Source organism: Homo sapiens, chromosome 10 (assembly GCF_000001405.40).
Source record: "Homo sapiens chromosome 10, GRCh38.p14 Primary Assembly".
Taxonomy (NCBI): domain Eukaryota; kingdom Metazoa; phylum Chordata; class Mammalia; order Primates; family Hominidae; genus Homo; species Homo sapiens.
The window spans coordinates 84,833,159-84,905,247 of record NC_000010.11 but is presented as its reverse complement, the minus strand read 5'-3'; the positions used below and the strand labels follow the sequence as shown (position 1 = coordinate 84,905,247).

General features: G+C 39.4%; 1 long non-coding RNA gene across 1 annotated transcript; it reads right to left on the bottom strand.

Annotated features, from left to right (window-relative positions):
• Window positions 1–30,840: 30,840 nt before the first annotated feature.
• Window positions 30,841–58,013, bottom strand: LOC105378400 (uncharacterized). Its single transcript, XR_946150.2, has 4 exons — window positions 57,717–58,013; window positions 56,047–56,717; window positions 54,019–54,112; window positions 30,841–30,891 (listed from the first exon to the last, which is right to left on the bottom strand). It is a non-coding gene; the product is annotated as an uncharacterized LOC105378400 (long non-coding RNA).
• Between the last annotated feature and the right edge of the window lie 14,076 nt (window positions 58,014–72,089).

Genomic DNA, 72,089 nt, shown 5'->3' with positions numbered 1-72,089 from the left:
TTCACATTAGGAGTCCATGTACTTTCTCATCCCCTAATTTACCTGTACCCTCATCCATTTGGCAAATAGTTATGGAGTGTCTATTTTGTGTCTGACACTATTTTAGGTGTTAAGAATAGGGTGTGAACAAAACATACCAAGCTTATACTTTAGAGAAGGGAGATCAATATGTAATATGAAAACAGAAATAATTCTATGAAGAACAAAAAATGTAAGAGTATAGAAAGCAATGGGAGGTGGTGAGGGTGAGCGACAGCTCTCTGATGAACAGAAGCCTGAACACAGTGAGGGCTGAGCTATGAGTGTATGTGAGAGAGGTTCAGTGCTGGCTTAAAGAAGAGCAAGTGCAAAGCCCCCAGCCTAACAAGAGCATCCCTGGTGTGCTGCAGGAACAGTGAGGGCACCAATATTGCTGGTGAAAAGATGAAGTCAAAGCAGGCACCAGATAATTTAAGACTTTGGAGGGTCTGATGCGGATTTGGAATTTTAGTTTGCCATATCAAGTTATTGGATAAGAGAGCCATGTTTAGATTTACATATGACAACAATCTCCCTGGCTCCAGCAAGAATGCTGTGTAAAGGACTCACTCTGGAGACTAAACTGTATGTGAAATTTAGGACTCCTCTGGCCACGACTGGGTAACAAGCCATGGAGACTTGGAGTAGATGGTGGTAGAGGATAGGGGAGCAGTTGTCAAACTCTGGAAATCCTCTGATCAGTTGGATGTGCAGAGTGAGAGAAAAGAGAAAAATGAAGGATTACTTCCAGTGAGGCATGAGACAGCCATAGAGTGCAATATCCCAGAAACCAGGGGAAGATAGGCATCAAGGAAGGAGGCACTGAAACTTTCTCAGTGCTGTTAAAAGCTGAGGCCTAGTCCCTTTGCCCAGCTGCTGAAATCCTAGCTAAGCAATAGGAGCCATGTGACAGGCTAAGTGAGAAATGGAGGAGTTTCTGCGACCAGGACGTCCTGACATCATGTCTTTGAGCTTGACTGAAAAAAATGTCAATGCTGAGAGACATCAAGGCCATCAATAGCCCATAACAAAATTCTCAAGGCCTTGGATAACTCTCAGGGGATACACTCCTCCCAGAGAAAAAAGTATGGCTGTATGCCTCATGACTAGTGGGACATCACCACAGATCCAGTGGTCAGAATGGACCACTGAATCTATTTTCACTCCAAGGTGCTTTGAGTGTCAGAATACAAGAAAATCTTGTTGTTATTTAGAAATACTGTTGTTTATTAAGAGGCTCACATGCAGTTGGAAAAGTGGGCCAAGTCTAAAATCTAGAACACACTGCCTGGTCATGAGCCCAGCCCCAGGTGGGTCACCTGGGCTCTGCATGTTTCTGGGCAGAGTTAACCAACTTTAGCATAGATGGCTAGGACCCACAACTGGCCATAATATGATACGGATAACTGTATATTCCTGTTCCTGATTTTAGCTTTTCCTTGAGTAAGTTTCTTGGTTCTAAACTAACCAGAGCATGACATTCAATGGAAATTCTCAAGAATACAATTCTGCTCAAGATGATCTCATTTCAAAATATTATCACCACTTGCAGAGAGTTGATGGGTGGGAGAGAGTGGGGAGCTTGCTTTATTAGAAACTAGACCTGACCCACCTTGAACTATGACAAGTGAAGCCTGGCTGAGTGTCTGTCAATTGGAGTCCAACCAATCCCTGTGCTGCAGAGCCCCTATCTGGCAGACACTGTCAGCCTCATAGGACATCTAAGATGTGTCTCTTCCTACAACACAGAGGCCAGCTGCCTTACTTTCTGTCTTCTGTCTCATAAAGCTATTTTTGTTCTCAGCTGGTAGAACTCAGTGACTTTCAGTTTCCCTAAAAATTCCACTCACACAAAAGAATTTGTAAACTAGATGGATTTGCCTGAAGCTGTCCTGGAGGAGGGAAGAGGTTTTTATCATATACCTTACACCAAAGAGCTTTGAAAGCTCTCCTGGATATTTCTGTTTTCCCAAGTTTTTGACTTCCTCTAACTTTAAATTCACACCCTGCTGCCTCCACTCCACCCCAGCTACCCTTTCCCAGACCCCAGGCTCCTATCTCTTCCTCGATCCCATCTTATCTTATACATAACAGCTTAGCAGCCATCTCTTTTTAGGTAATTTGAACATGTTCTTGGAGAGTTCAACCCCCAAATCAAAAGATGTCCTTTTATCCCATTATAACCCCAAACTATTTTGCTGATGTTTTCTTCCATTTCTGAGTCTTTGTGCTCACCAATATTCAGACCTATGTTCTGAACAACATCATCTTTATCTTTTCCCAGAATCCTGCCCTTTGAGGCAATCAATATCTCTGACAATTGTTAAGGCTATTTGGAGTGCAATCTTGCACAATAATAAAAACAGCCACTATGCATTGAGCATTCGCTGTGTGCTAGGCACTCTGCTAATCACTTGTACTATATCATGTTTTGTAATCTGCATAACAGCTGTAGGAATGTAGCTATTATCACTCCACTCTGTAGCTGAAGGAGCTGGGGTCATATCGGTAATAAGACACAGAGCCTACTGTGGCCTAAGCGTGCTGTTACTGGAAAGATAAGAATCAAAGGTACATGCCCTTCTGTCCAGAAGAGTCCTCTCACCCCTAGGAGGCCAGGAAACATCACTCCCTGCCCTGATATTCAGGGAACAGGAAAAAGGCAGGAAAGAGGCCTTTGCTCCTGGGTTCTATGTAGTGAAGCAAATTTCTTATTTTTTGAGCCAGGTTGCTTTCTTTTTTAATCATAGACTAGGGGTACTGTGTGTTCCATGAACAATCATCTTACTGACATGTTATTCTGAAGCTTGACTTCATTCACCGTGACACATGCTGGTTATGAAATACGCAACGGAATAGAGTTGTAATGAAGTGAGGCTGGGGAAGGATTAAATTAGAATCTGAACTAATGCCAGCTAAGAGACCCTACCTCCACTTTATTATTATTATTGTGTTTAATAAACAATCATTCATGCTCCGAGGAAAGGGAAACAATCAGAAACCCAGCAGGGGAGCCATAAAATAAATGTTTAAACCTTGAATAAAAACATGTTTGTTCAAACCCAGAGCCGGTCTCTTTTTATTCAAAATGAATGCAGTGAGTTCTCCAACACCTAGAGGTGTTGAGAGGCATGCAAGTGGAATTTCAGTTGCAGGGAGGGCTCACCTTTCCCATCCTCCCAGCCTAGTCCAGCCACTGAAGGGAAGATGTTCTGGACTTTAAGGAGGTAGTTGGTGCATCAGTCCAACACGCTTACCACCTGATGAATTGAATTGAAAGAGGGCTCTTCTCTCTCTCACAAGTACTTGGATATACTCTGATTCTCCATGAGGAAAATGTGCAAAATTCATCTGGAACTAAGGAGATTAACCACATGCAGGAGCACCTCAAAAATTAGATGTCACCTCAACTAAAGAAGGCAGAGATGGGCTGTGACATCAAAGCTAAATATAACTGAAAGTTAAGCTTTTATTGTTGAGATATTATTATATCGGAGAGAAATTGTGTGGACGAGAAGATGTCTGTCAGCCTAGAAGACAGATCAGGGGAAATCATGAGCAATGATGTGTTGCTTTTTCTCAGCATTGCTTGCTATGTGGACAGATGGGGTCTTGCCTGCAAGCTGTCTTTGGCCACTTGAGAGATTGTTTCTCCTGTGGGTAAGTGACGTGGAGGCAGACCTAACCAGAGATCAATCCGTGGCTCTTTTCCACCCACATCTGGGAGGTGGCTGTATCAATCAGGGTCCCAGGAGTACATAGCACACTCAAACTAGGATAATTCTAAGAGGTGTTATGAAGTGACTGTTTACAAAGGTGAGGGCAGGGTGTGAGGAAATCACAGTAGACTATTAATATTGCCTCCCCTCCCAGGATTCAAGGGGCAAGGAAAGGCAGCATCCACAAGAACTTAGGTGGAAAGAGAAGCGTGGAGAGACACAGCCTGGGAAGAGCTGCAATCTTCCAACTGGAAACGTAGCTGATTGCATGCAACCTGGCAAGGAGGGAGTGAAAGAAATAACTTCCCCAACCATATCCTCCTTTCTCTCTTTGACCACTTGCTGGTGTTCCCCTTTGTGCCACCCCAGCCAGAAGCCAGAGGCAAAGAGAGCACCTTGACAAACTCCCTATAGATCATCATCTTGGGGTAGAGAAGCAGAAGAGGGAATTTAGAGGGACAATTGTAAGGTGTCTAGTCTAGGGCCATGGCAGAGAAGTCACATGGCACATGTTTTAAAGTTAACCCAAGCCTACATTTCAGTGTTGGCCCTGCCATTTGAGCCACTAGACCTTAAGTGAGTTATTTCCCTTCTCTAAGTATCATTTATTCCATCAGTGAAGTGACACCAGTATCATCCACCTTGAGGGGCTGCTATGAGGATTGCAGGTTGTGCCCTGTCTCACATCCTCTCAGATTACTTTTTTGATCTGGTTATTGATGCAGCCACTGGTTGCACAGAGCAGCAGCTTCAGAGCACCTCGGCTCAGCTGCACCAAGCATCACCTGCATCCTGTCCTTGATCTTCCGTGCCCCTTGCTGTGGGATGCCTTACAGGAGTCTAATCAGCCATTTTGGCACATGCACACACCTAGAAGCTAGAAAGAGTTAATACCCCTGGAGTAACATATGACCAATGGTGGACAGAAATCAGAAAATGAACATGTCTAAGTCATAGGCAGACATTCTGAAGTGCCTATTCAGAGTCTCCAGCGGGATTGATGCCCAGTTGTCTACTACAAAAACCAGCCCAATAACACATCCTTGGCATGTCTTCCTTTCTCCACTATTTTATTTTTTCCAGCCCCCTCACTCCTATCTCCTGGGTCACATCCAAAATAACTGCATACAAGCTCTGGTCCCAGGCCCTGCTTTTAGGGAAACCCAACCTAAGATTAAGATAAATGTTTGTGGATGCAGCTGGAGACCATTATCCTAAGCGAATTAACACAGAAACAGCAAAACAAATACCACATGTTCTCACTTATAAGTAGGAGCTAAACATTGGTACTCATGGACATAAAGATGCCAACAATAGATGCTGGGAACTACTAGAGGGTGAAGGGAGAAGGGGCAAGGATTTAAAAGTTATCTGTTGGGTACTGTGCTCACTATCTGGGTGATAGGATCCATACCCCAAACCGTAGCATCACACAATATAGTCATGTAACAAACCTGTGCATGTACCCCATGAATCTAAAATAAAATAAAATTTGAAGTTATTTTTTAAAAGATAAATATTTGTATTGAGCACACAGTGGGCACTCCATAAATGGTGGTTCTTTGGATTATTTTGATGATTCTTAATTGCTCATAGGGTCCCATGATATTTGATGGGGAGGGATCTAGGTGGGAGGAATGAATACTCATCACAACACAAAGTAATTCGGCACCTGGTTTACATGTTGGTGTTTGATGAGATTGGTTATTGTAAGTCTCAAGACTAATTATCTACAGGAGCCCAGACAATGTTCTGAGAATTCAGCTGAGCCATAGAAGGCCCATGAGGTCCATTTCCTCCTAAGGCCTAGTTAAGCTGCTGGTTCTCCATAACCTAACGTCACAACCAGTGCTCCTGTTTGTCTAGTTCTAGGAGAAGACACCTGCCTCTGGAGAAAACAAAATCCCCATTCCAGAGAGTTCCCCCAGCCAGCCCCAGGGTTCTGGAAGTCCCTCAGTCTCCTCAGTTGCCAGGTTACAGGAGGTTAGCTTTCTCTGCATGAGCCAGCAGTGCAAAGTCAGAGCCATTCTCAGAATAATGCATGGCTTTGTAAAACTTGCATCAACTTTATGAATGCCTTCAGGGTGGCACTGCCTTTAAAGGAGCCTGGATCTGGTATCTAATTATGACAAGGGTCAGAGCACAAACTTTTACCGAGGGCCTCCTGTGTGCCAAGTACTGCACAATGTACTTTGCATGATTTATTTCATTTAAACCCTACAACAAACCTCTGTGGTAAGAAGCACTGTTCCCATTTCACAGAGCAGTGAGGCTCAGAGAAGTGACATAACTTGCTCACATAGCTAAGCGGCAGATGTAAGATCTGAACACAACTCCATGTGACTCCAAAAGCAATACCTCTTCCCCTGTTCAGAGTGAGAACAGTCATACAAATAGCCAGCAGTGTTTCCATCAAGTATTTCCAAAGGATGCTTTGGAAATAGTAGAAAGGGAAAAATAAATAAATAAACAAAGGCTTTATTTATCCTCACTTAAGGATGCCCAATCCTCTTCTTGTTTTACTTCTATAAAGAAAAACAGACAGAGCAGTTCAAACAGCAGAAAGGCTAGGAAAAAGGAGCTCCCAGGCTTCTGTGCCATCTGCAATGTTGATCTGGAGAAGTCAGTTCCCAGGTCTCCCTTGACCTGTAGGCTACTGTAGGAACTTAAATGTCAGCATGGCAAGTACACCCACACCATCTGAAGAGACACCCAGACCCTGATTTCCAGCCAGCAAAAGTTGGTGAATTGCTCTAATGGCAGGTGCCCTTCAGACCTCTTTCTCTTCATTAGTGGGAGGCCCGGTGTGACACTATTAAAGGACCGCGCAACTGCTTTTTTTCACTGGCAATGCACACTGCAGCCCATATTTTTCCATTCTCATTTTATCTCATAAATCACAGCAAGTACTATGATTTGGAAGCAGTGTATAGCATAAACTAAACATTTATGTGCCATCAGTTTATTCATAAAACCTTTACTAATTACTAATGAAGCCAATAAATTTGATATTGGGATGCTTTGCACAGCAACCATTACCAAGCCAAAAAAATAAAAATAAAAACATATATTTTCCAATGCACAATTTCCAGAAAAGTGTGAGGTAGCCAGCAATGTCCATTAACAGTCGGCCACTCTGCAGACTTTCCACCCCAGCTTTGTGAACCACGTAGATGGAGAGGCCATCACAAGATGTTTAATGCTTCCACCAGGGATTCACAATTCCATTGGGTTTCAATGCTGTGGGCTTTGGGCCCCACCCATGTGACACCAAAAATTGTATTTTTAAAGAAGGGCATCCTTCAGGGCTTTGGTGTGACCATAAAAGCAGTAAAAAAGCAATGCAGGAAAAAAGCTTTAATAATTTTGGTTTTCTAGAAATAATAAAGCATGGTTCCATTGGCTCTTCTGAGAGTAGCTGACTTTAAATACCTCGTGATTTTATAATTCGGAATAATTTAACAGTCATCATTCTCAAATATCTCTTTTCCTCTTGGCCCCCTACAAGGCATTACTTCATGGTTATTGAGACTGCAAGCTTAGCTGAACACTCATTTTGAATCATATTGTCTCAGAATCTCCATTTGAATCATCCTTCATACTTTAGCATCATGATTTTGCCTGATGTTAACAGCTGCCACAAGAAGGAGCAATAGAGATGTTAGTACATTTAGTAAAGTTTTTGTTGAAGACAGTATAAGTCCACCATTTTATACCTCCTACATAGAAAATGAAGTTATTTACTATATTTTTCTTTTTATCTTGGACTCTAGGAAATTTAGAAATGAATATCCACCTCATCAGTCATAAATATCTGAGATTCTTCAGTACTTCTGAATTCTAATGCTTTCAACTCCATCCCCTACCCAAGGACCTCAACATTGTGTCCAGATTTAAATTTCCCCTGGCTCTGGTATTTAATTCCTTACAGTAAGTCAATTTTATTTTATATATATTTGAAAACTATCTCTTATGCTTTGTAGCATTAAGTAAACAAATATTTTCTAATGAATACTTATATTGCTTTCTGCTTGTAACTACAGCTGATTGAATTAGTTTCCAACTAACTTCTATGTTCCTTTCAGCACTTCAAATAACTTAACATCGAGGACTCAGAATTAGACTCTGCTTTATGTTGGAAAGCAAAACCACACCTGAGTAGGTTAATGAACTTGAAGAAAATCAATAAACCTGGAGATTGTTCCATTATTAAGGTTCCATTTAAAGTTCCAATTTCACCGCAGGGAATGTGGGAAAGGCAGGGAGGTTTAGGTGTTCTGATTCACAGCAAAATAGTCTCTTTGCTTACTATATTTCTTTTTCTGTGCCACTGTCAGTTTTAGAGGATTACATAAAATTTTGGAAAGAGGGACTGATGCCTGTCATTTTGAGACAGTTTTTGCAAGCTCAGCCTTTCTGATTTTAGTTTTCTTAAACATGATTGGCAGCTTAAAGTGGAGTTCTACCAACTAGGAGTCTCTAGGAGTCACCCAACTTTCCAAATATTTCTCACGACTAATGGGATTATGCCTGGTCTGTACAAAAAAAAAGATTCAACAGAAGATGCTACTGCATATCTTCTGACCAGCAGCCCTGGGTTTCCAGTAATGCTATACTGAACAGCGTGATACAGGAGCCCCAGGTGCACATGGCCAGTGAAATTCAAATTCATATCAGTTTTGAAGAATAATCCACATAGAAAGGTAGGACATGTGTGTCTCCAAATAGAAAGCTAGGATATGTGTTTCTTTGGGTTTTGCAGTGGAAGAAGGAGCAGGCTAGTAACAAAGATTTAGTGTCTCCCTGTCCCACAACCCATCGCAAAAAAAGAAGTCAAATGTACTCAGCCATGAACAACTGAAAAGACATACTATGTTCTTAGAAGGAATCAATATAACAAAGATCTTCCTTAGGTTGATTTATAAATTCAATGAATTAGCAATACCAATTCCTTCATATTGTTTCCTGTAGCTATAAAACTTAATTATAACATACATCTCTAAGAACAGGAAAGCAAGAGTAGCCACAAAAATCCAGGAAAGGAAGAGTGAAGGCTAGTGGGGATGTGGTGGGTAGCCCTTTCAGATAATAAAGTTAATTATAAAACCTTTATAATTAAGACAGTGTAGTACTAATGAATGAACAAACAAATATATCAATAAAAATAAAAAATTCAAAAATAGACGTAATTTTATATGGAAATATAGTGCACAGTAAAGGCAGTATCTCAAATCAGTAGGAGAAAAATGATTATTTAATAAGTTTTGTTGGATCACCACATAATTAAGATTGGATCTATTCTTCATATTGGGCTCTAAGATTTATTCCAAATGGAACAAGTATTTAAATGGTAAAAAATTAAATGAATCTTACACAGACTACAAAAAAATGGGTGAATTCTTCATAATCTGGGACTGTGAAAATTTTCTTAACTATGACACAAAATCCAAATTCTTTAAGAAAAAGGATTTATATATTTGACAACACTAAAATGAAAACAAACTACAGGGCAAAAATAACCACAAGGAATTCCAAAAGATATAATAAATGACAAAGAAGGCTTGCAACTTATATTGCAAAGGTTATTATTCCTAATTATCCCTAATATATAAAAACTTTCTAAAAATGGAGACAAACGTCAAGAAAAATCTCATAAGAGACTCTAAGAGCAAGTTCAGAGAAAATAAATGTGCCTTAAACACATGAAAAGATGTCTAGCCTCACTCATAATGAGATATGAAAATTAAAACTGCACAGATAACATTTCGCAATCATATTACCAAAATTACAAAAAGCTTGACAACATATTCTTAAGAAGTCTATGAAAAGGCATTCTTAGAAATCACTGGTGGGAATATCAAAGGGTAAAAACCAATGTGAAAGGTAAATTGGCAATATCTAGCAAATTTTTATGCACTTCAACCCTTTCAATTGGCAATCCAACTTCTAAGACTCTAGACGATATATTGGCAAAAATATAAGACAACTACATAAGTTATCTTGTTAAGTAGAGATATATGATCAGCAAAGTAGAGATGAGTAGAGATATCTGATTGACAAAACTGAAAATCACCTAAATACCTATTAACAGAAGAATGGTTGAATAAACTATGGTCCACCCATACAATGAAAAAACTATGTATCTCTAAAGAGGATGTGAGGATATTTCATACACAGCTGTGAAATAATCTCCAGGATATATTACTGAGTAAAAAGGCAATGTGGAAAAAGGATTTCTAGGATATCCCCATTCATCTAAGAAGAGACCATGATATAGATATATGACTCTCTGCTTTTTTTAAAAAAAAAAAAAAGGATAAACCAAACCAAAAATATTAATGGTTACCAGTAAATGGTATGAAGAAACAGAAGGGCAGGCATCAAAGAGAAAAATTATACTTCTCAGGTTTATAACTTTGACTGTGGAATTCTGTAAAATGTTTATGGAATTATTAAACAAAATTAAATTTTAAAATTTCTAAAAATAAAAAAATGAATAAAACAAATGAATATAACTTTATATTGATTTGGTGTCATAACCACCACAGTGACATAATACAAAGAGAAAGAATTTTTGGTGATTTTAAAATAAATAATTTGAATGGATGCAAAATAACCACAGTTCAGTAAAATCCTTGTGGTCTTGTATATGAACCCATGATGATATTAACTTTAAAACACTATTTCCTAGCTTTACTCACTGAACAAAACTAGAAATAAAGATAAAGTAGATAGTAATAAACATCTCAGGGCTCAGATTGCAGTCTCTAATACTTTCCACTAAAAAGAAGAAAGGTTCTTGATTTCAGGTCTAGAGCAACAAATGTATAAGATGTGCTGGACATTTTTTTCATACCTGGAGGAAAGAATGTCTTAAAACCCACTGAGGGCTCACCAAAAGAATGGAAGAACCACCTTGAAGAAGGTCCCACTGGTCCATAAACGCACAACTAATTCAATGGTTTGAATCACTTCAAATACTAATAAATCCATGAGTTCAAAGTTATACAAAAGAAAAAAAAAATGCCCTTAGTAGTCAATTTTGGATGATTCTATGTAACTCAAATTTTGATAGCTGACAATTCAAGGGAAATAATCAGTTATCCTGCCTTTCCTATATAAGATATATTTCTGGATAAGAAAACAGTTGATGAGGGAAAAATTTTCTTTAGAGACATGTTCCAGCTAGTAAATGAAGAAGGAATGACATAAGTGTAAAGGCACTGCTTTGCAAAGCCCTGATGAAGCAGTGGATCTAGGAAATGGTCATCAATAGCTCCTAGCATCATAAAAGGAGAATCAACCTCATATTATGTACCAGGTGACAGAAATACACATCACCTCCTTGAAAGTAGTCTTGCCAAAAAAAAAAAAAAAGCAAAAAACTGGTTTGATCATGCCCCTAGATCTCTTACAAATTGACAGGAAATACAGACAACAGAGGAACATGTAACCTGCAAAACTCAGCTATAGCAAATTCTATAAAACAAATGATACAAAGTATTCAACAAATAAACTGTATAGGGGAAATAGGAGAACAAAAGCACCTATAGATTGAAACAGTGGTATGCAAACTGTGGTCAATAGGGCCACCACACTGTTTTTGTAAATAAAGTTTTATTGGAATATAGCCAAGTCCATTCATTTATGCATTGTCTATGACTGCTTTTGTGCTATAGTGACAGAGTTGACTAGTTGCAGCAGAGATTATATGGCCCCTAAGGACTAAGATATGTACTATCTGGGCCTTTCCAGAGAACATTTGCCAACTAATTGACTAAAAGAGACTTAAGAGACATATGAAGCAATTGGAATATATGAACCTTATTTTGATTATGATTAAACAAAGAATCAAAAAATTAAAAGCAAAGCAGTCAAAGAAAAAGAGTTGAGAAAAAAATTGTTAGAAAGCCATTCAAGAGAATTAGAATAGTAAAAAAGCAGAGGGAAATAATAGACAAGGAGATTAAAAGATGGGGAGTATGTGGTCACAGTGTGTATTAGTCCATTTTCATGCTGTTATAAGAAGAAATACCCAAGATTGGATAATTTATAAAGGAAAGAGGTTTAGTTGACTCACAGTTCCTCACGCCTGGGAAGGCCTCAGGAAAATTACAATCATGGCAGAAGGGGAAGCAAATATGTTCTTCTTCACAAGGCAACAGGAGAGACAAATGCCTAGCAAAAGGGGAAAAGCCCCTTATAAAACCACCAGATTTTGTGAGAACTCACTCACTATCACGAGAATAGCATGAGGGTAACCAACCCCATGATTAAATTACCTCCCACCAGGCACCTCCCACTACATGTGGGGATTATGGGAACTACAATTCAAGATGAGATTTGGGTGGGGACACAGCCAAACCATATTACAGCGTGACTGCTGCCAGGAAGGCAAAGGGAGACAGATCTAAAATATTTCAGTAGATGAGTGACTAGACACCATGGGTCACCTTAGTGTGAGCACTGTCAGAGGAACAATAGAAGTAGAACTCAAAGTGTGCAAGTACTACGTGGACGACTACTACATTGGAAAAGAAAAAATACAGACTGCTCCTGTCAGGGTTTCAGCAGTTGAGGAGAGGGAGCATCTGTACCTGGAATGAGAAACCCATCTAAGACTAAGAGAGACTTGAAGCAAATGAATATTACATCAGTAAACTGATTTTACAGTGCATATTATAAACCCTAAAGCAGGAGGAGAATGTTGTCTACTTCAGTTGTGCCAAAGTCACAACCAATCAAAACACACATACACAAACACTTTTGGATTTCAATCTTTTCAATCACTTTGGGTATCAAAAACAGGCCCTGTCAAAGTATTTGAAGTGGACAAGGGAGCCAGTACCTAGCACAGACTCTTGTACGTGGCAGGTTGGTAAATTTGAATTGGAAGCCTAAGTGATATAATTTAGATATTTGTCTCCAACAAATCTCATGTTGAAATTTGATCCCCAATGTTGGAGGTGGGGCCTGGTGGGAGGTACTTGGGAAATGGTAGCAGATCCCTCATAAATGGCTTGGTGCTGTCCTTGCAGTAATGAATGAGTTCTCACTCTGTTAGTTCCCACAAGATCTGATTGTTAAAAAGAGCCTGGCATCTTCCTCACCTCTCTCTCACCATGTGATGCCGGCTCCCCTTCCTTTTCCTCCATGAGAAGAAGCTTCCTGACACCCTCACCAGAAGCAGGTGTCGGTGCAATGCTTCTTGTACAGCCTGCAGAACTTGAGTCAAAAAACTCTCTTTTCTTTACAAATTACCCAGCCTCAGCTATCTCTTTATAGAAATGTAAACAAACTAAGATACCAAGAAACCAAGTACTTCTGCACACATAACAGAATAAACAACCTATTTGACACCACTCAGACAAAAACTTCATACAATGAGAATCCTCTAAGTTAATCCTTGTGAACTTCAAAATCATAGAGATGGGCCATCTTCAAGCTTTTTTTTCCCCCTCTAGGGACATCTGGTCTTCTCTTTAGACACCACTAGTAGAGCCCTGTGTTTGCATCCCAGCCTTCTTCCTGTACTATGCTGGCCAAACTGCAGCCCAGCAAGATCCCAGAACATCGTCCGCCCTACGAAGCTGAAATAGAAAGCAATTTGCAACTGAATGACTCTGCTTTGATGATTTGGGATCCCCCTTAACATTGCCTTTGATGGGATTCTTTCTGTGAGCAGCTACAATATCACTTTCCCTAATTAACTCTGATGTTTCCTTTGAGCTTCTGTTTCCTGAGAAGGAAAATCATGTTTAATTCAAAAGGGCTGTCATTATTTTGATGAATGGAAAACAGCTATAAGCCACAGGTTTGGAGAGAAGTAATAAAATCAAAATGATTACATCCCTTTAACGTGGCCCCATTCCAGAGTCCTTCCTACAGGTGGTTCTCTGGATAAGGAGTAGAGGTATTGGGGTAAGAGGCATGAGGTGGGAAGGAAAAGGTTAATAAAGGTAGCAGCTTCTGGACCAAAGTTTGGCCTGGAGCTGTAGGGCCTCACTAATAAAACAAGTAGATTTCCTTTGTAGTACGGTAACTCTGAAGCAAAGTTGTGGCCCAACACTAGATTCAAATCCACACTCTTGCCACCTATCTGCACACAAGCTCTTAACCTCAGTGTTTCTTTGACCTTAGTCATCGGTATTTCCAATTTTAACCATCCATAAAGGGAGTAGGAGCATGGATAATTCCAAAATCAGATTACAGGGAATCATCTGCATTTGGCTTAAAAGACTGTATGAAAAGAGCCTTTTCTTGCCCCAGAATTACTTGACTCATCTTTTGGGTAAGAACTGTAGTCTATTGGAATAATCTGAACAGACTAGCTGCCCAACAGAGACAGGCCAAACTTCCACTGGAGCAGCCACAGATGGCTCTGGGAATGTTTGACCAACATACTATTAAATTAGAAATTTCTTCACCTTGGAGGGTTACAGTACAAGATCTGTGTGGCAAAATCAAATTTTATTCTCTCATTCACCAGGCCAAAAATGTCAAAGAAGTTTTGACAGCACTGGAGACACGAGTAAATTTTCTAGATCAGATTCCTGCCAGCATTTCCTTGGGCCTTGGCCCTGCCTGGACCTCAGACAAGTGTGAAGGGTTTGGCCGACACACCAGAGGCAGAGTATGTTCAGTCCCCTGCGGATATGGCACTTTTGCTCTGCAGAATAAATATGTCATATATGTTGACATGAAAACTTTAAAGTGACCCTTTTTAAAAATATCTCTTCCTCCATTATCTAGTTTTCAGTTTGAAACCACAACCACTAATTCTTGTAATGATCCACCTATTGCCCAATCCCTGCACATTTATATTTTTCACATTAGAAATTACTTGTCCACTCCCTTCACCAGAAGATTTGACCACACAGCAGGTTCCCAGACCCACCTGGCTCCCAGAACTCTGCTATAGAGGAGAGGTGTGGTCTCTCGCTATTAGTCCCACTCTAACCTTGCTGTTGCCGGCACCAAAACCTAGATTCAGATGTGATGTTACCAAATCAGAATGAAATTAGACCACTCTCTCTCTGTTTCTAATGAGCTGTGATCAGCCTCAGTTCCATGAAGAACTAACAAGTCAGTTCTCTTGCTTTCTGTACTTGAACAATGGCCTATTGTTGATTTATTACAAAAATGTTTATTTAAGTTTTAAATATAGTTAACATTCAGCCTCATTTAGCATATTTTGTGAGAGGTACTCAATGAAGCACTGTTTTTTCTGTATATTATTTTCTTTTTTTTTTTTTTTTTTTTTTTTTTGAGACGGAGTCTCGCTGTCGCCCAGGCCGGAGTGCAATGGCGCGATCTCGGCTCACTGCAGGCTCCGCCCCCCGGGAATTCACGCCATTCTCCTGCCTCAGCCTCCCGAGTAGCTGGGACTGCAGGCGCCTGCCACCTCGCCCGGCTAATTTTGTGTGTGTGTGTTTTTAGTAGAGACGGGGTTTCACCGTGTTAGCCAGGATGGTCTCGATCTCCTGACCTCGTGATCCGCCCCCCTCGGCCTCCCAAAGTGCTGGGATTACAGGCGTGAGCCACCGCGCCCGGCCTTCTGTATATTATTTTCTGAGACACTTTGAGGTAATAGCCTTGGGACACAAATTAGGAAGTCAAGACTCAATTCTACCTATCTTTTGCTGTATTACTCTTTTGTTTAACCTGCAGCCTCATAAGTATGAACTCAAGCTTCTCAAAAAAGCACTGTGCAAAGCAGCATATCACTATTTTACCATGCAACAAAAAGTTCCTCAGAGGACACTGAGCCTATTTTCCTCCATTTCTCCTGTGGCTGTGTGATGATACCTACTATTAGCCAGCTAGCTTGGGTCCAGGTCAGCTATTCCGCAAACACATTTATTTTATATTTTCTCCATTTCTTAGTTATTAATTTTGCTTCATGTTTAAGTCCAATGGGGTGTGTCTTCAAATTTTTTATGAGAAAATATACATATGTTTTAAGTTTTTTGAAACCTTTCATATCTGAAAATGTCTTTTGGTTATGTTCACATTGACAGAGAATTTTGTTTGATTTGAAATTCTTGGGTAAAAAAAATTCTTCCTTTAATCCTCTGCAGACGCTGTTCTATTGTCTTCTAAGTTTTATTGATATGAAATAGAATTATGGCAGCCTGAGCTTTATTTCTTTGTGGGAACCTACTGTTATATTCTGGCTAGATACTATTAAGATTGTGGTAGCTGTTTTTTTTCTCTGTGTACCTATAACTTTTTCCCACAGAGTATCTGTTTATAAGTATTTCACTTTTTTCAAGATATCGATGATTTTTTTAAATATAAATATGTATGTTTATTCTTAAACTCAGGAAACATTTCTTCTTTATAACTTTGATTATCATTTTTATTACTTTTGCTTCTTTAGCAAATGAACTACCTGAATGATTACTCTCCATTTTCCAACTTCCAGATCTAGAGTTGTTTCTGCAAAATGACAGGGTGTTTTGATGTTTTCTGCTCACCTAAGGCAGGGTGAATTTAACCCTCTGAACTACATTTAGTGGGCAGATTAGTGAACCCAGCCGTAGTTCAGTTTGCATTTTCTAAGAGCACTCATCTATTATTGATTTGTTATATAGATTTCTTTTTTTTTTTTTTTTTTTTTTGAGACGGAGTCTCGCTCTGTCGCCCAGGCTGGAGTGCAGTGGCGGGATCTCGGCTCACTGCAAGCTCCGCCTCCCGGGTTCACGCCATTCTCCTGCCTCAGCCTCCCAAGTAGCTGGGACTACAGGCGCCCGCCACTACGCCCGGCTAATTTTTTGTATTTTTAGTAGAGACGGGGTTTCACCGTTTTAGCCGGGATGGTCTCGATCTCCTGACCTCGTGATCCGCCCGCCTCGGCCTCCCAAAGTGCTGGGATTACAGGCGTGAGCCACCGCGCCCGGCCTAGATTTCTTATATTCTTGAGATAATCTAAACAACAAAATTCAGGGCTCTTTACTATCCAGAATGCAATGTGTTACTGTGGACATTCCCAACACTACTTTCTACATAACTATCTTCTAAAATTTGCTTTCACTGAATGACTAATGAACAGAGATAACATCTCTTATGGGTGGATTTTGTTTGCTCTCCAAGTGCTTCAAAAATAAATTGATACCATTATTAAGAAATGAATACTCCCCAAGGAATTCTACTGACTCAATGCAATTCCTATCAAAATCTCAAACACTTTATTTGACAGAATTGTTTTAAAATCTGTTTTAAAATCCATATGAAATCTCAGGGGACCAAGTAACCAAAACAATCCTGAAAGAGAACAAAGTTGGACATCTCATGCTTCATAATTCCAAAACTTACTACAAAGCTACAGTGATCAAAACAGTGTGGTATGAACATAATGCCAGACACATCGACAAGTGTAAAAGAATAAACCCTCATATATGTGGTCAAACAATTTTCAACAAGGATGCTAGAACCATTCAATGGAGAAAGGGCAGTCTTTTCAACAAACGGTGATGAGAAAGCATGCAAAAGGAAAAATCTGAACCATTACCTTACACTATATCCAAAAATTAATTCAAAATTTATCAAACATCTAAGAGCAAAAACTGTAAGACCCTTAAAATAGCATAGATGAAAAGATTTATGGCATAAAATTTGGCAATGATTTCTTGGATACGACACCAAAAGCACAAGCAACAAAAGAAAGAATAGATTAATTGTACTTCATCCAAGTTAAAAGTGTTTTGCATCAAAGGACACTATCAACAGTGTGAAAGGGTAACTCACAAAATGTGAAAAATATTTGCAAATCTGATATTGAATAAAGGACTGATTTCCAGAATATATAAAAAAACTGCTACAACTCAAACAACTAAAAATTATCCAACTTAAAAATGGACAAAACACTTGAATAGACATTTCTCCAAAGAAGATATACAGATGGCCATAGCATATAAAAAGATGCTCAACATCACTAATCATTGGAGAAAAGTCAATCAAACCACAGTGAGTGAATTGACTTGGATAGAGATTTCTCCAAAGAGGATAGACAGATGGCCATAGCATATAAAAAGATGCTCAACATCACTCATCATTAGAGAAAAGCCAATCAAACCACAGTGAGATTCCACATCACACCCTTTAAAATAGCTATTATAAAAAACAAACAAAACAGAAAATAGAAAGTAACATTGTTGGTGAGGATGTGGAGAAACTGAAACACTTGTACACTGCTGGTAGAAATGTAAAATGGTGTGGCCACTGTAGAAAACGATATGATACTTCCTTTAAAAATTAAATATAGAATTGCCATTTGACCCAACAATTCCACTTCTGGTAAATACTCAGAAGAATGAAAGCAGGGACTCAAAAAACTATGTATGTACCAATGTTCATAGCAAGATTTTTCACAGAGCCAAAAGATGGAAGCATCCCAAATGTTCAACAAAAGATGAATGGATACACAAAATGTGGAATACACATAAAAGAATATATTTTTTTGCATTGTTTTATTGCATTGTTTCCACAATTCAAAATGTGGAATATACATACAGGAATGCATTGTTTTTTGCATTGTTTTATTGCACTTTTTACAAATTGAAGGTTTGTGGCAACCCTGCATCGAGCAAGTCTGTTGGAACTAGTTTTCCAACAGCATGTGCTCATTTCACGCCTCCATGTCACAGATCACATTACTTTTTCATTATTATTATGCTTGTTATAGTGACATATGATCTGTTATCTTTGATGTTACTATTGTAATTGTACTGAGGCTCCACAAACCACATCTATACAAAACAGCATCCTTAATCCGTAAACATTGTGTGTGTTCTGATGCTCCACCAACTAGCTGTTTCCTCATCTCTCTCATATTCCTTGGGCTTCCCTATTCCCTGAGATGCAAAAAAAAAAGAAAGAAAGAAAGAAAGAAATTAGGCCAGTTAATAACCCTGCAATGACCTCTAAGTGTTCAAGTGAAAAAAAGAGTAATATCTCTCACTTTCAATCAAAAGCTGGAAATAATAAAGCCAAGTGAAGAAGGCACGTTGATAAGCTAAGGCTCTTGTGCCGAAGTTAGCCAAGTTGTGAATGGGAAGGAAAAGGCTTTGAAGGAAACTGTAAGTGCTACTCCAGGGAACACACAAATGAAAAGAAAGCAGAACATTCTTATTGCTAATATAGAGAAAGCTTTAGTGATCTGGACTGAAGATCAAACCAGACACAATGCTTCCTTAAACCTAAGCCTAATCCAGAGAAAGGCCCTAAACCTCTTCAATTCTGTGAACGCTGAGAGAGATGAGAAGACTGCAGAAGAAAAGTTGAAACTACCAGAGGTTGCCCTATGAGGTTTAAGGAAAGAAGTCAAATCTATAACATAAAAGTGCAAGATGAAATAGCAAGTGCTGATGTAGGAGCTGCAGCGAATTATTCAGAAGATCTAGCTAAGATCATTGATAAATGTGGCTACACTGAACAACAGATTTTCAATGTAGATAAAACAGCTTTCCATCAGAAGAGGATGCCATGCAGGATTTTCATGGCTAGAGGGGAGAAGTCAATGCCTAGCTTCAATGATTCTACGGACAGGCTGACTTTCTTATTAGGGGCTAGTGCAGCTGGTGAATCTAAGCTGAAGCCAATGCTTGTTTACCATTCTGAAAATCCTAGGATCCTGAAGAACTATGCTAAATCTACTCTGACTGTGTTTTATAAATGAAACAACAAAGCCTGGGTAATGGCACATCTGTTTACCACATGATTTACTAAATATTTTAAACCCACTGTTAATAACAACTGCTCAGGAAAAAAAAATTCAAACTATTACTGCACATTGACAATGCACCAGAATCATCCTGTGGTCATTTCCCCAGTTCCAGAATGCATAATTGGTATAGACATACTTAGCAGCTGGCTGAACCCCCACATTGGCTCCCTGACTGGTAGGGTGAGGGCCATTGTGGTGGGAAAGGCCAAATGGAAGCCATTAGAGCTGCCTCTACCTAGAAAAATAGTAAATCAAAAACAGTATCATATCCCTGGAGGGATTGCAGAGATTAGTGCCACCATCAAGGACTTGAAATATGCAGGAGTGGTGATTCCCACCACATCCCTGTTCAACTCTCCTATTTGGCCTGTGCAGAAGACAGATGAACAGTGGACTATTGTAAGCTTAACCAAGTGTTGACTCCAATTGCAGCTGCTCTACCAGATTTGGTTTCATTGCTTGAGCAAATTAATGCATCTCCTGAGACCTGGTATGCAGCCATTGATTTGGCAAATGCCTTTTTCTCCATTCCTGTCCATAAGGCCTACCAGAAGCAATTTGTCCTCAGCTGGCAAGGCCAGCAATATACCTTTAGTGTTCTCCCTCAGGGATATATCAACTCTCTGGCTTTGTGTCATCATCTTATTTGGAGAGGGCTTGATGGCTTTTCACTTCCACAAGGAATCACATCGGTCCATTATATTGATGACATTATGCTGATTGGATCCAGTGAGCAAGAAGTAGCAAACACACTAGACTTATTGGTGAGACATTTGTGCGCCAGAGGAAGGGAAATAAATCCAACTAAAATTCAGGGACCTTCTACCTCAGTAAAATTTCTAGGAGTCCAGTGGTGTGGGGCCTGTCGAGATATTCCTTCTAAGGTGAAGGATAAGTTATTGCATTTGGCTCCTCATACAATCAAGAAAAAAAGACAACGCCTAGTGGGCCTATCTGGATTTTGGAGGGAACATGTTTTTCATTTGGGTGTGTTATTCTGGCTGGCCCATTTATCGAGTGACCCTAAAGGCTGCCAGTTTTGAGTGGGGTCCAGAATAGGAGAAGGCTCTGCAACAGGTCCAGGCTGCTGTGTAAGCTGCTCTGCTACTTGGGCCATATGACCCAGCAGATCCAATGGTGCTTGAGCTGCCAGTGGCAGATGGAGTTGTTGTTTGTAGCCTTTGGCAAGCCCCCATAGGTGAATCACAGAAGAGGCCTCTAGAATTTTGAAGCAAAGCCCTGCCATCTTCTGCAGATAACTACTCTCCTTTTGAGAGACAGCTCTTGGCCTGTTACTAGGCTTTGATAGAAACTGAACGTTCAACTATGGATCATCAAACACCATGCAGCCTCAACTGTCTATCATGAACTGGGTGCTTTCTGACCCATTTAGCCATAAAGTGGGTTATGCACAGCAGCATTCCATCATCAAATGGAAGTGTTATATGTGATCAGGCTCAAGCAGGTCCAAGTAAGTTACATGAGAAAGTGGCTTAAATGCCCATGATCCCCACTTCTGCCACCCTGCCTTCTCTCCCCAAGCATGCACCAATGGCATCATGGGGAATTCCCTATGATCAGTTGACAGAGGGAAAGAAGACAAAGGCCTGGTTTACTGATGGCTCTGCACAATATGCAGACACCACCAGAAAGTGGACAGCTACAGCACTACAGCCCCTTTCTAGGACATCCCTGAAGGAAAGCATCAAAGAGAAATCTTCCCAGTGGGCAGAATTGCGAGCAGTGCACCTGGTTGTGCACTTTGCATGGAAGAAGAAATGGCCAGATGTGCGATTATATACTGATTCATGGACTGTAGCCAATGGTTTGTCTGGACAGTCAGGGAATTGAAAGAAGCATGATTGGGAAATTGGGAAATTGGTGACGAAGAAATTTGGGGAAGAGTTATGTGGATGTACCTCTCTGAGTGGTCAAAAACTGTGAAGATATTTGTATCTCATGTGAGTGCTCACCAAAGGATGACCTCAGCAGAGGAGGATTTTAATAATCAAGTCTATAGGATGACCCATTCTATGGACACCACTCAGCCTCTTTCCCCAGCCACCCCTGTCACTGCCCAATGGGCACATGAACAAAGTGGCCATGGTGGCAAGAATGGAGGTTACACATAGGCTCAGCAACATGGACTTCCACTCACAAAGGCTGACCTGGCTACAGCCACTGCTGAGTGCCCAGTTTGTCAGCCACAGAGACCAACACTGAGCCCTCGATATGGCACCACTCCTCAGGATGATCAGCTAGCTATCTGGTGGCAGGTTGATTATATTGAACCTCTTCCACCATGTAAAGGGCAGGGGTTTGTCCTCACTGGAATATACACTTACTCCAGATATGGGTTTGCCTATCCTGCATGCAATGCTTCTGCCAAGACTTGTATCTGTGAACTCACGGAATATCTTATCCACCATCATGGTATTCCACACAGCATTGCCTCTGACCAAGGCAACCACTTTATGGTGAAGAAATGTGGCAGTGGGCTCATGCTCCTGGAATTCACTGGGCTTACCATGTTCCCCATCATCTTGAAGGAGCTGGATTGATAGAACGGTGGAATGGCCTTTTGAAATCCCAATTACAACACCAACTAGGTGACAATATTTAGCAGGGCTGGGGCAAAGTTCTCCGGATGTCTATGTATGCTCTGAATCAGCATCCAATATAGGGTACTGTTTCTCCCATAGCCAGGATTCACAGGTCCAGGAATCAAGGGATGGAAGTGGAAGTGGCACCATTCACTATCACCCCTAGTGACCCACTAGCAAAATTTTTGCTTCCTCTTCCTGCGACATTACATTTTGCTGGCCTAGAGGTCTTAGTTCCAGAGGGAGGAATGTTGCCACCAGGAGACACAACAACGATTTCATTTAACTGGAAGTTAAGATTGCCACCTGGCCACTTTGGGCTCCTCCTACCTCTAAGTCAACAGGCTAAGAAGGGGATTACAGTGTTGGCTGGAGTGATCAATCCGGACTATCAAGATGAAAACAGTCTACCACTCCACAATGGAGGTAAGGAAGAGTTTGCATGGAATACAGGAGAACCATTAGGGCATCTCTTAGTATTACCATGTCCTGTGATTAAGGTCAATGGGAAACTACAACAACCCAATCCAGGCAGGACTACAAATGGCCCAGACCCTTCAAGAATGAAGGTTTGGGTCACTCCACTGGTAAAAAGCCACGACTTGCCGAGGTGCTTACTGAAGGCAAAGGGAATACAGAATGGGTAGTAGAAGAAGGTAGTCATCAATACCAGCTATGACCACGTGACCAGCTGCAGAAACGAGGACTATAATTGTCATGAATATTTCCTCCTTGCTTTGTTAAGGACATGTTTGTGTTTGTACTAAGAAAATATCTTCATTTTATTTTCTTTTCCTTTATCATGTGAAATAAGACTTCATATCAGCATTTAAGTATTGTTAACTTTATATAATAGCATTTGGGGCAGGAATTGGTGCGTTTCTGGCCGTATAAAGGATAACTGTATTATGTTAGGTGTAATTATCACCTTATTATTCTTATTATTTGTAGATAATGCATGATTTCAGGATATGTGTATGGTTCAAGGTGACAAGGGTGCACTTGTGATGGTTAACATTGTCAACTTGATTGGATCGAAGGATGCAAAGTATTGTTTCTGAGTGTGTCTGTGAGGGTGTTTCCAAAGGAGATTAACATTTGAGTCAGTAGACTGGGAGAGGCAGACCCACCCTCAATCTAAGTGGGTACCACCTAATCAGCAGCCAGCATGGCTAGGATAAAAGCAGACAGAGGAACACGGAAGGACTGGACTGGCTAAGTCCTTCAGCCTTTATCTTTCTCCCATGCTGCCTGCTTCCTGCCCTGGAATATCGGACTCCAAGTTCTTCAGCTTTTGGACTCTTGGACTTATGCCAGTGTTTTGCCAGAGGCTCTTGGACCTTTAGCCACAGATTGACGACTGCACTGTCATCTTCCTACTTGTGAGGTTTTGGGACTCAGACTGGCTTCCTTGCTCCTCAGCTTGCAGACAGCCTATTGTGGGACTTCACCTTGTGATCATGTGAGTCAATACTCCTTAATAAACTCTCCTTTATATATACATCTATGCTATTAGTTCTGTCCCTCTAAAGAACTCTAACTAATAAAGGTATATACATTGTTTTTTAGACACAATTCTATTGCACACTTAATAGACTATAGTGTTGTATAAAAATAACTTTTATATGCACTGGGAAGCCAAAAATACGGTGTGACTCACTTTATTGTGATACTAAATTTCTTGGGAACAAATCCTCAATATCTTCAAGGTATGCCTGTACAATGAAACATAATTCTTCCTTAAAAAGGAATGAGATTTTGACACATACAACGTGAATGAACTTTGGGAACATTATGCTAAGTGATATAAACCAGTCACAAAAAGTCAAAATACTGTATTATTCCACTTATATATGAGGTATCTAGAACTGAGTCATCAAACTTGTGGAAGTATAAAGTAGAATAGTGATTGCTAGAGACTGAGGCAACAGAGAAACAGGGAGTAGCCAAATGGGTACAGAGTTTCAGTTTTGCAAGATGAAAAAGTTTTGGAGATGTGCTACACAACCATGTGAATGTGCTTAATATTATTGAACTACACACTTAAAAATAGTTAAAGTACACAAGAACAGAAAACCAAACACCGCAGGTTCTCACTCGTAAGTGGGAGCTGAACAAGGAGAACACATGGACACAGGGAGGAGAACATCACGCACCAGGGCCTGTTAAGGGGTTGGGGGCTGGGGGAGGGATAGCATTAGGAGAAATACCTAATGTAGAAGATGGGTTGATGGGTGCAGCAAACCACCATGGCACATGTATACCTATGTAACAAACCTGCACATTCTGCACATGTACCCCAACACAGGAAGTATAATAATAATTTTTAAAAGTTAAAGTAGTAAATTTTACCTTATGTATACTCTACCCTTACAGAGAATAAAAATAATAATTTTAAGATGAAATAAAATTCTGACACAGGCTATTACATGGATGAACCTTGAAGATATTATGCTATGTGAAGTAAGCCAAACACACACAAAAATAGCTATTGCATGATTCCACTTACATGAGGCATGTAGAGTAGTCAAAGTCATAGAGACAGAAAGTAGAATGGTGTTTCCTGGGGGCTGGAGAAGAGGAGGATGGGGAGTTATCATTTAATGGAGTTGGGGAAGAAGAAGAAGTTTTGAAAATGGATGGTAGTGATGGCTGTGCAACAGTGTGAATGTACTTAATGCCACAGAACTGTACACTTGAAAATTCTTACGATGGTACATTTAATGCTGTGTATGTTTTGCCACAATAAGAAAAGAAAAAACAAATGAAAAAAATAAAGAAATCAAATATATTGCCAGCATTTAATAATTATCAGATTTAGTATAAACTAAAAGAGACTATCTGATAAGAGTGTGCCCATATTCAAAGACGGTGACAACTGAACTGAAGAGTGGTTGCCAGACTTGGACAGCAATCATGAATTTTTTAGCATCTTCAGCTCATTTCAGTTCCCACCTCCCTCTCTTCCATACTTTACTCAACATATTGCCTGCCTAGGCCCTGGAGCCATTTGAGTTTTTGGCACTGATACAGAAAAATGTGAGGAGGAGGCAGTAACTTTTGACTGTTTGACCACACGGAGTCAGCCTCCTTGCAGGAAATTGACAGTGACTGCTCAGATGTTTTCAAATTTGGTCAAACCTAGTATATAAGTGAAAAAGCAGACAGTGAAGGCACTATAAAGAGTCTTCTTACCTTTTATTAAGTAGTCACATCCTGAGGCCAAACTGGGATAGGAGTTTTTCAAAATAGTTTTCTTTGCTTTGTGGTTAGTGGCAATTCCCAACAGATTGTGCCTTGCTGTTAGAGGTTACTGTCTTACTGTGTATATGGCTGTGAGTTTTGTGTTTACAATTGACATTCTGAATGTGTTTTCTTTCTTGCATATTTCAACTCATTTTTACTATCAATTGAGGACATCTGGATACTATTTCTGTCAACCAAATATTTTCTATGCCTTCTAATTTTATGTCATAGGTAATGTTTATAACATCCTTTTAGACCTTTATTTAACATTGTCATAGTCTTTTGAACAGGATGGGAGAGGGGGAAGAACCCAGGAGCAGTTTCTCAGAGGCCTCCCCCAACGTTGACATTTAATGAAGTAAAGCCTTGAATATCATTGGCTCGCCAGTTATGATGCAACTAACCACCATCTGAGCCCGATCTTATTTCTCCAAAGTGTCCCTAAGACCATATCAAATGGTCGTATTTGCCCACTGTAATTCTCTGCTTTCCTAGCGTAGCATTCCTATTAAAGTCAGAGCTTTTAAAAAACTAGTAACTCAGCAGAATTCCTGTGGTACCCATGCTGTGGTGGGTAAGTCTGGACATCGGGGGCAGTTGTGTGTGGCTGTGGCTGATGGAGGAAGTGTACAGAGTTCAGACTCAAGAGTTAAGGGAAGCCAGGTGGAGAGTTTAGCCATGGAATGGAGATTTTATCATTTTATTCTGTGTTTTAGAGGCTAGAAATATGTCTTGGTGGTAACAAAGGAAAGCTTTTAGAAGCTTCTTTAACATTTTTTTCTAGTGGTTAAAAAGTCAGCAATTTTGAATCTGTAAGGAACTAAGAATAATGCTTTCAGCCAGAATATTAGAGCTGCCTCTGGATGGGATTGGGATTTATTAAATAACAGCAACCTATGACTCTTACCACCAAATACTCAGCTTTATTAGATACAGCCATCTACTCAAGAAAGACCAGAATCCCACCACGCAGGCCTCTTTTCCATTCACTCTGCTGCTAGGCAGCCCCAGTGGTTCCACAGACCTGGCAAACATGCAAGCAGCTGGAAAGTGAACAGAGCCTTTGCTTCCCATCCTGGAAGAGTTGCACAGAGAAAGAAGTAGAGCCCAAGGGAGTTTTTCAGCTGAGAAAGCAGCTGACATCTCATTCTACAAGTGTTAGAGACCCAGAGACCCACAGCACTAGTGTTGTCCCCAGACCAGGAAGCTGAAAGCTCCTTCTCAGATTAGGACCTTGTGTCAAATGGCAAATTGGAGACATAGCTGAAAGCAGAGTCATAGCCCTAAATGAATGTGTTCATGGCAGAGACCCACCCAGGCCACAGTCAGGATGGCTGGTGGCAACAATGGCCCAAATGGGCACATCTAGAGTGGGGCAGTAGTGGACTCAGTGATCCCTGGTCCCCACAAGGGGAATAATAAGAAACAACCACATGACTCTGTCTCACACACACACACACACACACACGTGTGTGTTCAGGCCAGAGTATGTAATTATGTCTGAGAACACACTAGTGGCTGTTTCCACCAGCCTAATTCTGGCAGAAATAGATGACATGCCCAGATTAGAATAATTCAGAAAGCTTAAAAACGGGACTGTTGACCAGGGTGTTAGCAGAGTTTACAGAAACCACAAGGGGAAGAATAGCATAATACCTTAAGAAAGTGGAGTTACTGATTCTTGGCTGAAGAAGCAAGAGGAAGGAGCAGTTGTAGCAACTCAGAGGCAGAGAGGATGCCCTGCAGAGGATCTAGTATCAGAGCTGAGACCTGTGGATGAAGGATGCAGCCCCTCTGGCCATCCTGCAGGGAGAGAGCTGAGGAATGCATGCCCATCCCCTGCCCCTGCCAGTGCTCCACATCTGCCTCAACCACAGGATAAGGGGCTGGTGGTGTGACCCATACAGCCTCTCTGGTCAAGAGCAAAGTGGACAAGGGCAAAGAAGAGATGCTGGGGAGCAAAGAGAAGATAGCACAGAAAGGGGGAACTTTTCCTCTCTAGTGAATACTGTGAACCCCCCAATTTTAAGACAGGTCTTAATTAATTAAGAAAGTCTGGCCGGGCGCGGTGGCTAACGTCAGTAATCCCAGCACTTTGTGAGGCGGAGGCTGGCGGATCACCTGAGGTCAGGAGTTCAAGACCAGCCTGACCAACGTGGAGAAACCCTGTCTCTACTAAAAATATAAAATTAGCCAGACGTGGTGGTGCATGCTTGTAATCCCAGCTACTTGGGAGGCTGAGGCAGGAGAATCTCTTTAACCTGGGAGGCAGAGGTTGTGGTGAGTCGGGATCACGCGCCATTGCAGTCTAGCCTGGGCAACAAGAGCAAAACTCGATCTCAAATAAAAAAAGAAAGAAAAAGAAAAAAAGAAAAGAAAGAAAATTTATTTTGCCAAGGTTGGGGATGCGCATGCCCGTGACACAGCCTGAGGAGGTCCTGACTGACATGTGCCCAAGATGGTCAGAGCACAGCTTGGTTTTATATATTTTAGGGAGACATGAGACATCAATCAACATATATAAGATGAACACTGGTTCAGCCCAAAAGGCAGGACAACTGGAAGCAAAAGCGGGACAACTCAAAGAGGTGAGGGCCTTTCAAGGTCACAGATAGGTGAGAGACAAACGGTTGCATTCTTCTGAGTTTCTGATTAGCCTTTCCAAATGAGACAGTCAGATATGCATTTATCTCAGTGAGCAGAGAGACGATTTTCAACAGAATGGGAGGCAGGTTTGCCCTAAGCAGTTCCCAGCTTGAATTTTCCCTTTAGCTTAGTGATTTTGGGGCCCCAAGATATTTTTCTTTCATCATACAAAGGGAAGCAAAAGAGGGGGTTAGCATTGTGAGCTTACTCCTAAATTCTAAATATCCTGAGATTAATTTTACATAATTCCTGGCAATTTCATTCCTATTTTGTGCCAGACATTTTTAGACACTTTACACATTTTATTTCTTTTAATCTTTACAAACATCCTATGATATAAATATTAGTATTGGCACATTGCAAATGAGGAAACTGAAACTCAGAGTTGCCAGGAAAACAAGCAGGAAAAAATGCATGTAAGCCTGAAGCTACTGGACTCCAGGGTCTGTCAGTTGTTCTTTCCCAGTGCCAGTCTGTTCTAGGCCACCACTGGAAAAGAACAGAACCAATTAGTGTCAGAAGTGGCTATTAGCAGTAGGGTCTGTGTGGCCTCTTTTAATCGAATGAAGACCATGAACTCTCTATCTAGATGCAGGGAAGTGACCTGGCTCCAGCCAGCTAGTTTTCATCAGCAGTTCTGGTCGGAGAGGGTGGCCAGCAGTTAATAGTCATAAATAGTTGAGTATCTGGGAGGCTGGTGGTGATATTTTTGGATGCACCACTTGCAGAGCAAACCTTTCTAATCTACTTTCTAGGCATAAGAGAGTTTCATGCTGCCTTCATTTTTAGGAAATTGAACATGTTGCCATGTCATGAGTTAAATTAGGTTTAGCCTAAAGCTGCCTCCTTGTTTTTAAGTTTGTACTAAAGGTTTCTCCATAAGTAGTGAACTGTAACCAAACTGGTTGTGTAAACAGACTATAACCTATTCCTGTACCAATCACTGAATTTTGACCAAAGGTGGCCAGCTGTTCAAACCGTGATCACATAAGGCAAACAAACACTGAGCTGTAACCAGTGCAGATGTTTTTGTACCTTTCTTCTTTTTTTCTATATGTCAGTTTCCCTTTTCTGTCTATAAATCTCCTCTGACCGTGCAGCAGCACCTGAGTTGCTCTGAACCTACTCTGGTTTGTAGGGCTGCCCAATTCACAAATCATTCCTTGCTCAATTGAACTTCTGTTAAATTTAACTGGTCTGTTTTTCTTTTAACATATGAGATCCCCCTCACATGTTGGTCTACTTTTTACTGAGTTTACCCTGAACAATGAGCATGGAAATGATTGAAAGCTGGACTGCTCTCATGGGCCTTGCTAATTCAACAAATGTTTATTGAACTTCACTATGTGCTAGACACTGTTATAGATCCTGGAGATGCAGTGGTTTAAAGACAGACAAGGTCACTACCCACACAGATGTTAGAGTCTAGCTATGAAACACGTGGAAAAAAACTTCAAATACAAGTATTAATAGACCATAAATAGTATGAAATGATAGGGTGTAACTGGAAGGCAAGGGGGCAACTTTACACAGATCATAAGGAAAGACCTCTGCGAAAAAGTCATGTTTAAACTCAGATCTGGGCAAGGCGTGGTGGCTTATGCCTGTAATCCCAGCACTTTGGGAGGCCGAGGTGGGCAGACTACCTGAGGTCAGGAGTTTGAAACCAGTCTGGCCAACATGGCAAAACCCTGTCTCTAATAAAAATACAAAAATTAGCTAGGCATGGTGGTGCACACCTGTAATCCCAGCTACTTGGAAGGCTGAGGCAGGAGAATCGCTTGAACCCAGGAGGGAGAGGTTGCAGTGAGCCGAGATTGTACTCCAGCCTGGGCAACAAGAGCAAAACTCCATCTCCAAAAAATAACAAATAAATAAATAAATAAATAAACTCAGATCTGTAGGATAGTCAGAGCCAGCCATGCATTGTACTGACAGGGCATCCTGGCCAGTGGGGCCAGAAAGCAGTGGGCTAGAAGGAGAACCGTGTGAGATGATCATGGAGATGTAGGGTCTAGGTCATGTGGGGTCACAGATGCCTTTTTTGTTCTGCTAACGGAAATCCTTGAAGATTTTAAGTGGGGAAACAACATGATATACTTGATATTTTTAAAAGATCACTTATGCTGCTATGTGAGAAGTGGGGTGAAGTGGGGTGAAGAATGAAGAACCAAACAAGGGAGAACGTTTGAAAAGCTATCTTTGTGGTCTATGTGAAAAGCAATTTGTATCACCCATGGCCATGCACATTGGGTGAAAATGAGGGATCTGAGTGTATTGTGGAGGTAAAACCTCAAGAATTTTGATTAGGTTGAATGGGGTGATATAAAGGAAGAAAGCAAGAATTACATTTAGGTGTTTTGCTTGAAAAACTGTGTGAATGGTGGTGACATTAACTGAGAAGAGGGAAACAGGTTTGAAACTACAAGAATTCCATTTTGTAAATATTGAGTTTGCAATTGCTTTTTGGGCATCCAAATAGAGTTGTCAAGTTATGTATATGGTATACTAGTCTGGAGTGCAAGTGAAAGCTGGAGAAACACATTTGGGAGCTGTTTCATTTTATATGATATAGAAAGCATGAGACTGGATGAGATTCCATAAAGAGAGAGGATAGACAGGGGGCAAAATGGACCCATAGCTAAGCTCTGAGGTTGTCCAGTTCTTGAAGCCTAAAGACAGGGAAAGCATGATCGTCAGTAAGCTACATTCTCACAGCTTCAAATCCACCCTCTGATATTCCACTTTGTGATGCTGGAGGTAAAACCCTAGAAATAAAATGTCCTCTTGGCTAGCTGTTTCCTTTTAGGTTCTACCAATAGAAGGCACAAGAAGAAAACTGTAAAGGTGGAGGGAAGAGAAGGACTCTCTACTGAAATACCTAGCGTGGTTCCTATGTTCCATGACTGATGTAGGGAGCCATCAAAGTGTCCTGAAATGAAAGAGAAACAGAAAAAACAAGTAAATGTGGCTTAGAAGCCACAATGTTGGCTATATTAATTTGCATCACTCCAGTAACCATTTTATTATCTACATGTATCTCATAACATCATGTTGTATACTTTAAATACACACAATAACAATTATTTTAAAAAGAAAATGTCTCAGGAAATTAAATTAATGTGATTAGGAGGAGAATTTAGGTTCAGAGTTCAAAAACAAGCAATCTATTGACTTTTAACTAAATGCGGACTGTTGAAGGCCTTTACTATAGATATTTAATGGATTTGTTTTCTAAGTAAGGGCAGGAACATTACACTCTGACTCATTCTACCTGCCTTAAAAATTGGCATAACATGTTTTGCATTAGCTTTGGAGCTGCTTTTTAAAACAAAACAAAACCTAGAAATATAACTGACTGAGTCATTTATTTAATACTTTATCTTCAAATATGTTTTATATTTAAATAATTACACATATGAAAGAGATAAGACATAGCAGTTAGATACCCATGAACTCACCACCAGATTTAAGAAACAGAACATTTTGTATATGAAAATCGGCAATTGTATCCTTCTCTCTCCCACCTACAGGTAACTACATTCTCATATTCCTAATTTTTGTATTTACCACAGCTTTGCTTTTCTACACAGTTTTAATATATGTGCATATCCTAATATTTTGTTTACTCTTATTTGTTTTGTTTTGTTTTTAATTTACAAAAGTTATATTGTTCCAAATGGGTTCTTCTGGAGCTTCTTTTTTCTGGAGATACATCTAAGTAATATATTTCTTTTTTGCTGTAGTATTATAATATTTCTTTGTATAATCATAACATATTTTCATTTGCCTCTGAATTGATATTCATTTACAATTTCCTGATATTACAAATAACACAGCTGTGAAGGATCCTCGTGCCTGGCTCCTCTTGCATGTGCACAAGGTGCTCCCATTCTGTAAGAAATGCTCAGGGCATACGGAAAGGCTAATCTTCAGTTTCACTAGATAATACCAAATTTTTATCGCTTCTCGGCCTTTTGGCTAAGATCAAGTGATAATGCCAAAGTTTTCTCCAAAGTGGTTTTACCAAATCAACCTCCCTTCCACAGTATATAAGAATTAGCATTGCTCCACATTCTTACCAGTTATTCGCATCATTTGACGTTAACTTTTGCCATTCAGGAAGATATAAATTATATTGTATTTAATACATATTTCCTAGATACTACTGAGTTTGGATATATTTTCATATTTTATTAGCTATTTGCATTTCCTTTTCTGTAATCTATTTGTATCTTTTGTTCATTATTTCATGCTATGGAATTCTTTGTTTAAATTATATTGAGTTTGGGGAGTTCTTTGCATTTTCTGATACTAATATTTTGTTAGTTATATCTATGAAAAATAATTTCTCCTAGTTTATAACTTGTCTTTTCTTCCTCTTTATGTTCTTCTTAATCTTACTGCAGTCAATCAAGTTTACAGTTTGTGTTTTTTGTGTCTTGATTAAAAAATGTTTCTCTAACTCAAATTCATAATGTTCTCATATTTCTTATTAGAAGTTTTTTAAACACTTCCTGTCTGATTAAAGTATTTAATTCACTAGAATTTATCATTGTGAACTGTATAATTAATGAATCTAATTTTATTTGCCATATAGACAATCAACTATCTCAACACAATTGTTTTAAGTTGATATCTGTTTTATTATTTTCGATTCGGGGTTACATGTGCAGGTTTGTTACAGGGTATATTTTGTGATACTGAGGTTTGTGCTTCTATTGATCCTGTCACACAAATAGTGAACATAGTACACAAAAGGAAGTTTATCAAGTTTTGCTCCCCTCCCTCCCTGTACCCTCTATTAGTCTCAAGTGTCTGCTTTTTCCCTTCTTTATGAGCATGGGTGTCCAATGTTTCGTTCCCACTTCTAAGTGAGAACGTGAAGTATTTGGTTTTCTGGGTTTTTGTTTATTTGCTTAGAATCATGGCCCCCAGCTGCATTCATATTGCTTCAAAGGACATGATTTTGTTTTTTTTACGGCTGTGTGGTATTCCATGGTGCATATGTACCACATATTTTTTTTATCCAGTTTACTGTCGATGGGCACCTAGGTTGATTGCATGTCTTTGATGTTGTGAATAGAGCTGAATTGAACATAGGAGCGGATGTGTCTTTTTGGTAGAATAATTTATTTTCCTTTGGGTATATATCCAGTAATGAAATTGCTGAGTGACAGTGTAGTTCTATTTTTCGTTCTTTGAGAAATCTCCAAACTTTTTTCCACAGAGGCTGAACTAATTTACATTCTCAACAATAGTGTGTAAGCATTCCCTTTCCTCTACAGCCTCACTAGCATCTGTTATTTTTTGATTTTTTTATAACAGCCATTCTGACGGGTGTGAAATGGTATCTCATTGTGGTTTTGATTTGCATTTCTCTGCTGATTAGTGATCATAAGCATGTTTTCATATGTTTGTTTGTTGCTTGTATGTCTTCTTTTGAGAAGTACCTGTTTATGTCTTCCCCCACCTTTCAAGGGGTTATTTGGAGTTTTTTATCGTTGATTTGTTTAAGTTTCTTTTAGATTCTGGATATTAGTCCCTTGTTGGATGCATAATTTGCAAATATTATCTCCCATTCTGTAGCTTTTCCATTTATTCCATTGATAGTTTCTTTTGCTGGGCAGAAGCTCTTTAGTTTAATTAGGTCCTACTTGTCCATTTTTGTTTTTGTTGCATTTTTTTGAGGACTTAGTCATAAATTCTTTCTTTAGGCCAGTGTCCAGAAGAATATTTTCTAGGATTACTTCTAGGATTCTTATAGTTTGGTCATTTAAGTCTTTAATCCATCTCGAGTTAATTTTTACATATGTGAGAGAGGAGGGGCCAATCTCATTCTTCTGCATATGGCTAGCCAGTTTTCTCAGCACCATTTATTGAATAGGGAGGTCTTTCCCCATTGTTTATTTTTGTCACCTTTGTCAAAGATCAGTTGGGTGTAGTTGTGAGGCTTTATGTCTAGTTTCTCTATTCTGTTCTATTGTGTGTGTGTATTGTTGCACCATGACCATGCTCTTTTGGTTTCTGTAGCCTTGTAGTATAGTTTGAAGTCAGGTAATATGATGCCTCTGGCTCTGTTCTTTTTGCTTGTGATTACTTTGGCTATTCAGGCTCATTTTTGGTTTTATATGAATTTTAGAATTGTTTTTTCTAATTCTGAGAAAAATGGTGTTGGAAGTTTGACAGGAACAGTGTTGAATCTGTAGATTACTTGGGGCAATATGGACATTATAACTATATTGATTCTTCCAATTCAGGAGCATGAAAGGTTTTTCCATTTGTTTATGTTATCTCTTATTTCTTTCAGTGGTGTTTTGTAGATCTCCTTGCAGAGATCTTTTACCTCCTTGGTTAGATGTATTCCTAAGTATTTTATTTTTTGTGTGAGCATTGTAAATGGGATTGCCTTCTTAATTTGGCTCTCAGTTTGAATTTTATTGGTATATAGAAATGCTACTGATTTACGTAAATTGATCTTGTATCCTGAGACTTTACTGAAGACTTTTATCAGGTCTAGGAGTCTTTTGGCAGAATCTTTAGGATTTTCTATGTATACAATCATACCATCATCAAAGACAGATAATTTAACTTCCTCTTTTCTAATTTGGATGCCTTTTATTTCTTTCTCTTATCTGATTGCTCTGGCTGGGACTTCCAGTACTATGCGGAATAGGAGTGGTGAGAATAAGCATCCTTGTCTTTTTCCAGTCCTTAAGGGAAATGCTTCCAGCTTATGCCCATTCAGTATGATGTTGGCTGTGGGTTTGTCACAAGGGCTCTTATTATTTTGAGGTATGTTCCTTCAATGCCTACTTCGTTGAGGGGTTTTGCCACAAAGGGATATTTGATGTATCAGATGCTTTTTCTGTATGTAATGAGATGATCATATGGTTTTTGCTTTCAGTTCTGTTTATGGTGAGTCACATTTATCAATTTGAATATGTTGAACCAACCTTGCTTCCCAGGAATAAGGCCCACTTGCTTGTGGTGAATTAACATTTTAATGTGCTGCTAGATTAAATTTGCTAGTACTTTGTCGTGGATTTTTTTTTTCTTTTTTGAGACGGAGTCTTTCACCAGTTCTTTCACCAGGCTGGAGTGCAGTGGGGCGATCTCGGCTCACTGCAACCTCCACCTCCCGGATTCAAGAGATTCTCCTGCCTCAGCCTCCTAAGTAGCTGGGACTACAGGCGTGCACCACCACACCCAGCTAATTTTTTTGTATTTTTAATAGTGACGGGGTTTCACTATGTTAGCCAGGATGGTCTGGATCTCTTGACCTCAGGTGATCTACCCCCCTTGGCCTCCCAAAGTTCTGGGATTACAGGTGTAATCCCCACCCCCAGCAAGGATTTTTTACATCTATGTCCATCAGGGATATTGGCCTGTAGTGTTTTTGTTTTGTTGTCTTTGCCAGATTTTGGTAGCAGGATGATACTGGTTTTCAGTAGGATTGGTACCAGCTCTTCTTTGTATGTCTGGTAGAATTAAGCCATGAATCCATGTGGTCCAGGGCTTTTTTTGGTTGGTAAGTTTTTATTACTGATTCATTTGCAGAGTTCATTATTTGTTCACAATTTCAATTTCTCCCTAATTTAATCTTGGGAGGTTGTATGTTTCTAGAAATGTATTCATTTTCTCTAGATTTTCTAGTTTGTGTGCATGGAAGTGTTTGGAATAGTCTCTGTGGGATCAGTTGTAAGTTGTCACTTTTGTCCTTTCTGATTGTAGTAATTTGGATCTTGTCTCTTTTTTTGTTAATCTAGCCATCAGTGTTTTGTATGTGCTTTCAAAGAATCAGCCTATTGTTTTATTGATCTTTTGTGTATTTTTTATCTCAATTTTATTTAGTCCTGCTCTGATTTTAGTTAATTCTTTTCTTTTGTGGGTTTTGGTATTAGTTTCTTCTTTTTTTTCTAGTTCTTCTATGTGTGATGTTAGGTTGTTATTTTGAGATCTATCTTCTTGATGTAGATATTTAGCACTATAAACTCTCTTCCAAATACTACTTTTGTAATTTCTCAGAGGTTTTGGTATGATGTGTCTCTCCTAGAGACCTTTTACCTCCTTGTTTAGATGTACTCATTTCAAAGAGTGTTTTGCTTTCTGCCTTAATTTTGTTGTCTATCCAAAACTAATTCAAGAGCAGGTTGGTTAGTTTCTATATAATTGTGTGAATTTGAAGTTCCTATTGATATTGATTCCTATTTTTACTCCACCGTAGTCTGAGAATAGGCTTGATACGATTTCTTCTTTTTAATCTATTGAGGCTTGCTTTATAACTAAGTATGTGGTCAATCTTAGAGCATGTTCTGTGTGCAAATGAGAATAATGTATATTCTGTGGTTGTTGGGTGAAGTGTTCTGTAGATGTCTATTAGGTCCAATTGGTCAAGTGTCAAATTTAAATCCAGAATTTTTTTGTTAATTTTCTGCCTCAGTGATCTGTCTAATGCTGTCACTGGGGTGTTGAAGACCACACTATTATTGTTTGGCTCTCTAAATCTTTTTCCTAAGTCAATAAGTAATTGTTTTTTGAACCTGGGTGCTCCAATGTTGGGTGCAGATATATTCAGGATAGTTAAATTTTTCACTGAATTGAACTCTTTATCATTGTGTAATAATGCCCTTCTGTGAGAGCACTCTCCCACAACAGTTTTTTGCTGTTGTTGGTTTAAGGTCCATTTTAACTATTACAAGAGTAGTGACCTCCTCTGCTTTTTCTTTTATTTTTCATTTGCATGATAGATTTTTTTCCCATCCATTTACTTTGAGCCTATTTGGGTCATTACATCTGAGATAGGTCTCTTGAAGACAGTAGAAAGATTAAGATTTTTTAATCCAATTTGCCACTCTATATTTTTTAAATGTAGTGTATATGCCATTTGCATTCAAGGTTAATGTTGATATGTGAAGCTTTGTACCTGTTGTAGTGTTGTTAGCTAATAGCTTTGTGGTCTTAATTGTGTAGTTGCTTTATAAAGCATGTGGACTATGTGCTTACATGTGCTTTTGTGGTGTCATTCTTTTGCTTCCATGTTTAGAACTCCCTTAAGCACCTTTTCTAAGGCCAGTTTGGTGGTGACAAATTCCTTTAGTAATTGCTTGTCTAGGAAAGATTTTATTTCTCTTTCATTTATGAAGCTTATTTTGATGAGAAATGAAGTAATTGGCTGGCATTTATTTTATTTAAGAATGCTAAAAATGTGCCCTCAATCTCTTCTCACTTGTAAAGTTTCTGCTGAGAAGTCTGCTGTTAGTCTGACAGGTTTTCCTTTATAGGTAATATGGCCCTTTTCTCCAGCCACCTTAAAGATTTTTCCCTTTGTGTTGACCTTGGATAGTCTGATGATTATGTACCTTGGGGATGCATCTTGTATAGTATCTTACAGGAGTTCTTTTGATTTCTTGTGTCCACATGTCAACCTCTCTAGCAAAACTGGGGAAATTTTCCTGAATTATATCTTCAAATATGTTTTCCAAGTTGTTGAATTTATCTTCTTCTCTCTGGAATGACAGTAAGTGGTAGATTTGATCACTTTACATTATCCCATATTTCTCAAGGGCTTTGTTAATTCTTTTGTTTCTTTTATCTTTATTCATGTCTGACTGGGTTGATACAAAGGATTGGTCTCAGAGCTCTGAAATTCTTTCTTCTGCTTTCTCTAGTCTGTTGTATTTTGAAATTCCTATAGTAAATTTTTCAATTCCAGAAGTTCTGTTTGATTCTTTCTTAATATAGCTATGTCATCTTTCAAATCCTGATCATTTTTCTGTTTTCTTTGTGTTGGATTTCAGCTTTCTCTTGGATCTCATTAGGTTTTCTTGCCTCCCATATTCTGAGTTATGAATCTGTCATTTCAAACATTTCATTTTGATTAGGATCCATTGCTGGGAAGCTATTGTGTTCCTTTGGAGGTGACAAAACACTCTGACTTTTTGTATTTTCAGAGTTCTTGCACTGGTCCCTTCTTATCTGAGGGAGCTGACATTTCTTTTTTTAATTTGCTATCATTTGGATGGGACTTTTTGATTTTTTTATCCTTTTTTCTCTTGAGGGTATGACTGTGGTGTATGTTGTATATGATTGATAGGCTTCATTTCTGAGTACTCTCAGAGGCCCACAGCTCTATATGGGTTCCTTGGTTTCAGAGAGTTTACCATGTTGGCTTTCTCAGACATTGCTTGGTGTAGGAATATATTTTTGCTTGATGGTGTAATACAGGCTGCAGTCCAGTGCATGGGACTTAAGAGTAAGAGACAGTTGGAGACTTACTCTGCATCTATTCACCCTCAGTCCAGATGGGGGTGCTAAGGGAGAAGTCAAAAATCACCCTCCCCCCAGCACAGCTGGTGTTCAGCAGAGGTGGAGCAACTGGAAAAGCCCAATAAGTGCCTCTTTCAGCCCACACTCCTAGAAATCTAATGAGAAGAGCTGCTGCCACATCCACAACAGTGCATTTGCCAGGAGGGCTGGGGTCAAGAGATGACCCCCACTCCAAGTCTGTTCCTGGCCTTTGGTTTTGCACCCTTTAGCAGCTGGTGCTGTGCTCTTGTTTCCTTGGGCTTTGGTGGGTTTTGTTCCCCCCACACCCTTAGGGGCTGTCCTCACAAGGATTGGATCTCAAAGCAAATGGGATCTGCCTCCCTCCCTCTCCACAGAGCTGGTGGAGCACTCTCCCACAAATGATCAAGGGAGCAGACTGGGGTGCCCAGCAATGACACATGCAGACTGGTTCCATGTGGCAAAGCTGTCCCTGACTCCAAGTCACACCACCCAGGAGAATCATCGCTTTATCTCCCATCTCTCTCTCTCTCTCCCATAACTCTCCTCCCATTCCAGTCCTGCAACAGGAAAGAGCCCAATTCCATGCCTACTGCTGGGGCACTCTCCACATTCGCCACTCAGTTCTGACTGTGGGGGTCCTTCCCCTGCTACACAGCAAGCACTCTAATCTTTGGCCGAAGACTAAAATGTCTGCAGTGGCCACCATTGCCAAACATTGACTGTAAGATCCCAGATTAAAAATGGCGTCCTTCTCTCAGTCTATGTCTGGGAAAATGCCTGCAGATTTTCCTAGTTATCTTTCCCTCTCTGTGTCTTTCAGCCCTTCCCCATGCTAATTCCTGGGCTTGGGAGAAACAGGGTGTTCTCCCTTGGCCTGGGTTGCACCGATCCCTAGTGAAAAGTGAGAGCCACACCGGGAGAGTGGCTACTCCTCTCATGTACTGAGGCTTCACTCACTTTGTAAGCGAAACACCGTAGAGTGGCTGCTTTGCCACCTTCTCTTCACGAGGTTTGATGTGTCCTTCACTATCCTGGTGAATTTCCATTTTCCTTCTTGAATTAAGTGTCATAGAGTTGATCTTTACATGCTATTTGGCTATTTCCAAGTGGCTGAGGCACACTGAAAGCTACGTATATTGCTTCTGATTTTAAAGGAAACAGTTCTAGATTTTTATAAGTGAATAACTTACATGCAATCAGTTATTGATAGATATCCTTTATGAGATTCAGGAGCTTCCATCTATTACTAGTTTTCTAGGGATTTTATTACTGACTACATGTGAATAGTACGGATAGATTCTCTGTATCTATTGACGTGTTTTTCTCCTTTAGTCCTTAATGTGGTGAAATACAGTAACAGGTGTTCTAATGTTAAATTATCCATGCTTTCGTGGATAATTCATATCAGATATGATACATTATCTTTTTATATATTAAGAATTTATTTGAAAAATTTTTCAGACTTTTGCTCCCAATTCATGAGTGGGATTGGCCTATAATTTTGTTTCTTATACTGTCCTCACACGGCTTTGTTATTATTCCTATAAAATAAGATTATATTCTCTAATGGAATATGTATACTCTTAGAATTGTCTGTTACTTAAGTATTTGGTAGAATTCAAATGCAAAACTGTCAGTCTTTTGTTGTTGTTGCCGTTGTTTTTGTTTTTGCATTTTCAGTGTAGATATTTTTTAGTCTCTGATTTAATTTTGTTAATTTATTTTTTCCTTTTTGACTCAATTTTAATGAATTCTACTTTCTAGTAATTTTGCTTCCTTTTTCAAGTTTATAAAGTACCATTGTGTGACCTTATTAATTTTTAATCTCTATTATATATTTTGGCATGCCCTCCTTTTTTTATTCTTAATACTGATTTTATTTCTTTATTCAATCTTTCTGAACATTTTCAAGTGAGTTTTTAAAAAACTAACTATGCATTGTATTTCTTTTTTCTTTTTCTTTGTCTGTAGTTTGATATTCACTTTCAAATTTCTTAAGTTGGATTCTTAGTTTATAGATTTTCAAATTTTCTTTTTTCCTAATATGAGCATTTAAACTTTCAAGTTTCTCTTGAATTACCGCTTATCTGCATTTTACAAACTTCAATATTTAGCGGTTTCATTTTTCCACTCTAAACATTTTCTAATATTTATTATGATTTTATCTTTGACCTAAGTCAAATTGTGTATATTAGAAGTGTGTATTTTTCATGTCTAAACATGTAGGGCTTTTTCAGTAAAAAAAAGTTTTTATTGTTGAAATCTAATATAATTGCATTATTGATAGGAAATATGATCTGTGTACTGATCATTCTTTTACATTTGTTGAGGTTTGATTAATACCCCATTACATGTACAATTTTGGTAATTATTAATGTATGTTTGAAAAAATGTGTAGTTTCCAATTACTGAGTGCACAGTTCTGTTTCTCCATTAAATTGAACTTGTTAATTGGGCCATTTGAATCTTCTGTATTCTTGCTATCTTTGCCCCTTTGTCATCTGTTTGACCTTGTACCACCAGTTTATACAACTCTAGGGGAATTGTTTACACAGAGCTTTGTTCTCAAGTGACTATGCATCAAAATCGCCCATGAAATTTTTATTTTCATTTGTTTACTTATTTATTTTTTAGAGACAAGGTCTCACTTTGTTGCCTAGGCTGGAGTGCAATGACACAATCATAGCTCACTGTAACTTCAAACTCCTGGGCTCAAGCAATCTTCCTGCCTCAGCCTCCTGAGTACCTGGAATGTAGGTGTGTGCCATCACGCCCAGACAACCCCCATAAAGTTTTTAAAATGCAAACACCTGTTACCTACCCCCATGCTGATTCACTGTCTCTGAGGTGAGGCCTAGAAAACAGCATTTGTAAAGGCCCCATATGATTATAATGAACAATCAAGATCAAGAAGCCCTATTTTGGGTCTGGTGCGGTTGCTTATGCCTGTAATCACAGTACTTTGGTAGGCTGAGGTGGACATATCACTTGAGCTCAGGAGTTTGATACCAGGCAAAACCCTGTCTCTACAAAAAAATACAAAAATTAGCTGGGTGTGGTGGTGTGTGCCTGCAGTTCCAGCTCCTCAGGAAGCTGAGACAGAACAATCACTTGAGCCTGGGAAGTGGAGGTTGCAGTGAGGCGAGATCACACCATTGCACTCTAGCCTGGGTGATGCAAGTAAAACCCTGACCAAAAAAAAAAAAAAAAAAAAAAAAAGCCCTATTTTTATGTTTGTGAGATTACTCTTGATTATACTCCTACTGATGTCTTGCAAAATAAATTCTCCTATATATTAAGAGCCAGCCCTCTCTTAAATCTATGCAATAAACAAGATTATTAAACACTTCAAGACAGCTATGGGCTAATGTGATTTGTGACCCTTTGTGACCTCCTAAGAATACCAGCAAAGGGAAATCTAGTCTAGAACAACCACAGCATACAATACCTAGGCCTGGGTCCTCGGAAGAGTAGCAGGAGAGTCTCTCCAGTTATGGTACCTTACTACTCTTGTTAGATATTTATAGAGAAACACAGGACACTAGTTTGCCACGGGATATCAGAAAAGATTCTTTAACAAATACTCAGGAAGGGAGTTGAGCATAAGTAATCTGGTGTAGTACAAGGGCCCGCAGCAATGAAATCACCTGAGAGCTTGTTAGAAATACAGAATCTCAGGCCCCACCCTAGACTTCTGAACCAAAATCTGCTTTTTAACAAGATCCCCAGATAATTTGATGTATATTCTAGTTTGAGACACACTTTAAAAATGCAGACAGATTCATGTTTCTAACAAGCTCCCTGATGATGCCAATTCTTCTAGTAGAAGGACAAGCTTTACATAGTAGGGTTTATATTACCAGAAGTTAAACAGAGGGAGGAAATCCTTAAAACCATTCAGGGATGCCCATTTCCTATTACCAGCACCAAAAAAAAAATGCTATGTGGGCTTCGGATGTTTATGAAACCCAAAGAGCACATCCTCCCACAAATTTAACATAATATGGAAGGGTACAGAATGTTGTCTTTGTCAACCAATAGAGAGATTCAAATACCCAAGGGAAGAATGCCGAAAACAATTAGAATCTCTCATCTTCTTTGTTGATTTCTCTACACAAGACAGTCTGCTCCTGCCTGTATGCCTCAAATTCACAAATTCTCCTCTGCAAATGTTCATGGGCAGGTTGCAGCTTTCTGCCCTCTGTGCTTTTCATTACTGTCATTGGACTGTCTGTTATCTTAAGCAGCCACAGCTGTGGAAGGAATCCATGGAGAACATATTTTCCTATTGAAATGAGCAACATGTTTTTAGTTTGTTTTTTAACAGTTGAGCAGCTTGCACACAGCCTACACTCACATCCCTGCCTGGTTGATCCTAGGTCTGCCCATCTGAGCTGCATTTCTGAAAGTCAAGCTGGTTTAGAGGTCAAGCAAAGCAGAGCCTGGACCTTCCTTGGAGCAGGTTCAATGCTCATGGTCCTCACTGTCCTTTTGCTGAAAAACTCCCTATCACTCTTGGTAAAGCTGAAGCTTATCTCTCAGAGTGTGTTCAGGAAGAGCTCTGTGATGGTATTCCTGGAGTTTTGAATATTTAAAAAAAAATTTTAAAGTTCTGATAGCTTGGAGAACAGTGTATTTGGACATAAAGGCTTTGGCTATCACTTTCTTTCCTTCTGTTTCTTGAATTCATTTTTCCTCTTTCTTCTTGCTTTGCAGGTTGCTGGAAAGCATTCTGATGCCAAAATGATTTTATTTCCTTTCTTGGCTGTATGATCTTTTTTGCCTGGGGGCCCAGAGGATATTTTTTTATCCTGACCTTTAAATTGTAAAAGTTTCACAAGGATATATCTCAGAGTTGAACATTACTGGTTCACTTTCCAAACATACAGGGTAAAATATTGATATACAGATAAGGATCTCTTTCATTTACAGACTTTTTAAATTACAGTTGTAAATATTAGTTTCATTTCATATTTTGTCTTTCTGCTTCAGAGATTCCAATAATAGGTATTTTGGATCTTCTTTGCCTGTCTTCCATTTGTATTTTTTTCTGATCTTTTTAACCACTATCTTAATTGTATTTATTTCTTATTATTCTGTTTTATTATTTCACTTCATTATCCCATGGAAACATATTATTTATTCTTCATTTCTTAGACTGTCCTTTTCTTACAAATTCTGTCCTGAAGTTGATCAGTTCTTATTTTACTTCTTTTTCTTTTAACATTTTTTGGGTCATTTTTCTTCTGGGTTTTTAATTTTAACTCAAAGTTTTACATTTGGAATAAAGAAGCTCTTTAATATCTGCATATTCTTGTTTAATAGTATTTAATTTTTGTTAGAGTATTATGTTACAGTTTTTTTGTTTCATTTTTGTTTTAGAGAAATGTTTTATTATCATTTATTTAATGATATTGCATCTCACTTTCTATTTTCTATTTATGCTTGTATGACTTTCTGCCTTTTTTCTGCCATTCTTTCCTTTTAAAATGTCTTCTATTTTTCTAGATCAGCAACTGATCCCCCTCTAGATGGGAAGATTAAAAACTTTTAGAGAGGCTACTAGGTTTTCTAGTTCAAGAGCATCCTTCTCTCTTGGTACAGAGAGAATTTTGTTGGAGATAAAATCATGAATGAAGAAAGTTAAAATGTCTTCTGATTCATCAGTTCTCTTTCTTTTTGATAGAATTGTGAATTCCCTCTACCTGCTTCCTTCTTCGTTTACCACCAACCCACCCAGAGATGCTTCTCTCTTTCTAGCTACCACCTCTTCCGTAGAACAGGGTCTTCCAGGATTACCTCTTTGGTTCTGAACATTTTCAAGTCTGTTTATTTAAATTATTCAGTAATCAGTACTCCAACTTATGAGGACTCTGACCTGTTTTATATTTTCTCACTCATGGTGAAATCCTCTTTCTGGAAATAATGTTATCAGTGTCCCTTGCCACTGTGACCTGCCGCACTCGACTCTTTCCTATTGATTTTCTGCCTGACTGTCCACACTGAGCTGGGCTCCAGAGCAAGCTCTACTGTGGGTGTTTATTCCCCCATTTGCATTTAATTCTGTCTCTGAATTGTGCTTCTAAATAATGCATGGGTAAAAAAAAGATCGAAATGGGAAATTGGTAGTTTAAAACTGAATGATGATGAAAACACAACATATCAAATTACAGCCATGATGGAAAACAGTATGGAAGTGCCTAAAGAAATCAAAAACAGAACCACCATATGACCCAGCAATCCTTCTTCTGGGTTTATACCGAAAGGAAATTAAATCCTCCCACATCATAAAGATAACTGGACTCCTGTATTCATTGCAGCATTATTCACAATAGCCAAGATGTGGAAATAGCCTAAATGTCTGTTGAGGAATTAATGGATAAAGAAACTGAAACTCTAATATATATAAAGAATGAGACCTTACCATTTGCCACATCATAGATAAGCCTGGATGACATTATACTAAGTGAAATAGTAAATAAGCTGGACACAGAAAGAAAAATATTGTATGATCTCATTTATATGTGGAATCTTTAAAAAAAATTCAAATATGCAGAGATAGAGAACAAAACAGTGATTACCGGGGTGGAGATGGAAGGAGGTTTGAAGGAAATGGGGAGATGGAAGTCAGAAGATACAAAGTAACAGATATGTAGGATGAACAAGTCCCCAGGTCTAATGTACTGCATGAGGACTATGGGTAATAAAATTATACTGTATTTGAGATTCATGCTAAATGAGTGGATTTAACTGTTCTTGACACAGAAACAAAAAAAAAATGGGAACTATGTCAGATGATAAATATGTTACTTTGTTTCAATAGTAACCAATTTACTATCTATATGTATACCATAATGTCATGTGGTATATCTTGACTATACAGAGTAAAATTTATATTTAAAGGCAGTTTATCATTAAACACTGATATTTTAAAATACGAAAGTTCTCAATTCAATGATCACAGCTTCTATCTTTTTTAAAAAAAGAACAAATTAAAAACAAAATAATCTAAGTAAGGAAATCATAAAAACTAGAGTTAAACAGTGAAATAACTGAAGAACAACAGAGAAAAAAACTAGTGAGCATAATACCCAATAGACAGTCTTTCAACTCACACTCCTCTCCCTCTCTCCCGTCTCTCACAATCTCCCGTGTCTGTCATTCCCATCTTTATGTCTATGTGTGCTCCCACTTATAAGTGAGAACATGCAGTATTTGGCTTTCTGTTCTGGTATTAGTTCACTTAGGATTATGTCCCTCAGCTCTATCCATGTTGCTGCAAAGGACATGATTTCATTCTTTTTTATGACTGCATAGTATTTCATGGTGTACACTGGGCACTATGTTCACTATGTGGGTCCAGTATTCCCATGTAGCAACCCTACACTAGTATTCCCTGCATCTAAGGTAAAAGCTGAAATTTAAAAAATTAAAGAACATACCAAAACAGAGATATAGATCAATGGAACAAACAGAGCCCTCAGAAATAACGCTGCATATCTACAACTATCTGATCTTTGACAAACCTGACAAAAACAAGCAATGGGGAAAGGATTCCCTATTTAATAAATGGTGCTGGGAAAACTGGCTAGCCATATGTAGAAAGCTGAAACTGGATCCCTTCCTTACACCTTATACAAAAATCAATTCAAGATGGATTGAAGACTTAAACGTTAGACCTAAAACCATAAAAACCCTAGAAGAAAAACTAGGCAATACCTTTCAGGACATAGGCATGGGCAAGGACTTCATGTCTAAAACACCAAAAGCAATGGCAACAAAAGACAAAATTGACAAATGGGATCTAATTAAACTAAAGAGCTTCTGCACAGCAAAAGAAGCTACCATCAGAGTGAACAGGCAACCTACAAAATGGGAGAAAATTTTTGCAACCTACTCATCTGACAAAGGGCTAATATCCAGAATCTACAATGAACTCAAACAAATTTACAAGAAAAAAACAAACAACCCCATCAAAAAGTGGGCAAAGGACATGAACAGACACTTCTCAAAAGAAGACATTTATGCAGCCAAAAAACACATGAAAAAATGCTCATCATCACCGGCCATCAGAGAAATGCAAATCAAAACCACAATGAGATACCATCTCACACCAGTTAGAATGGCAATCATTAAAAAGTCAGGAAACAACAGGTGCTGGAGAGGATGTGGAGAAATAGGAACACTTTTACACTGTTGGTGGGACTGTAAACTAGTTCAACCATTGTGGAAGTCAGTGTGGCGATTCCTCAGGGATCTAGAACTAGAAATACCATTTCACCCAGCCATCCCATTACTGGGTATATACCCAAAGGACTATAAATCATGCTGCTATAAAGACACATGCACACGTATGTTTATTGCGGCACTATTCACAATAGCAAAGACTTGGAACCAACCCAAATGTCCAACAATGATAGACTGGATTAAGAAAATGTGGCACATATACACCACGGAATACTATGCAGCCATAAAAAATGATGAGTTCATGTCCTTTGTAGGGACATGGATGAAATTGGAAATCATCATTCTCAGTAAACTATCGCAAGAACAAAAAACCAAACACCGCATATTCTCACTCATAGGTGGGAATTGAACAATGAGATCACATGGACACAGGAAGGGGAACATCACACTCTGGGGCCTGTTGTGGGGTGGGGGGAGGGGGGAGGGATAGCATTGGGAGATATACCTAATGCTAGATGACGAGTTAGTGGGTGCAGCGCACCAGCGTGGCACATGTATACATATGTAACTAACCTGCACAATGTACACATGTACCCTAAAACTTAAAGTATAATAATAAAAGAAAAAAAAAATTAAAGAACAAATAATAACTCAAGCTTTCACCTTAGCAAATGACAAAAATAAGCACACTAAACTCAAGGCAAGTAGAAGAAAAAAAAAGACTAAAAGCTTATTTGAAAAAGTCAGTAAAATTAATAATCTTCTAGGTAGACTAGCCTGAAGGGGAAAGAGGAAGAAGACATAAATTACCAATTTTAGAAAAGAGGAAGATAACATCACTATATGTTTTAAAGGGGTAATAAATATTTTGACAAGTTATTGCCAATGAATCCAATGACTTAGATACAAGAGAGAAAATCCTGCAATGACACAAGCTGCAAAAACCCACTCAAGAAGAAATAGATCATTTTAAAATTCCTGTATTTTTTTAAAAAATTCAATTTGGAGGAATTTTAACATTCACACACACCAAAAAAAAAAAAAAACCCAAGCACTAATGATTTCATTTTATCAAACCTTCAAGGATGAAATCATGACAATTGTGCACAAACCCTTCCAGAAAATTGAAGGAAAGAGAATACTTTCTAGCACATTCTATGAGGTCAGCAATACTCTGATACCAACACCAGATAGAGACATTATAAGAAAAACAAAAGTTGGACACCAATATATTTAATAAATTTATATATAAAACTTAACAAAAATTTGAGTAAAGCAAATGCAATAATGCACAAACAGGAAAATGTGTTATGACCAAATGAGGCTTATCACAGGAATGCAAGGTCTATTCAAATTTAATATCAATTAATGTGATTCACTGTAATAACAGACTTACAAAAATTATCTCAACAGATGAAGAAAGAGCATTTGGCAAGAATCAGCATTTATCCCTGATAAAAACCCTGTGCATAGTAGGATAGAAATGTTTTCAATAGGGCAATGAAGTGTACTAAAAACCTACAGGTAATATCATACTTAATGCTGAAAGACTGAAAATTTGTCTAAAATTAAAAACAAGGTAAAAATGTTCACTCTCATCACTGTTTTTCAAAATAGTGCTGAAATTTCCAGCCAGTACAATAAAACAGGAAAAGGAAATTAAAGGCACCCAAATTAGAAAGGAACAATTAAAATTATGTCCCTCTGCAGACCTTGTCTATTTGATATTATTCAGGAGGCTCTAGCTAATGCAATAGGTTAAGAAAAAGAAATTAAATGCATCTTGATTACAAAACAAGTAAAAATGTCTTATTTGCAAGTGACATTATGATTTATGTAGAAAATTCTGTGGAGTCTACACAAAAGCTTCTGGAACTAATAAAGGAGATACAAAATATTGCAGAGTAAAAAAAGTTACTTTGCAAAAATCAATGATATTTCTATATACCAGCAACAAACATTGGGAAATTGAAACAAAATATAGCATCACTTACAATTACATCAAAAATATAAAAGTCTCATGGATAAGTCTGGCAAAATACATGTAAACTCTGTGCACTGAAAACTACAAAATTTGGTTGAGAAAATGTAAAAATTTAAATAATGGAGATACATATAGTGCCTTGGAATGGAATATTCAGTATCTTTTTTTTTTTTTGAGACAGGGTCTCACTCTGTCACCCAGCCTGGAGTGCAGTGGCACAGTAACTGCTCACTGCAGTCTCGACCTCCTGGCTCAAGCAATTCTCCCACCTCAGTCTCCTGAGTAGCTGGGACTACAGGTGGGCAGTACCACACCCAGCTAAATTTTCATCTTTTTTTCATAGAGACAGGATTTCACCACGGTGCCCAAGGTGGTCTCAAACTCCTGAGCTCAAGTGATTCACCTGCCTCATCAATATTTTTAAGATTTCAGTTAGTGTTAAATAAATCTGTAGGTTTACTGTGTTCCAAACCAAAATCTCAGCAAACCATTTAAAAGTATAAATTGAAAACCTGTTGCTAAAATGTATATGAAAATGCAAAGGACATAGAATAGCACCCCCCAAAAAAAACTGTAAGAAAGAGTTAGACAAGTAGACTAACAAAATATAATAGTGAGCCTATTATATATATATATATATACATATATATATATGATTCCTTAGATTCAACTAAGAAGCACAATCCAAAATAGAAAAACACATTAAACTGGATTTCATCAAAATTAAGAATTTCTGATCTTCAGAGGATACTGTTAACATAATAAAAGGACAAATTACACAGACTGGGAGAAAAAAAAATTGCAAATCACATAAAGAATCTCCTGTATAATACTGAATTGACAAGTTCTGCAGGTAGACACCTGATATAGAACATGTAACCAAAATATACAAACTCTAATACAGTGAAAAGGAAAGATTTCTTTAAATCTTTCAAATAAAAGACATACAAACAAGATTTTACTACACACCTATTAGAAAGTCTAAGATTAAAAACCTGACCATAACAATTGTTATCAAGGATGTGGAGCAACTGGAACTCTCACACACTTCTGAATGTAAAATGTGAAACACTTTGTAAAACGGTTTGGCAGTTTCATTAAAAAATTAAACATATATCTACCATTCTGCTTCGAGGTATAATAATTTCCCAAGAGAAATTAAAGCATATGTACATAGAAAAACTTGTATATTAGTGTCAATAGTAGCTTTGTTTGTGGTAGTCAATAACAGGAAACAACACAAATATCCATCCACAGCATAAAAGAATTGCTGTATGTCCATATGATGAAATTATATTCAACAATAAAAATGAATGAAAAAACTACTAATATACTACACAATGACACAGATGCATCTCAAAATAATTATGGTTAGTGAAAGAACCCAGATAAAAAACAGTGCATACTATATCATTCCATTTATATTAAATCCCAGAAAATACAGAGTAATTTACAGTAACAGAAAGCAGATCAGTACTTGCCTGGGAATAGGGAGTTGGAAAAGCAGAGGATGAAATGATAAACAGGCAGAAGGTTACCTTCAGGTTTGCTGGATATGTTCATTATCCTGATTGCAAAATGGTTTCTGGATGGTTTCATAGATATATGCATGCATGCACTTATCACATTGTATACTTTTTATATGTGTAGTTGATTATAAATCAAGTATACTTCAATAAAGCTGTTAAAAAGTTTGAAAATGAAATACTACTCATGGTGATATTGTACAAGTAAATAATAGAGGGGATTTAAGTGACGACATAACTATCTGCTGGGACAAGTCAATCTGCACCTACAGTGATTTAGTCAAAGTGGCTAATAAGTAAAATATAACTAGAAAATACAAAGACAAGGCATCTGAAATTTGGATTGATTGAAACAAGCACTATTAATTCCTAGACCTTAGTGTGTTATTCCACCTCTGGAAACGGATTTTGAATCTGTGGGCACAGAACACACATACATAAACTCATATGCCTATATAAATTCCCAACTTTCATGGCAAAGGATACAAATCTTAACAGAAGCATGGTGGTGGCCCCAGGTCAAAAACAGGCACAGGCTGTCATTGTGGGATCTTGAAAAAAATATTTATAAATTTGAGGATTTCCTGCTTCCTGAACCCTATTAAGCAAGAATTGCAATTGCGAACGTACAACATCTTTATCCAGGGTAGAAAGAGGAGTCAGCAGCATCAGTCCCTAGCACTAGCCTTTCTCCAGCTCCCCAGGGACCCAGAAATACCATCCTACAGCTGTGAGAAAACTTCGTCTAATAGCAGCATGAAGTCATCAATGTCTTAGGTTCATTTTTGAGGAAGTTACAATGTCTTATTTGAAAAAAATAATAATAATGCTTAATGTCCCAAGATTAGTGAAGTAAAACACTTAGGAGACCAAAAGTAAAGAGACATTTTTCAAGACTATATATTACATAAAGAAAAAAGATACAAAACATACAATTTATTGATAAGACTCTTGAAATTAACACAGGATTAATGACTCATGCTCAGAGAAACTCCGAACAGGCTTTGGGTAAATTTTCTGTAACAAATAAAATCACACAATATCAATCACTATCATGTGTGCATGAAAGGGGAAATGCCTCACATTATTGGATGAAACTGACAACTTTCAAAAGATGAATGGGTTCTAAGTATGAGTATGTAATATTTATAATGGAAAAATGCTTGATAAATATTTGTGTTCTTTCAGAAGAGATAGTTGTTTTATTAAATGATTCCTTTTATGAAACGAAATATAGATAGAAAAAATATCTTCAGCTTAGCATTGTGAAATTTGGAAGTACAAATCTTCTGTTCCCTAAGAAAATTAGAAAATAATATAATAAAATCACCTCTCTTTGATCAAGAAAAATCTTTTTAAAAATAATGAATTTCCCTTCTAAGGAGAGAAACAGCTTCTGTAACAGGAAAATTGTAAAGAGTCTGAAGTACTTTGTTTGTTCAAGCCCTATGTTATAAATTGCTTTTCTTTGCTGATAAGAAAAGCTAAGAATTCAGAATATTCATGATCCAGGAAGCTAAACAAAAACCTGCTCATGAACTAATCAGGTTGAGACAAATATGTAAAACTAAAATGTGGTTCTGTTCAATCATAAGTGACAAATTCCCTAAGTTGTGTTTTCCTGTCATTCAATATAAAGAGATAAGTATTTTCTTGTCAATTTTACTAATTAAGATTGCTACATCTACAATGCAATCTTTATCTTTCAGTCTTGAGAGAATTGTTAGGAATCACAAAAACGTCTTCAGAGGAAAAGCAGAGCGTGAGTTCAGGAAGGGCCTGTTCTATTTTTCTCTCCTTTCATTTGTATTGCAAAGCCATCGCCAAGTATTTTTCTGTCTTCCATTACCCAAAAAGATACAAACAGCTAGAGCAGATTCTAGTTTAGAGAATGGCCATCAGAATCAGCAATCTTCCTGTTGCCAGAGAGTCAAAAATAATTAAAGGCATTCCTGACAGTATTAAAACCTAAGTATATTTAAAAAAGTATTGTTTAGTGCTTGAAATTCCCAATGGAGCACCCCCTAAGTGCAAAGTCATGTGAGAATTTGCTCTTAAATACCAGTACAGTCTCACTTTGTTTTATTCTTAGAGAAGAGAAGAGTTGGGGTTAATGTTATTTCCTTATCTTGATTCATCTTGAAGAAATTCTGAATCTGATGCTTCCAAGCACTGGGGTACATGCCCTTTTGGTGTTCTACATGAAGGAATGGGCAAGATACAAGATTCTGTTTTCCAGGGAGAAAGACGCTTACATAAGTCTTTGTAATGAAGGATGTGACAAAGTGGCTTTTTCATGGCACTGATAATGCCAGAGAAGAGGAGTGCTAGGACTTCAGGTGGCTCACTCAACTGGCATATCTCAGTGATAGTCAGTTATCTCAAATAGTCTAAACCTAGCATGTCAGGGCTGAAATAGCTTATGTTAGTTTAATGTGGAGAATGAAATTTCCAAGAATTCCTAAGATAACCAAAACGAGGTGTAAGTCATTCAGTAAGGGTCTGATTCTCCCTCAGTGTCTTTTTTCCTAGGGTAGGGAAGAGAATGAGTGATGTCATTTTTGTAAATTACATGGAAATTCTGCAGTAGAATATGACAGAATATATTCCAGGGCTGAGCAAAAACAAGTGAGTTAGGAATCCATTGACCAATTCCTTCTAAACTGGAACTCTGAATTTTCCAGTATTTGAAAGTAATACACTTATTATGAAGGCACTTATTTTGAATACACTTATTATGAAGGCACAGAATTTCTGGATTCAACAAATGTGCTGAGGGCCCACCATTTTCTACATCCTTCTCAATGCACTTACGACACAACAGTGAAGGAAATTAATAAAAATCCCTAACCACGTGGACTTTACATTATACTGTGAGAAGAGGAGAGGAGGATCGAAAGGAGACAAACAATAAGCACGGTAAATAAGCGAAGAAATAGTAAGTTAGAAAATGACAATTTCTATGGTTTAAAAAAAAAAAAAAGAAAAAAAGTCAAGCAAGGTACCAGCAATCAGGGATGTCTGCCAAAGAAGGGTGGTGGGGAGGGTGGATGCAGGTTGCAATTTAAAATAGGGTGATCTGAGCAGGGCACATTAAGAAGGTGACCTCTGAGTAAAGACAAGAAGGAGGTAAGGGAGGTAAGTATGCAGATAACGGGAGGAAAACGGAAGATATGACCAGTGCAGAGACAAGTAGGAGCCTGTCTGAGGGCTGCAGGGGCCAGGGAGATGGAGTGGAACCACTGAGCCTGAAGGCTTCAGGTCTGAGAGGTCACTAAGACTGGACCATTTAGTCTCTCATAAGGACACTGGTTTTAAATGAGAATGAAATAGTGTCATTGCAAGGTTTCTAAAGGGTGGCATGACTGGCTTAGGTATTATTATAGGACCAACAGGTTTGTATGCCTGCTATGCAGTAACAGACCAATTACACTGAGACAGCAGGATTTACATCGGAGAGAGGGTTTAATGATTGCAGGGTACTGAGCAAGGGGAAGGGAGGAGACCCTCAAATCCATCTCCCCAAGAAGTTCTGGGCTAGGGTTTTTAAGGGGATCATGGAAGGTGAGAGGCTGGAAAATTGGGGTTATTAATTCATCACAGTACGGGGAATGAAATTATCAGGACATGGAAACTGCATTCTTAGGTGAGTCAGCTCCTTGTGAGGTCCTAGAGACCAGCAGAGTCAGTAGTTTCATCAGTATGCAGGACCTGAAGGAATAGCTCAAAGATAATGTTTTATAACATTCAAACTGTTACCCATAGAACCGTTAAGAGGGAACTATAATCTAGGATCTATGTGATTCCAGGACAGGAGGCACCAGGCAACCACGAGGAAGCAGGTCAGGGCACAGGCTGACCTAGTGATTAATGCTGAGTGTGCTGCAAGTTGAGTTTAGTTTCATCTCTCCCACTCTCTTCTTCCCTGATTAATTTTATAAAGTTTATAGGGTCAGTTTCAGTATTATATGAATAATTTTGGCTATAGAATTGAAATTATGCAGGAGGGACAGAGCAAGAGGCAATTAGGAAGTTATTGGCATATTCCATGCCAGAGATGTTGATAACTCACCCAAGGGTGATATTAGAAGAGGTGGTGAAAAGTCTTCAACTCTGAATATATTCCAGATGGAGAGCCAACAGCATTTCCCGACAGATTGGATGTCCTGTGTGCGAGAAAAAGAGGAATCAACATGGCTTCATGGCTTCTTTCCCTGAGCAACTGGAAGATCAGGTTTGCCATCAACTGCAACGTGGAAAGTTGCAGAAGGAGCAGGTGGAAAGGAGTTCCGTGTGAGCCTGTTGAGTTTGAGACGCCACTGTGGAATGCGGATTAGGCTGCAGGCTCAGTAAGTCTGCAGTTCAGGACAGAGGCCTGAGCTAGAAATGGACATTTGAGTGTTGTCAGGATATAGATGCCCTTTAATGCCAAGAGACTGAATAAAGGGGTGAGTGTCAACAAGGAGGAGAGAATCAAGTACTGAGCTCAGGGGCATTCCAGCATTAAAAGGTCAGGAGAGAATGAGGAACCAGTAAGGGAGAATGAGGAGATTGACTATTAAGGTAAGAGAAAAAAAAAAAAAAACTCAAGGCATTTGGTGTACCAGAAACCAAGTGAAGTAAATATATGAAAGAGCATAGAGTGATCACTGCAATGAAACCATGCCCCAAACTCCTACTTATTTGAACAGGATGATAACAATATATATAACCCACATTGGTCCTTGTTTCAGGAAACAGAGTCCTGGCTCACTAGACCTAACTAGTAGCAGGGGCCATGTCTGCATGAACAAATCATGTAGTTCAAGATATTCCCATACATAGAACATCAAAGATCAGCCTTGCCTAGAGTTACATTCGTTTGAATACTAAGTACAAGGTACTGGAATACCTTCCATGCAATAGAATCCAATGCTGGCCACCTGTTGAGAGAGAGATATCCCACAGAAAGTTCACATCCGTAATTTCAGCCTTGACTCCCTCCCTTTCCCCACTTTGACTCCTTCCCTTTCCCCACATGCCACTAAGTCCCAGCATGTCTCACATCAAATCCACTCAAGTTATGGCACCAAATACACAGGGGTTGTCTTATCTCTTAATCCCCTCACCAATCCCAGTGCAGCAGAGTCTTAATGAGTGTTTTGTCAAATTGGAATGAATGACTGGTACTTTGATTACCATTTTTCTGTCTACTGCTATGACAAACAAAAAAATAAATTGTACAGGAGGAATCTGGAATTTATATATGACCCCACATGGATAAAGTAAATTCTGCACTTCTATACTGGCCCATGATCAGTGAACTTTCTTATATCGAGGCAAGCAATTGAGGAGAAGCAGAAATGCCCCCAAAGCAGGCCAGCACCCCCTTTGGTGTAAGGTCATTCAGCACCACTGGCTCCTTGACAACAAAGAGTGTCAGTTTCATCTGGAAACCTAAAGGGAGGCAGCCAAGTCTCTGAGATTGATGCCCTTCACACATCCTGAATGACACTTCTGCTGAGTTACCACATAGCCATGATGGAGCCACATCAAACCCATGCTCCTTAACAGCTTGGAAGCTTGACTCACTCTCAATCCAAAAACTCACTTTCATTTTCCTGGAGACAGCACAAAGGTACCTGGAGTGCAGCACATTTCAAAAGTATCAGCCTCAGTCATCTAAGAGAAGCATTTCCGGTCTGTGATTTAGGGACAGGTTGCAAATGTCATTTGCATGGAGCAGAAAGAACTGCCTTTGTTTCATCCCTAACAAAACTCAGTGAAGAAGATCAGTGCTAGGAAAATTGTTGGTCAGAGGATATGGCTGAATTCTAATTTAGTAAAAGGTATATGATCTCTGAGTTCTAGCAAAGGCAAAAAGGAGACAAGGCCATAGGAAAGAAAAATGTCACTTGTGTTTCTCTCAACTAATAGGATCATATAAAAATGAAATAGAGAATAAAAACACAGTGATGTTGATGGATTATGATAAGAATTGAGTTGAAAAAAATAAATGCTTTAAGTCATCCAATTCTCTAAATAACATTGGAAACCAAAGAGTCAAATGTGTTCAAGCTTATCTGCACCAAATCTGGAAATTGTTGGCAAGATTACTAACTGCAATTTCACGATGACATTACGGGGCCCCAAAAGCAATTCTGAAGACAGCTGGTCTCCTTGCAGAGATAATAGATTCAGACATAATCCAGGTTCCTTCAAAAGGTCAATTCAGGGGTCACAGCCAAGATCAAGTTTGTAATTGTTGCAATTTCACCTTCTGCAGCAGAGAGCATCAAGTCAGATGAGGCATTGCTTAAAGAGGAGCAATTTTCTCTATAAAGTTATTGTCATTAGTAGATCTTACAGGTAAGGTGACCAAGCCTTTATTCTTCTTGTAGTTCTAATTTTGTGCTACCATATCAAGTAGTAAATCACAAAATTTAACACTCTAAGCTATTACCATGTTGCCAGCTTTGCAACTTTGCAGTCCTACAAATACCAACTGAAAGACCCATTCATGGCAACATATCTCTTCTTTTCACACAAGAATATTTAGGGGAGTATGTTAGTGAATGCACTTCCTGGGCAACTCTTGCTGTTGGTTTGAGAAAGAGGTGTTCAAACTCTTGCCAATGCTGTGTAGAAGCAGAGCGAATGTTCTAGTCCTTGTGTGTCCTTGTGGTTAGGCTGGGAGACTGTAGCACAATTCTTGCTGACAAGGGTCTCCCTTGTCCATCCAGAAAGGAGGTATTTGCTATGGTCCTCAAGGCAAAATGGGAGGCTTTGCACCTGGAAAATCAAAAAGAAAACTTGTGATCAATTAGTTCAGCTTTCTTATATTATAGGTGGTAAAACTGAAAGCCAGGCTGTACAAATGACTTTCCCAAGATCAGACAGTTAATTAGTGGCTGGGCCCCATGTTAAGTCTTACATTCTGACCATTGTTCAACACTTCCCACTTTAATACATATGATGTGTATAATCATTCTGCCAACCACCATTTGCAGTGTGTGATAATAGAGGAAAGAGCTGTGTGGGGACAGATATCTGATGAGGGCTTGATGTTTCTTCTTTTTACTGTGCTAATTACCACAATTACTGTAACTATACCAAGAAGGGGTTTCTTAGAATAATCTTTATCCAGGGCCACAAAATATACATACTTTGGGAATCTGTATGATTACTGCCCACCGCCCCCCACCGCCCACCGATTCAATCAGTGAGGCCGAGCAATATCTGTGCTTTTCCATATCAATATTGTTAGTTTCTTTGCCACAAGTAGAGATGTGATAATTAGCAGATCCAAACGATAAAATGCAATTTTCAAATATTGCTAAAAACCAAATGTAGTAAAGTTTGCTACATTCTTATGAGCCAAACTTAACTGGAGAAGTAACAACACTCTGGTTTCTGTTGACCTACTTATGATTTGACATTTAAAAGGAAAGTAAAAAGAGTAGGATGCCCTGGGCTCAGAAGTCAAGGAGACACCAGTCTTTGATTCTCAATGTGGGGAACTGGATTTTCAATTGTCATTTGACTGCCTAATGGGTTGGGCAAAGACAGACTTGATTGGAATGGGCTTTCAGCTCTTTGTATGCGCCTGACATTGTTCATGACCACCAGGGCCTCTGTTCCCAGTCTAGTTTGAAAAAGCGTTCCCATCTCACAGTCAGTCATATCCATGATACAAGATATATATGTTTCTTCTGCAAAATACAACTCAAAAATGGCATATTTAGGTAAAAATAAACAAATACATAAACACATACATATCTACATACATACATTCAATTGAAAGCAAATAGTAATAGCCACTCTTGGAACCAGCTTCTCTTTGGAGTGTGGTTTCTGTGTTGACTATTGATTTGTGTTCTTGGGGAGAGTCAGATCCCAGCAGCCGGCCTCAGATGGCAAGTCAGTCTAATATGATTCCTTATTCTTCAGCACGTGACATTTGAAGACAGTGATATCTAATGAAGATTTCTTTCCTAAGCTGCCCCATTAAAAGAAAAGTGCCTACCAGCCAGTCAGCGTAGGTGCACAATTCCAAAGAAGTCTGAGGGATCTAGTTTGAGAGGCAACAACATGAAGGGGCCAGTAGGACCACCCATCCCCACTGTGATGTAAATAAGGGCAGGAGGACTGAAGCGCCTCTTGAACAGCCTGAATGAACCACCATCAGTGACTCTCCTAATTGTGTTTCTGCTAAACACTGGAGGGCCTCACTTTTCTCCTTTAATGTGAAGAAAGAAGGAAAAAAAAAATCTGCCCTGTCAAAGCCACACAAGGGAATTCTCTTAAAATAAACAGCTAAACTTAACGGCAGGCTTTTCTTTCCATGGAAATATTTTAAATGTATATAATGTTAGATGGCTGCTAAAAAAATGACAAGTGTCTGTTTTCATTAAACTCCCCAAGAGTATGGATCTAATTGACAGCCTTTCTGAGGCCCTGAGGAGCTTCCAGCTTCAGGGTTTCCATGGCAACGTGTCCCCACTGCTAGAGCTCTACTGCTCACAGTCATCATTTACAGGGACCCACATTTTAGACACTCCTTTAAGCTATCCAGGAACTTCACTATCCCAAAGGGTAACAAATTCAATTTTCCAAGCAGGTAAAACTTCCCACTTTGGGGCTAAGCTTCCACTTCCAATTTCTAAGAATTCTTTGTTCAATTTATGATTGAACAAAGATCAATTTGATATATTCATTTATGCATTTCTTTCTTTCAGTCTGGCTCTGTAGCATGCTTCTTGTACCTTTAAGGCTGTAGGTCTTAAACTTCATGGTTATCTTTCATCTTCTTCCAAAGGAGTAACATTGCACCAGAATCTGTCCCCCTGGGAAGTAACGCTTGCCATGACTAGTCATCTAAGTCACAACAAACTCCAGGCTCACCAGTCCCCAGGTAAGGTAGGGAGAGGTTAGAGGTAGGACTTCCACCTGAGTGCCTGGTCCCTGGGCTGATAGGAGCTGGCTGCATTCCAGCCCACTTTCCACTCACATGCCAGTCTGAGGGGCTGTGTCAGCCAAGAACGGTGCCCTTTTCTAATGCAAAGGGGAAGTGTGCAGACCTGACAGTATGTAACACACTCAGTGAACTTTATTTCATTTAGTCCTCAGAGCCTGATGACAGAGTTCTTATTAATCCTAAATTATATTGAGCAAAACCAAGGTTAAATACTACACTCAGGGCCATGCAGCTTATAAATGGCAAAGTCAAGATTTCAAATGAAGTAGGCCAACTCCCATACTCGAGTTCTCCCCAACACACTGGGCAATAGAGAAAAATATGCAGACTGTGAAAGCCCTGACCTTCTCAAAGCGGAAGGCCTGCCAGACACAGAAAAAGTGGGTTCTGCTATTAAAGCCATCCAATTAGAGGATTTTTTCTCACAGATTGCTACCTGCATAGGGCTCATTGGCATTTTAAAGTCAATTGTCCCTTATATGTGTATGGTGCCACCTTCTGGGCTGTGGCACACACAGGAGCCTCAGATTTCTCCAGTAAGAAGTGACAGCCACCCTGGTGGTTATTTGTACACAGTGCTCTGTGTTCAAACAAGATGGCTTGGATGTGCTAATGGATTCTTATCAGTTAATTGAATCAGACACTGCTCATTTACCTGGGCACCTCTGATGGGGTCTACAAACAGCCCTTCACAATCAAGATCTTCCCAAAATCACAGGGAGGACTGGATGGCTTCCCTCACACTGTTGTCCAACCACAGTGGGAAAGGAAAGTTCAGGTCTTGTATTCCCATGTGGGAAAACAAACAAATAAACAAAAACTTGTCAAGCACAGGGCAAGTGCAAGTTTAGGATTTGCTCAGTTTCATTCTGTTAATTGAAAAGTTTTCGTACAAGGGCTTTGTATTCATTATTTTAGTGAAGGAGGATTTTTTTTTATTTTAATTTTTATTTATTTATTTATTTTTGCGACAGAGTTTCGCCCTTGTTGCCCAGGCTGGAGTGCAATGACACGATATCGGCTCACTGCAACCTCCATCTCCCAGGTTCACACCATTCTCCTGCCTCAGCCTCCCGAGTAGCTGGGATTACAGGCATGTGCCACCATGCCCAGCTAATTTTGTATTTTTAGTAGAGACGGGGTTTCTCCACGTTGGTCAGGCTGGTCTCAAACTCCCGACCTCAGGTGATCCCCCGGCCTCGGCCTCACAAAGTGCTGGGATTACAGGCGTGTGCCACTGCGCCCAGCAGGATTTTTAAACATTAGAGAAATATGTAAGTGTGCATTCAGTGACTTAGTGAATTGGGGACATTCACCAGTAAGTAACTGGTCCTCCAAAATGAGGATGTGTAATCCTATGGCCAAAGGGCTGCTAATCACTGTGAATGACAGTTCAACCCCTCTGCTTGTAATTCACACATAACAGATAGTGATGAGGTTAAAGGCAAAAGGTCTACAGACACAGAGGTCAGTGTCCGGTGCTTTGATATATGACAGCTCAAATATAGCAGAGGAAAATTTTTCCTAAAAAAATTTTAAAAAGGAACAAGCCAGATTATTTCCCCCTCTCTCCTGGGAACATGGGCTTTATCCAGGCATTCTTCCAAAAATCCTATCTCCCCGACTTCTCCCAAGCAACTAAATCAGCTAGTCAAGAACATACTACAGGGTATGCTGTCTCCAGTTGGAAATCCCGGACATCAAACTACAGCCAAACAGGGGAAAGTATGGAAAGAGAAAGTACTTGCAGACTTAAAGCAGGAAAGCAAATATAATTCTCTCATTATTCATTCTTTCAACAAATATTTATTTGGTTTTTACTCTGTGCCAGACACTGGCAAAAGAGTAATAAACTAAATATTTCCATGGGACATACATACTGATAGGGAAAGACATAGTAAAGCAGAAAATCTTTGTGTCAGATGCTCATATGGGTTCGAAAGAAATAAAACAAGGTAATGAGCAAAGGGTTTTCCTTTTACACAGGGAGGCCTCAAAGGCCTGCTTGATGAGGTGGTATTTGACCAGAGGCTTGAAGTGAGGAAGCTGGCCATCATGCTATGCAAAGGGAGAGCGAAACTGCAGAAGACAGAGCTCATGCAAAGGCCCTGAGGTGCTCTCATGCCTGGCATCATTTGAGCCAAGCAAGGGAGCCAAGGGCTGAGAAAAGTGATCAACTACGTTGACTGGGATCCCTGCAAGGCAGACATTGAGAATGAGATTATCGTGCCAGCAATTTATTTAGAGAGTATTCTCAGGTCAATACACATAAAGAGAAAGGGGAAGAAATAAGACTGAACAAAAGAAGTTGGGCCATGATATAATTTCAACAGAGGACTCAGCTCCTCAAATTAGTATGGCTTTTCAGGGTTGTCTTGATTTTCGGCAAGGAGGCCAGGCTCCATGCCCATTCATCCCCCAGTTGTGGGATATATCTGCCCCAGGAAGTGGGCATGGCCTTGGAAGAAGCAGCTTTCTCCATCTGTAGGCAACTTTCACAGGGGCCTGACAGCCACAGAAAGTAATAATTTCAGCCCTAAAGTGGGATTTGGGCCACACATCACAGCATCCACTACACCAAGGGGGGATATGTAGACAGGGAAGGAAAGAAATACATCGGGTACCAAATTATTTCAAAACCGGGGATAGAGTCTGGGCATATCATGTGTAGTCATTGGAAAGTTTGAGGACACATATTTTCAATGGATTGTGCTAGCTGTTGGTTTGAGACTAGACTGCATGGGTGGGAAGTAGGGGTGGAAGGTTAAGAATAATGACATCATTGGCACAGAGCTTAAAGGAAACAAAAATTGCAAAAAGAGAATAAATTTTCAATAAGGGCAGCAAAGTCACCACAGTATGCCAGGTATCATTGGGGAGCCCCTGCCAGTGCACACAAATATGGAAAGAGAAAGCTGACAGCAGACCTAGACAGAGAAGACACAAGCACAGGACTCAGCCATTCACATCTGGAAAGACATAAAAACAAGGAGATTCTTTGATGCCTATGAATCAGAGTTTCAAACAAACTTCTTAGGATGTTTGGGGGCAAGAAAAATCAAGAGGATTAGAGTGTTCGAGGGTTCTTGGGAGCACTTACAAGGTAGATCATGGTGGTGTTCAGGAAAGGTGAAATTCATCAGAGAGCTGATAAGACAGAATGGAACATCCTTATGATTTAGCAGTGGTTCTCAGACTTGGGATGTATCACAACCACCTGGGGAACTTAATACAAAACAGAGAGGCCCAGGTACATTAACATAGAATAGGTCCTGGGCTTTGTATGTTTACTGAGTTTTCCTGGTGATGCTGACACCCACCAGAGTTAGAGAATGGCTGACTCCGAGAGTGCTGCAAAGTGCACCAGGAACCAATGGACTCCCCTACCTGGGAAACACCAATCCAAGGGTGCCATTCTCCTTTTGTTCCCATTCAAAATTGGTGTGCATTAATGCCCAGATATTACATGCAGCATTTCTGCCCTCTACCAGAAGAGGGATCATTAATTATTTACAAGATCCAGAGCCAAACTGGTAATCTCCTTGGTGAAAGGAACAGATGAGAAATGAGTTGCCAAGGGTTGGCAGCAGAGTCTCTGTTGACATAACCCAGGGACCCAGGGATTACACTCAGGGAAGAGATGGGAAAGCATATGTTCCAAGGCTTTTTAACAATTTCTTGGGGCAAAAAGTTAAATTAAATTAAATTAGATGGACCACAGATGCCTTCCAATCATAAAACTATTTTGGGGGCATGAAGTGAAAATTTCTTCTTATTCTTTGATAGAAAAATAAAACTCAAGCAATCATGATTCTAAGCAGAGGGGCTTGTAGCAGATCATACAAGCTTTCCTCACATTTTACAATTAAAGAAACTTCAAGGAACTGGAAAGTGGGCAACAGTCCACTCATCCTACCCATTCCTATGAAAAAGTAACACTCACACCTGCTGGTGCCACAGGTCTCAGGCTGCATAAATAAATTTTCCTGATAGGTTTCCAGTAATAGGAAGGCACCTTGTTTTTTTAATTGACAAAGGTGGGCGTGTATTAGTCAGGGTTCTCTAGAGAAACAGAACCAATAGGATGTCTATATGGTAGGCCTGCAGATACACAAAGATTCAACCAACTGTAAACCAAAAATATTCAGAAAAAAATAACAATAAAAATAACAATAGAATAATACATATAGAAAACAACAGCATATAACAACTATTTATATAGCATTTACAGTGTATTAAGTATTATAGGTAATTGAAGGTTATTTAAAGCATACAGAAAGATGCATGTAGGTTATATGAAAATACTACACATTTTTTTTTTTGAGATGGAGTATTGCTCTGTCACCCAGGCTGGAGTGCAGTGGCCCGATCTCAGCTAACTTCAACCTCCGCCTCCCAGGTTCAAGCGATTCTACTGCCTCAGCCTCCCAAGTAGCTGGGATCATAGGCATGTGCCGCCAAGCCCGGCTAAGTTTTTGTATTTTTAGTTGAGATGGGGTTTCACTGTGTTGGCCAGGAATGTCTTGATCTCCTGACCTCATGATCCACCCGCCTCGGCCTCCCAAAGTGCTGGGATTACAGGCATGAGCCACCGGGCCTGGCTACTACACCATTTTATATAAGGGATGAGCACCACAGATTTTGGCATCAGAGGGGGATCCTGGAACCAATCCTGCATAGATACCAAGGATGACTCTGAGTGTGTGTGTGTGTGCACGTGCACATGCGCGTGTGTGTAAAAAGAGATTTATTATTAGGAATTGGCTCACACGATTATGGAGGCTAAGTCCCATAATCTGCTCTCTGCTAGCTGGAGACCCAGGAAAGCCCATGGTGTAGTGTGAAGGACTGAGAGCTGGAAAGCTGATGGTCTGATAGTAGAAATTTCAATCTGAAGCTTAAGACCTAAGAACCAAGAGCACTGAGAACAGAAGATGTTTGTTCCAGCTCAAGCATCAAACCTTCCTCTACCTTTTTGTCCTAATCAGGCCCTCAGTGGATTGGATCATGCCCATCACATCAATGGAGGCCATTTGCTTTTCTCTGTCCACCAATTCAAATGCTGATCTCTCCCAGAAACACCTTCACGGACACCTAGAAATAATGTTTTACCAGATATCTGGGTACCCCATTGGCCCATTCAAATTGACACATAAACCATAAAATAAACCATCACAGAGGGGCCACAAAAGTTTATAACTGACCTAATTTAATTTTCAGAAAACCTAAAGGGGAAATGTTTTGACCCAATGGCTACACTATGGAATCAAACTAGCATTGGTAAGTAAAGCTTGCAGAGAAGAAAGTGTTCACATTAACCTAAGAAATATGTCAACCAATTATCCAGAAGGCTAAGGGCTGAATTAAAGCAATGTTGCCTTGGAGACTATTTTGATAAACAGGTAAAAAAACTATCCAGCCCAGAACAAAATCAAGATGAGCATAAACAGAAGACAACCGTTTTTGCCAAGAGGTATAACTATACTAATTTTAAAACAAAAATATCATGCAAGAGGCCGGGTGCGGTGGCTCACGCCTGTAATCCCAGCACTTTGGGAAGCTGAGGTGGGTGGATCATGAGGTCAGGAGATCAAGACATTCCTGGCTAACACAGTGAAACCCCATCTCTACTAAAAATACAAAAAATTAGCCAGGCGTGGTGACGGGTGCTTGTAGTCCCAGCTACTTGGGTGGCTGAGGCAGGAGAATGGTGTGAACCTGGGAAGTGGAGGTTGCAGTGAGCAGAGATCACATCACTGCACTCCAGCCTGGGTGACAGATCGAGACTCCATCTCAAAAAAAAAAAAAAAAACCATGCAAGAAAAAAAATCAACAATTTAAGTCAAGTTAGATGAGCAAAGAATGGGGAAGAAACAGGAATTACAGAAATAAGCTAAAAAGCAAGAACTTCTCATATTTCTCATATTCAATAAAGGGGAGTGTAAAATTATTGTGTTTTAATCACACCTGGGTGATTATATAAGAATGCTCATTAATGTGAAATAATCACTTTAATTGTTAAAAACAAGAATATTATGTTCCAACCTTTACTATGAATTCTTTAAAAAGTGCCACGCAACAGAAGACAGACTAGAAGAAAGAAAAAAAGTTAAGTAAATGTGAGATGGCTTATGGGATGAATAATTTATACCATGTGTAGAAAGAAGGAGCTGTCTAGGTAGGGGGAGGTTGTGCTGCATAAAGAAGACATACGAACAAATGCACAACACAAAGAAAATAATAAAGACAGCAGCAGTGGATGGAGGAGCCCAGCACAAAATGCAATACCTCTGTAGAGACTCCTGCCCACTTATAGGCAGTACCTCCACCACCCCAAATACTCAGAGATCCTTCAGTGTGCCCTAAGGAACTTCATTATGAACACATACAGACTGGTTTAAGCAAAACACTTCCCATGGATCATCTAGCCAGTCCTCACTGTAAACTTTCAAGCAAGGTCACATGTTGGTTAGTATAGAAATTGGGACTCTAACCCAGCCAGTCTTATGATAAAGCCACACTTGTAAATTTCATCTTATACTGCATAGTTTAGGGGAGAAAAAAAAATACAGTAACTGTAAAGTTACAATTAAAATAATTTTTAAAATAGCAAAACTTATGGGATCCTGGTACAGCAAACCTTATTTGTGAAATTAAAGCATTAGATGATGCTATACAATTAAAAAAAATCAAAAATGATGATTCTAAGCATTCCACTTAAAAATAATGGGAAAAAGGGAAAAATAACACAGAATAACATAAACAAAAGTAAACATAAACGAAAAGCAAGAGAAGAAATCACAATGGGGTACAATCTGCTCTGCGCTGCTCAGCCTTGGAACCCTAAAGTCTCTTTGGAGTTTTCTTCAATATAGGAACCTAACTGCCAAGAAAGGGACAGTGGGAGCTGCCTGGGTTTGCGGCATGAAGGTCTGACAGTCACCGGGTGGAGAGGTGGAGGCTGGCGAGGATGCAGGACTCTGCCAATCCCAGAGTCTGCACAGAGGAGCAGCATGAGACATGAGTAGCAGGCAATCATTTTTCTCAGCTCTAACAAAATATAGAGAAATAAAGACCCCAAATCAGATTTTCAGTCAAGTTTCTGAGTTGTAGGCAGTGGGAAGCTTTTTCTGGGATTTATTAAAAAATTATCTACTCTTTGGAAAGGCAGGGGCAACAGGCACTAGGTGAAACTTTCAGGATTATCACCCCAAACCACAGTGGTTCTGGTACATAAGTTGCTGTTTCAGGAACCCACAACCATGTTGCCTCTGACCACAGTCCCACCACGAAGTGGGTGCACCAGAGCCTGCCTGGCCTCCCAGATGGCTAGCATCTAACTGGTAGAATCTAAGTTATACACTTGCACCCCGGCAGCAAGGAAGGCTGGGACGGCAGGGGTTTGGTGGTGGTGGCGGCAGCGGTGGTGGTTTAAGACTCTTGTGTTGGAAACGCAGGATTTACAAAACAGGTAATTGTCAAACAGTGAAGGGAGTACAAAAGATTTAGTGCATCATGAATAACCAATGTCAATGTCTGTGGCTGTGAGCAAGTCGCCTCAGTCTCCTCTCCCATAAAAAGAAGTATGGAATCATAATTTCTTTTAGGTGATGTGAGAATTAAATTTTAAAAATGTATGCACATCACAGAGGCTGGCACATAATCCCCACTAAGCATCAATTCACAAAGATACGTGCCTAAATATGTAGGTAAGACTGTTTGCCACATCCTAAATATGTCCCCATCACAAAGACACTGAATTTGAAAATGTGGATTCATATCCCCTCCTGGTGCAGGACCAAATAATTACCAAAATATTTGCAATATGTCTGGCTCAAAAATCAAAATATGCAACTAGTGGCTCAAGAAAACACCCAGAGTCAAGTGAGAAGCTAAATATCTTCTTTGAAGAGCAAGAAGACAGTGTGCTGAGAAGATGTTCCATTGTTAGCTAATGTCTGGTAAAGCCACCAGAACCGGCACTGTGACAACAATGACAAAGATCCAAGCAGTCAGCCTGTGCTCAGACTGTCTATGTCTGCCAAGCGTATAGACACATTTTTAACGTTATTACATTTTTGTGGCACACCAATCATATGCGGTGGGCGTTATGGTTCCTCCTTTGACAGATAAAAAGAGAAACACTAAACAGAGGCTTATCACATTTGAAGAACACCCAAATGAATCCGTTTGAGTCGTGCTGTGGTCAACCTGCCCCCAAGCCTGGCGCCTTCTATGCCCGAAGCCTTCCAGTCCTGGGCTTCTGGCCAAGCCCATGCCTTTCTGTAGTTGGACTGTCCCTTCCTTCACCTTGTCCGCATTCTACCCGTGACTTAGCAGGGCCCATGTGCCAGCCCGCTCCTTCAGCTCCCACTCTTCAAAACCCCACTGTCATTATTCATTTTTCTGTTTTTCATTGTTGGTGTGAGCATGATACAGTGAGCCTGTCCCTTCCTCGAAGGTGATCTCAGTCATCCTTTTCTGAGTTCTGTCAGGGTGCCACCTTTGTCCTGGACCCAGGGACGCCCATAGCTGCGAGCTAACAATAAAAAAAAAAATGGATGGATTAAAACATAAAAGGGGTAAAATCCTCAGGTGTCCTCCCAATTCCAGGGCATCTGCATGTAAAACAGTTAAGGACACTGAGTGGAACCTGTTGGTGCAGTTCCAGGTTCAATCACTCCCCCACCAGGCGAATGTTCAGTGCTTATTCTCCTGATTTCCAGCTTATTAGGGCTGCTGTGATAGCAGTCTGTGCTTCAGATCATTAGCTACTTGCTCTTTAAATGGAATCTGTTAGCTAAATATAACCAGGAGCCTTTGGTAGTTTGCACTAATTGTGTTGAGTTGCTTTGTTAAGGCAAATAACAGAAGAAACTATCAGTGTATAAATATGAAAGCCATCATTTGCCTGCTTTCCCCAGACAGTAAGTGCTTTGGGTATTGTTTAACAGCCTTATTCAGCTGAGAGATAAATGGGATAATTGATCAGGGGGTCCTGCTCCAGTGAGAAGCCCACAGCTGGGCAGCATTCAATCGCACCCTCCCCTCCTGCTGAGCAATGAGGACCTGGGCTTCCTCAGTGCACACATTTCAAGTTGGGAATCCAGCCACATGCTTCTCCTGGGTGAGGTCATGCAGTAGGAGACTGGTCTGACTGTCACAGCTCTACCCTGTGTTGGGACAGCCCAGATCCTATAGAAAAGGAAAGGGACATATTCCCTCAGCTCTCAGCTCTTCTGTGAAGGGAAACAATTGAAGAACTGCCTGGGTGGGAGAGCTTTCTCTTAGTTGGACCAGTGGTTTTCTAACCTCTTTTGAGCCATAGAATCATGGGGTGTCATGAACTCATAAATCAAAGAACAAAATGTAAAGAGAGAAACTATACAGTGTGAGGTGTGGGTGCCACATCAATCTATAGGTCTTCTCCACTTTGTCACTCAGTAGACTCCACAGGGCAACCAGTTTAAAAACAGCATTTCATCCAATAGTTTGTGTGAAAAGAGACAAGTTGATTCAAGCTTTTCCCAAAACTACACAGAGGTCAAAAACTAGTGACACTACACAGCCCATCAGATATTTTGTTGGCCAGTTTATTTCACTGGCCTCATATTTCAAACATACACAGTGTCTCAGAAAGCAATGTATTAGGTTGGCACACAGGTAACTAAGGTTTTTGCCATTACCTCAATTACTTGTGCACCAACCTAATAATTAGCTGGTTTATGATCAGTTGCAATGGAATCAGCTTAATCTTGTACTACTGATTTGCATTGTACCTGTTTAGATCAATTACATTTTCTGTCTGTCCCTGAACCCTGTGAGAATAAGAACAGCCCCTATATCTCTCTCAGAGCCTCCTCTCCATCCAACTTACAAAACTCTCTCTTGATTTCTGGAACCTCTATATTTCTTGTGAACTCACCCTGCTTCAGTTTGGCCCACAATTGCTGAATAACTCCTCTTTTCCAAATCTGCCATAGATATAAGGATATAAGAGATACTAAGGCACTGTGAGAATTTTTTCTTTTTTTTTTTTGAGATGGAGTCTTGCTCTGTCACCCAGGCTGGAGTGCAGTGGCACGATCTCCTCTCACTGCAACCTCCACCTCCTGGGTTCAAGAGATTCTCCCACATCAGCCTCCCAAGTAGTAGTGATTACAGGCATGTGCCATTACGCCCAGCTAATTTTTTGTATTTTTAGTAGAGACTGAGTTCACCATGTTGGCCAAGTTGGTCTCGAACTTCTGACCTCAAGTGGTCTGCTCACCTCAGTCTCCCAAAGTGCTGGGATTATAGGCATGAGCCACCTTGCCCGGCCCTCTGAGAGGATTTGAAGAGTGGTTTTACACAGGGAGAAAGATGAGTGAAAAAGCCACATCCTATGTCCCACCAGAGACCAACATTGTACCTAGTTCTAAAGCAGATTGTGCACCTTCCCGAGCACTTCATTCTCAGTAGATGATAACAACAAATTAAAATTACTGTTGTTTTTTTACCAGACTTGACATGGTTTGTCATTATGTAAAAAAAAACTGTATTTTTTAGAGATACATACCAAAGAAAATAGGGGTGAAGTGATATGGAATTTACTTTAAAATATTCAGCCACAGAAAAAAATATCAGGGGATAGATTAAGAAAATGTGGGCAAATCTTGGTGATGGATAGGGAGGGGTTCTTTTTTTAATTTTTTAATTTCTTTTTAAATTTAAATTTTAAAATCTTTTTTCAACTACTACATGTGTATACATCAACAATTCTTGGAAAGGTTAATCTCACTTTTAGAGGTGAAATGATCTGAAATGCACATGGACAAAATACTTTGTGAAATGCTTGTGAACATTTGTGCATCTGAAAGCTCAGATGGTTTTGAGGTGGATTTCAGACCAGGCAATCAGTGTGTGATGAAGACACCAATGTGATAAAGTGACATTTCTCTAAAGCTCTTCTGCCCAACATCAGGCTACTGACAAGCTCCAAGCAAGATGTGGTCCCAATGTCATGTACAGTTAAGAAACAGCTACACACATGGGGTCCCTGCTCAGCAAGTCAGCACGTACATTAGCACTTTAAAGTCTCTCTTGAATCCTACAAGGAAAAAAGGAAAACATCCTATTATCTTATCCTGTTAGATTGGAAGAATAGGGAGAGATCCAAGCATGAGAAAGGGAAGAGAACTGACATCAATCCATCCTGAAGGGTCTCCTATATATTACCAGACATTGTGCTAAGTGACTTTCCCGATATCTACAATAGGTCCTCATATTATGCAGTCTCACAGCACTCTGTACTTCCCCAACTGTAACATGCATGCTCCACTGTGGCTCCTGGTTCAATAATTTATCTTTCCTGTCATACTGTGAATTCTGCATGGGAAAGTCTGTATCATCACTTACTCATCTCTGATACCTACCACCTGTATCCCTTTCACTTAATAAGATTCTTAGCAAATTGTGGATAAATATTTGTCATGTAAATAGATGTGCTAGCTCATGTAATCATCAGAACACTCCTAAGAGTTATAATTCTCCCAATTTTACATATGAGGCCATGAGACAAATGGAAAGAAAATAATTTTTCCCACTTTTTAAAACTCAAAAGTGACATATTTGGCATTCAAAATTAATTTTGTTGACTCAAAGTTCTTGCATACCTTCAGTAATGAAGATTGTGAAATAAAAATTGCAGCAATTCTAAAGAATAGAGTTTAGAAACGGAAATATAAGAAATTTACAGTGGAAAAACTTGCAGACACTATCCTATCCAAAATAGAACATGTTGACATCATGTAATATCCTTTGATGTGATGTGATGAGAAGGGCACATCGCCTCTGTGGTTTTCTTCCTCCAGATCCACACTTCACTCTAATCACGAGAAAACATCAGACAAACCTAAACTGATATATATTCTACAAAACACCTGACAAGTATTCTTCAAAAGAATCAAGGTCATAAAAGCAAAAGACTGAGAAGCTCTTAGTAATTGCATAGACTAAGGAGACATAACAATTGAATACAATGCAGTATCCTTGATGGATCACAGAGCAGAGAAAGAATGTTTAGTGGGAAAACTGGGGAATCTGAAAAAAGTTTAAGTTTAGTTAACAATATTACACCAATGTTAATTTCTTAATTTTAATAATTGTACCATGTTTTTGTAAGATTTTAACATTAGGGAAAGCTGAGTGAAGGGTATTATATTAGCTCCCTATTAGTGCTGTAACAAATTAACACAAATTGCTTAAACAATAAAAATGTATCTTACAGTTCTGGAGACCAGGAAATATCACTTGGCTAAAATCAAGATGTTGGCAGGTGTCTTAGACCTCTTTGTGCTGGTATAACAAAATCCCTGAGGCTGAGTAATTTATGGAGAACAGATTGCTTTCTTACAGTTCTGGAGGCTGGGAAATCTAAGGTTGAGGAGCCCACAACTGGTAAGGGCCTTCTTGCTGCATCATCCCATAGTGAAAGGCAGAAGGGTAAGAGAGCAGCAGCAGGAAAGAGAGAGAGGAAGGGGGTCAAAGTCATCCTTTTATCAGGAACCCACTCCCACAGTAACACCATTAATCCATTCATGAGGGTAGAGCCCTCATGACCTAATCACCTCATAAAGGTCCCACCTCTCAACATGGTTGCATTTGGGATTAAGCTTCCAACACATGAACTTTGGGGGACACATTCAAACCATAGTATTACATCCCTGGCCCCCAAAATTTATATCTTTCTTACATGCAAGATACATTTATTCCATCCCAATAACGGCAAAGTCTTAACTCATTTCAGCACCAACTCAAAACTCTGAAGTCCAGTCTCATCTAAATCAGATATGGATGAAACTCAGGTGAGATTTATCCTGAGGCAAATATCTCTCCAGATGTGAGCTTGTGAAATTAACAAGTTATGTGCTTCCAAAATCCAGTGGTGGGACTGGAATAGGATAGGCATTCTCATTCCAAAAGCGAGAAATAGGCAAGAAGAAAGGGGTAACTGGTCCTACGTGAGTCCAAAACCCAACAAAGAAAACAACATTAAGTCCTAAAGCTGGAGGATAATATCCTTTGACTCTATGTCCCACTTTCTGGACACACTGGGGCAGGGCTGGACTCTCAAGGTTTCAGGCCTCACCCCTATGGCTTTGCTCACAGGTTGAAGTCACAGGATGAAGTCGCAGGCCTGCAGCTTT